The sequence below is a fragment of the Adiantum capillus-veneris genome, chromosome 6 (assembly GCF_014529385.1).
Source record: "Adiantum capillus-veneris isolate H3 chromosome 6, ASM1452938v2, whole genome shotgun sequence".
NCBI lineage: Eukaryota > Viridiplantae > Streptophyta > Polypodiopsida > Polypodiales > Pteridaceae > Adiantum > Adiantum capillus-veneris.
Genome location: NC_140936.1, coordinates 89,485,060 through 89,557,148, shown reverse-complemented (window position 1 = coordinate 89,557,148; position 72,089 = coordinate 89,485,060). Strand labels below are relative to the sequence as shown.

The 72,089-nt window shown below is 41.4% G+C and overlaps 2 protein-coding genes and 1 pseudogene across 2 annotated transcripts; 1 reads left to right on the top strand and 2 right to left on the bottom strand.

The window, feature by feature from the left end:
- Positions 1-28,449: 28,449 nt before the first annotated feature.
- On the top strand, positions 28,450-30,094 carry LOC147455872 (uncharacterized). The gene is made up of 3 exons (XM_086515349.1): positions 28,450-28,545; positions 28,951-29,232; positions 29,843-30,094. Exons 1-3 carry the CDS (start codon positions 28,450-28,452, stop codon positions 30,092-30,094), a joined length of 630 nt encoding a protein of 209 aa, XP_086371475.1.
- Positions 30,095-52,755: 22,661 nt separating this feature from the next.
- On the bottom strand, positions 52,756-53,669 carry LOC147455871 (uncharacterized; annotated as a pseudogene).
- An 8,406-nt stretch (positions 53,670-62,075) lies between these two features.
- LOC147455870 (uncharacterized) lies at positions 62,076-65,032 on the bottom strand. The gene is made up of 2 exons (XM_086513770.1): positions 62,939-65,032; positions 62,076-62,099 (listed from the first exon to the last, which is right to left on the bottom strand). The coding sequence occupies exons 1-2, from the start codon at positions 65,030-65,032 to the stop codon at positions 62,076-62,078; spliced, it is 2,118 nt and encodes a 705-aa protein (XP_086369896.1).
- Between the last annotated feature and the right edge of the window lie 7,057 nt (positions 65,033-72,089).

Below are 72,089 nucleotides of genomic sequence, written 5' to 3'. Positions count from 1 at the left end.
TACTCGTCCAATTCTGACCCATCCAAAGATGGTGTAAATCAATCCTTGACCTGCTCCAAATCAGCCCTTATCTATGATCGGCTGGATGCAAAATTTGATTTGTACCTGGTAAAAAACTTCTCCTAAATTCATCCAAGTTCTAGTGCACATTGGTGACCAATTTTTACAAGTAATCAACCTGGGTCAGGTTCCCCCTCTCCCCATAAATATAATACCCCCCCTCCCTTATTTTGAAGATAAATTACTGGGGTCTACCCCTAACTTATACGCTTATGTAACTTGTAAAAAAACCCCCCTCCCCTGCACTTACGTGGCGTAGTAAGTTTTCCATGGTGAATCCCCCGGGTTCCTCTTGCACGGTTTCTAACCAACGTTTCAACCTTGTGGCAACTCTGGGTGCTTTGGGCTATTCCTCTTCCTTATCTTCCTTGAGCCTTAGCCAGTCATTTTGTGATGGGGGGTCAGGCCATCTTCCCTTGGCGTGCAATGCCCCATAAACCACTTTCGTGATCAGCTCATCCGACACAATGTAGGTGGGGTTCTTGTTGCCCATATTCACCAAATTATCATGGATATAGGTTGCATAGTTGATTACCTTCGGCTTGCTCTTCTGCATTGCCCACGTGAAGGTTGTGGCAATTGCTCCAGGCAGCATTCGGTACTTCTGTGGCCGCTTTGTACACATGTGGAAATACTGGTTGTAAAGATGGCTCATGATTGCCACTTTAGGGTTTGCAATGTCCTCAAAGGTGTAGTTGCTTTTCTTTTCATAGTACACCTTTACTTTGTCTCTTCTTTTGGTTACACTATCCCCTTTGTTGGAGGGGTCTAGTGTGGTTGCCACTACTTTCTCTGTGATTACAATCATAGTGTCTGGCTTGCCCTGCGGATCCGTAACTCTGGCCACTCCATCTTCTTTGATTGTAGTCACAAACTCCCATACTCTTTTTATATCAATTCTTGCCGGTACAACTTCAAAATAATTATGGAGATCTATCTTCTCCAGATACTGTGCCATTCTGCTTCTGACAAACTCATTGAGCTCCCCCGGTAGCATGGGTAGCTCTATTAGATTTCCTTCGGTGTCTTTGAACACGCCTTGGTAGATCTTCAGATCATTTGACTCTAGAAAGTCCTCTTGAATCCACGTGTTGGTTGGCTTTAGAGTTACTTATGGGATGACAAACAACTCTACTTCTTCCAAGTAATCTTTTATGGTCATCCTCTTCTTTTTTGCCAGTGATTTTGCGGCTACCATAGATCCTGTTGCACTCAGTAGTCCGAAGTTAGCGTTTTTTCCATATCAGCTGAGAAACTGAGTTTTAACTATCCAAATGACTTGAAAATTGAAAATAAAACTTAAAAGGAACTTGGGAAACCCTCCATGTGCTCACAGTGTTATTCTGGCAAAAATTTATCATTTAGACATCCTACGCATAGGATGTCTTTTTCATCAGTTTGTAGTGAAACTTGGCAAGCTGGTGGTCCTTGGCCTGTGCAACATGGCTATGTGATTGGAATTGGATTTGGGCATCAAAATGTGCATTCTTGGGCAGATTTAGGCTTTAGGCTCACAAATTGGGCAGGATGTCCTCAACAGGTGGCAAATGATATCCAAATGGGTTGAAAGTTGATATATGGGCTCCTTGCACCATGGTAATGGTTCCCATGATGTCATTTTTTGCACAGAAGGTCAAATTTGAGTTGGAGACATCCTACGCGTAGGATGTCTATTTCATCAAAATAGATTGAGATTTGTTCTGTGGGTAGCTCTTGGCCTGTGGAATATGGCCATGCTCTTGGATTTTGATTTGGACAAGATTTGGTGTTGGTAAGACCATGTGTAGTGTTTTTGGGATCAAAAAATGTATCTTGGAAGTGTTGGGGATCAAAAATGATTAGAATGGCTTGAAACTTGATATATGAGCTCTTGAAGGTGACATGAATAGATCTGGACTTGAAAAACACCCTCTGTAGGCCAAAAATGTCAAATAGACATCCTACGCGTAGGATGTCTACTTCATCATTTTTTGCATATGACCACACAGATTGGTTGGCCATGTGCCCATGAATGTATTGTGCAAGTTTCATGTGATTTGGACAAGTTTTGGTAAGTCTATGTCCCAGTATTGCCTCTATGCCTTGACTTTGCGTTTTCCATACAGATGAGGTCCATATGTGATGAAACTTGGTGGCTAGCATGTAAAGGCTATTCAGAAAATGTGTGTGATGAGAGTTGTTGGGATTTGTGCCCAGAAATGGCCTTGAAACATCCTACACGTAGGATGTCTCTTGATGAAATTTTTGTGGAAACTTCTACTGGTGCCTACCCTTAGTCCCTCTAAGTCTCTTTTAAGCCTTATTTCAACAAAAAAGTCAAATAGATAGAAAATAACTCCCTGTGTGGATTTCAGAGCCTCCGAGTTGATTTCTGACTTTTGGAGTGCTTTTTGGTGATGAAATTTCTTGATGTTGGTCTCCATAGCTTCCCGACCCCCTGGGAATCCTTGCCGTATGGTTTTTGTCGACTTTGGCTTCACCGGAGCTCCGTTTGGCGATTTGGTACTCTAGAAGCACCTGTGGTTGCGTTTACATGTCTTCGATGACTTGTGGTGATCTCTCGCCATAGGACTTGGTTATTGATGTTCTAGGGAAGCCGCTCGTGAAGTTTGGTGGCCAACGGACATGCGGTTTGGACACGAGAGCTATTTTACGCTTTGTGTGTCTGATGCCGTTTCTGAAGTTTAGTGCCGCTTCGGATCACCTTTTGGTCATGTGGGCTACATAGACTTGTCTAGCATGTCGAGATGCTCCTATCCATGAATTTTGGTAGCATTTGGGCGCCTCTCCGCCTATTTCCCATTTGGTGACCTCTTGCGGGGCTCTAGGAATTAGGGTTTTTCCCGATGGTTTTCTACTGCCTTTGGATATCCAAGAGTGGTCTCCTTTGCTAGGGTAAGCTGCCTATGAAGTCTCATTGCTTTTGGGTTTAGCCCTTAGGTGGCCACTTCTACTTGTAGGTCTCTATTGCCCGCTTTCTGTGTGAACCCTACGCTAGTTTTCGAGACAAAACGACAAACATGCACGTAAATCTCAAGGTGGTGAGCCTACCTCTCATGTCTGCAGCCCGTCGGGTAGTCGTGCGCGTCGTAGAAGCTGCTGGAAGTTTCGTTCACTCTAGGTGGCAGGAGCTCTCTCTCAAAGGTCAATAATGGAAATGAGCTTAAAATGAAGTGAAAAATTCTTATAATAGGGGTTCTCAAACCACTTTTCATGAAATTTGACATGTGCTCCCAACTTCTTGAGAGATGCGGTTTGGACTCCATTTGCCCAGTTTGCAAGAAATTTGATGTTTCGATGATCAAAGTCTGGCCAAATCACGCTTTCCGCTTCCTTCACATAATTGCACCCCCACTATACCATAGGTTTCCCTATAGTCACTGATCATCCCCATATTTTTTGTTTTTCATTACAACCGTTTTTCACCTCCTTTTTGTAATTTTGAAGTTTTTTTGCCGAAAATTAGTAAAATTAAAAGGAAAATAGAAAATTAAACCTAAAAATCATAATAAATCAAAAACATCACCGCAAAACATTATATACACTCACATGTAATTTTTATGGCCGGATTTCTCCGTTTTACCAATATTTTGATCAAAAAATTGCTATTTTTACTTATATACGCACCTAGGGGCTTGATTTGGTGTTTGGCCCCATATACTTGTCTATTCATGCTGTATCAGGGCATATGTACTTAGGTTAGTCCAGAAAATTTTGCAATCAAACAACAACCCTTAAAAATAGTCGAAAACATGCCCTTTTTTGCTCTTTCTGCCATTGGGTCCGCATTTGAGAATGCCTCCCCCCTCGTAGCCGGAGTCCTCCCGGACGACATGGTATCGCCTCCGTGTATGTGCCGTGCACGGGTTGAAAAAATTGTGCTAATGCTTGGCCGTGTAATGTGGCCCTATTTTATGCATACTCGGTCAATGCATGGAAAAATTAATGCTGTGCAAGAGAAGGGTATAAGCACGATGCTTATTGGCATCCGTCGTCGAGGTTTCCTGTTTTTTTGCAAGTAAAAGCTTTAACTCTACTGCTCTTTGTTTGATTGTCTTTCTTGCAAAAGTCGCTTGGTTTGGCGCTACTGTCGATATGGCCATAGTTGTCTCCTTGGAGAGAATTGGCTTGGCCGAAATGGCCGTAGAGCTTGTCTTTTTTGCTTTCCATTTGTAGCTTTGTTTTTCCGGTCTTTGTAGGTTTATTTCTACTGCCTTGGTTGCCATTGTTTTGCTGCTGATGGGCATCCTCATAAGTCAAGTTTCCGGTTTCATATGCAGTTGTCGGGCTTCCAATGTTGCTTGTACTGAAGGGAGTTCCTCTTGCTTCGGTTTTGGGATCCAGATGCGAGTCATATTTGAGTTGTTGCTGATCATTTTCTTTGGGATCCATATCTATTTTATTCCCTTGGTTTTTTGTTGAACTATCTGTTTTTGTTGAATTCTTTCGTTGTATTGTGGTTTGTCTGCCATGTCATTTCTATCCTTCCGCACCCATACTTGTTTTTCTTGTGTTGCTAACTCTGATCTTTTCACTGCGGTCGGTGACTTTTTATACTTGTAGTGAGCATGGTTGGCCGTTCCCCGGTTGTTTACCCTAGGTATGGTGTTGTTCTTTAGTGGCACCCTTTCTTTTGGCTCTTTATCCAGTGATTGCATTGCTGGCAGCTGATTATTCCGGGGTTGCTGAGCAAAGGCTACCACCTGTTGTTCTTGTGCATGCTGAATTTTGACTGCATTTTCATTCCAATCTATCTGCACATTATACTCTTTTTGCCAAGGTTGTCCCAACAACATGGAGTGTTGTGTGCTTTCATCCTCAACCACATAAAACTTGTGTGGGTAAATATATTGATGTACTTGTACATGCAATATAGTCCAGCCCAATGTTTTCAGTGAATGTGATGTACTACTTTCCAGCACTTGTGGAGTAGGATGAAGTTGACCTGTGGGCTTGAGCTGTTTGTATATCTATAAGAGATCAAATTTGCTTGAGCTCCAGAATCAATCAATGCCGTCGATTCAACTTGATTGCTACCCACTTTGACTGCAATTATTGGCTCCACTGTGTCTTCATCAAATTTCTTTAGTTGAATAGCATTTATTCGCAAAGGTGATCCACATTGTTGTTGTCGTAGAAGCCATCTTTTTGCAATGCATTCTTTTGCTTCTGCTTGAGCTTGTTCCCGTACCCTCTGTTTCTCCTTCATCCATTGTTTTTCATGATGGATTTGTTGAAGCATATCCTGTGTTAGTGGTAAATGATATTTCTTCAATCGACACCCACTAATCCAATTTGGCATTTCTTCTCCTGCTAATGTAGCAAGCTTGACACCTCCACTTTGTGATGGGTCACTAATCACAAAGGGTCCCATCCCTCGCTTTTTAAGTTTCTTGGCATGTTGCTTCAAGGTATAAACAAGTACATAATCACCTGTTTTGAACTCTTTCGTGTGCACATGCTTGTCAAAAAACTCTTTTTGTCTTCTCTTTTTAGCATAGATCGAAGCTACAAGTCTCAAGCGAAGTTCATCTAGATTTTCAAGATCATCTACTCTTGAAGAAAGCTCATGCCCTATCCATTCTAAGCGTTTTTCTACTCGTAGAGTTGGAATTAAAAATATGGCATTCAGGCCAGACATGATGTTGTACGGTGTCATTCCTATTGATCTTTTGTAAGCTACCTTGTATGCCCATAGTGTTGAATGTAGCTGCTGTTGATCCCAGTCTATTCTTGACTCTGATACAATTTTAGTGAGAACCATGCATAGTGTTTTATTTGTGGCCTCAGCTTGTCCGTTTGCTTGTGGATGATATGGAGTAGATTTTCTATGCATGACCATGAATTCATCTAGCAGATATTCAATGACTTCATTAAGAAAATGTGTTCCTCGATCACTGAAAATTTCTATTGGTAAACCGTATCGTACAAAAACATTCTCATACAAAAATTGTGCAGTGGTTCGTGCATCTGCTTTTTGTGTTGCCTTGGCTTCCGCCCATTTCGTGAGATAGTCCGTAGCCACAATGATATATTGGGTATGGGTGCGATATTTAGGGGGTGAAATAGGTCCCACAAAATCAATGCCCCATTTTGCAAATTCCCTTGCCCCAATCATTGGCCGTAGTGGCATTTCATCTCTCTTTATCGGTACCTTGGTGCACTGACATGCGTCACAACGCTTTACAAACTCTTTAGCATCCATATGTAATGTAGGCCACCATATTCCTGTGGTTAAGACAATTTTTGCCGTCTTATCGCCTGAAAAATGGCCTCCACTTATACGTCCATGTGAGTGTTTTAGAATCAGCAGGTATTCACTTTCACTAGCACATATTCTAAGTTGATTGTCCTTTCCTCGCTTATAGAGTTGGTTCCCAATTAGCTGAAAGTCACAAGCCTCCAACTCTATAGCCCTTTTCCGTGCTCTTGTTATGTTTTCAAGAAACGTCCTTGTGGATAAGAAATCAATGATATATTGACTCCATGCAGGTGCAATGTTTACCTGAAACAATGTCGCGTGATCCACTGGTTGTTTGGCACTACATATAGCACAATTGTTAACATAAGCATGTATGTCCGCATACATAGTTGGCCAATAAACCCCTAATTGTTTCAGTCTCTGGTGTGTTTTCATTGTTGAACAATGAAATGCACAATCCTGGATATGCGCTTCTTCAAGATAACACTCGAATTCCTCTGGATTTATACATAGTCGTAGAATTTGGTCTGATCCTAGATGATACAGCTGTCCTGCAACAACTGGAAGTTTTTTGTTTGTCGAATTGTTTGTTGTTTGGATCTGTCTTTTGTGCTATCAAAACTACCTCCAAAGGAAGAATGCTAACAATTTCCTAAGACCATTTGGGTATCATTTCAATATTGAAAAGATAAGCATCTGGTATGTCATCATCTACTCCTTCAGGAGCTTCCCCGCTGTATAGCCTTGAAAGATGATCCGCTAGTAGATGAGGTTTACCCTTTTTGACTACCATTGTGAAATCAAACTCTAGCAATATTGTAAACCATGGTACAACTCTACCTGTATTGCATGGTCTATTTACCAGATACAAAAGAGCTTGATGGTCTGTGAAGAACACAAATTTGTTTGCAAGAAAATAATGCCGAAATTTCTTTACAGCATAAATCATTTCTAACCCCTTCCTTTCGGTGTTTGTGTAGTTCTTTTCTGCACTGTTTAACTGTCGATTGGCATAACAAACTGGAAAATCCATTGTTCCGTCTCTAGGTTGAGCTAGAATACTTCCGATTGCATATGCAGATGCATCAATGTGAACATGGAATATCTTTTTCCAATCCGGTGCTTTCAGTACAGGTGCTGATGCAAGGTTTTTCTTCAGCTTTTGGAATGAAGTTTCACACTTCTCAGTCAAAATTGACTAACAAATGATACAGAGGTTGTGCGATGACTGCATACATATATATGAATCTTCGATAATATCCGCGTGTCCCATGAAGGATTGCACTTGTTTCGCACTAGTAGGCCTGGGCAGGTCTACGATGACTTTGATTTTGTCTAGGTCAGTGGTTATGCCATTTCTTGAGACAATGTGTCCTAAAATGCGGCCTTGCCTAACCATAAAAAAACACTTTTTCGGGTTAAGACAGATTTGATATGTTCTGCATTTTTCAAATACCTTTTGCAAATGGTCAATATGTTCCTCTCATAGAAGAGAATGTACACAAATATTATCCATGTATATTTCTAAGAATATTCTCGGGTACTCTTTGAACGCGTGCATCATTAAACTTTGAAAGGTAGCTGGGGCATTAGTTAAGACAAACGGCATAACTCTATACGTATATATTCCCCATTCTGTGGCAAACGCTGTTTTGTGTTGATCCTCTATTGCAATTGCCAGTTGGTTGTATCCTGAAAACCCATCTACAAAGGAATAAGCCCGTTTGTCGGCCACCCTCTCTAGTACATGTTCTGTGATCGCCAAGGGATAATTATCCCTTATGGTGACTGCATTTACCTTTTTGAGGTTTACACACACTCGTAGTTTTCCGTTCTTCTTGGGGACAACCACAATGGGTGACACTCAATCTGTATGTTTGATTTCATAGATGAATTCAGCATCCATCAGCTTGTCAATCTCCTCTTTGATTCGTTTAGCAAATGTGTCATTATATGTATAAGGACGCTGTTTTCTAAGTTTGACATCTGATTTCAAAGGAATTGTATGTTGACATATCGATGGATCAACTACTTTGCGGTCTTTGTAGGACCATGCAAACACATCTTTATACTTCTTGAGAAGTTGTGTTAGCCGTTCTTCTTCTTCAGGATCTAAATCGGTTGCTATATAGACCGGCTGAGGCTCTTCACCTGGTTCAGCGAGGTCTATCCGTTTAGCATTTTCGGGCCCATCGTAAGATTCCTGGTTTGTTCTTTCCCTGACTGGTGGTATCATTATGATTTTTCTGTCTTGGATGGTGAATTTCCGATAGTGTGATGGTACATTCATGTTTCCTTTTTCTGAATCCCCTTTACCATCACTATCTCCCTCAGTAGTCCATACCTCTCGTAAAGACCGTTTTAGTTCTTGGTATTTCTGTTTTCGCTCAAGTTTGGTCCATTCTGGGTCTTTTTGTTGTTTCTTTCTTTGATTTTTGAGTTTTTTGTGATTTTGTTTCTGTTTTAGCTTTCCGTACTTGTTTTATTTCCTCTCGCGTTCCTTCCCTTCGAAATTTTGAGAATCTTCCTGATATTTGATCTTTTACACAATCCTCTGCTTTGACAAGCATTAGATAGTGAGTTTTATCTTTTATCCTGGGCATCAGGTTTTCTCTCATTTTGTTTTCTGCTCGCTTTCTCCTATAGCGTTCCTGACGTCTAGGGTTCTGATTGGAAAAATCATAAAACTTGATATTCTCTGTTTTCTCCCCACTCACTTGAGTTGTCTGAACACTCATTATCTGCATCGTTATTTATCTCCAGATGCTCAAAGGAGTTATAAAACTCTTCTTGTTCTGGTGGTTCTACCATCTCATCTCCTCCTGGTATAAGGCTTACCATGTAATAGGATAGCACATCATAGCCATCCTTATCGCAAAATTTTGTTGTTGGACTATCTGTAATGGTACAGACATCCAATGTTGCTAGTATGTGTTCCCATTCCAGAGGTTCCAAGGCATCTTCAAGAAAAGGTTCCGAAATATAATCCTTGTCCTCAATCGCTCTTTCTAAGACGCATTCCTCTCTTTTTAAGCTCCCACAATGTGAAGCTCTGTACATCCATAGATCTTTTTGTTGCCCTAACCATGCTGGGAGTTCCGACCCTACTAATGTAGCTGAATCAAACTCTTCCACTGGTGTCTGGTTCACATCCTTGTAACTATGGTTTTTTAGGTGTATTTTGGTTGTTGTCTTGCCATGTCTGAGGTATATGTGGTCGTAACCCCAATCCTGGACCATCTTTAATTGTCTCATGAATGGTATTCCCAAGATGATCTCGTAATTGTTCGTTTTGTCGATATCGACTATTGAAAATGTATTCTCATACTCGATTCCGCCTGAGGTGACAATAACTTTTTCTAAGAGTCCTAGAGGCTTCTCCATGAACCCATCTGCCAATTGCAATTTCATTCTAGTAGCTCTCAAAGCTGGTTTTCCCCATTTTTTCCAAATTTCCTTGGTGGCGATAGAAACTCCTGCTCCACTGTCAAGAATAGCTTTGGAAACTACTCCTTGAAATTCTACTGGTAGCGTGGTGTTTCCATCTTCTCCCTCGCAATACTCTCCAACCTTGTTTTAAGGTACTAGCCTAGTGTTTAGTTGAGGCCTGTCCAATTCTCTGATCCCTTCTTGAAGCTTCGAGGTGGGGTCTTTCACTCCAAATTTTTCTAGGCATTTTCCTACTGTGGTCCACATGTTTGGTCGTAACCTTAGGAGTTCGGCTAATGTGATTGTGCATGCCACTGGGGTGGACAATAACTCAATCAACCCTTGTGAATCTATCACTCTATTAGAAGAAAGTCTTTGAGATGGAATTGCTCTCACCTCCGACTTGGCTTCATACTCTCCTAGGTAAGAGGGTAGAGTTTTCAGTGAGTCTGGTTGGCTGTGCCCCGAACTAATTGAGGGCCTGGTATCCCCCTTGTGAATGTATATCCAAGTTCATTTGTGATCTTGACTCGAATTCTTTAATAGGAGGTAAGATCTCATTTCTCTCTTTTCTCGTACTGTTCATGTGGTAAGTCACCCTGTTAGCTTCGTTGGCCTCACGGATTTGCTTCCACAGATCATCTAGACCGTTACAATCCTTACCCATTTCTACCAATGTTTTAGGCTGGACCCCGTCACTTGTCTCATCTGTTGTATTTGGCACTATGATAGGCTCTCCCCTAGACTCATAAGCATTCGCGAGTCTTTCCTTCGTTCTACTTGTTCCTCTAAAGTTGGTTTGATAGGGGTTAGAACTGTTACTTCATGCCAATTTGTAGGTTTACCAAGCGGGTTTTCTATCAAATATTGAGTTGTTTCAATCATCTTTCTACACATTTCCAACCTCTGTTTTTCTATTTCAGCATATGGATACGCTATCCATCTTTGCTCTTCGGTTTGGTTCTTTTTGAGTCTGGCTTTGTAAGCTTTTAGAAGTGCATCTAACTGCTCATTTACCTTGTCTGCCAGTACTGATCCTCCTGATCCTGCACTTTTGGGTTCTCCTATTTCCTTGGGTGCTATGGTTGCCGCAGTGTGTGAGATTAGACTAGCTAGATCCTCTAACCGCTCTAATCTATCCTTTGTGTGTTTTAACTCCTTGGATAGAGCATTTTGCTCTCCTTCTTTTCTGGCTTTCATACGCGCCTTTCTAGCTTTCCAAGTGCTTCTCAGATTTTTCTTTTTTGAACTTGGGGCATCGGCTTTTGGCTCCTCAATTATGGGTTCGTTCATCATTCTTTGAGCTTGGGCTCGCGTCACTGCCTAAATAGGTATTATTGTCTCCTTTTCTGACCCTCCACTAGAAGGCACTGCTTCCAGTATGTTCAAGGTGATTTTTTCTCCTTTGCTCGGGTTCTTAGGGCAATCAGAAATCAAATGAGTAACTCCACACTTGGTGCAATATGCGTTGACTCTAATGATTTCATCATGAGGACAGTCTCTTAGCCAATGGTCTCCACCACACTTGTAGCAGGGTCCTTTAGGCTGTTGAGATGCTCCTTGAGATCCTCTTTGTTGGTATGCATGTCTCTGTCCAACCATGCCTCCGTTGGCTATGAACAACAATGTTCGTTCATCCAAGCTATATCTTCCTTCTCCTGCTGCCTGTGCAGCTGTAGGTGGTCCTGCACCTCCCATCATGCTCCATGGTTCTGGTGTTGAGGGTTCTTCCGGTGGATAATAGGCAGGATTTGCAGCATATCGATTAGGATCTTCATAATATGCATGCATAGGCACCAAAGACTTTTCTTCTGATTCGGTTACTGTTGGTGTGTATCTTATGCCGACTGGTCATAATCCTGTTAGGGGTGGTTGTTGCCCCAACACTGGTTGTGGTTTCCTGCTTGATACCTAGGCATCGGTGGAACTTGAGAAGAAGCTACGTGAGCTTGGGGAGCGTAAGGTCTCTCTCTCACATATCCCTTGTTATAATAACATTCCTCCGTCCCATGGTTTTTCCATTTTTGTTCAATAACACACCACTTGGGTTGTTTAGCCTGGGGTTTGGCGTACAAGTTAATCTTTTTTAGCACTTCCTCTACAAGCTGCTCTTGGTTTACAGCTACTTCTCCTTTCGGTGCTGTCTTAGAAGACTTGCTTCCACTTTGTTGTGAGGATGAATCATCATCGAGATCCTTGAACTCACCCTCTTTGTAGACCCCACAATTGTCTACAAGGTAAAGAGCCTCCTTAGTTAACTCATTTAACGTCGTGCTCCTCTTCATATGTAAGTGCTTCTGGAGATCTGCATTCCTTAGTCCTTGGATAAATATAAGCATAAGTCTGGACTGAGTTGGCAGTTCTTCTACAGGGCAGAACTTAACATATCTTTTTAGTCGTAAGGTTGCCTTTTGCACAGATTCCCCGTCTTTCTGTTTTACTTTATGGATTTGTGAGACGGTATTATGAGCTATCCCCCTTTGTGAGAATTCCTCGATAAACTCATCAAACACCTCCTCCATAGACTCAAAGTCTCTAGGCTCCACAAAGTCAAACCAAGTAGAAGCGTCATCCTCTAGGGTTAATCCAAACCCTGCAAATTGGGTAGGGAATTCTAACACCTCTTCAGCTCTAATTACACTCACAAAGGCTGCTACATGATCTCTACGATCTCTGTTTCTCGTGTATTTCTTTTTTACCCATTTTTGCACTTGAGAAGGTCTAATTCTACGATGGTCTACAAATCTTATCATTGGATCTCCTCGTCCCAATTTATATATCTCCTCTGGTCTTCTGTAGTAGGCTGGGTCCTCTCCCAATGGTGCTCCTAAGCCGTAATTTCTAACAGTTCTTGCAAGAGATGGTTTATCTCTTCAAACTCGTTCTATGGGTGGTCTTCCAGGCTCTGTCGACCCTTGAGTCTTTGGCTTACTCTCTCCTTGATATCGTGACTAGGGTGGTGGTTCTTGTAAATCCCTTAGCCCTCGTGCGGCTTGATAACCATCTTGGTTTCGGTCTTGTTCTAATGTTGCACTCTATCGAAGCCATGCCTGCAATGATCGCTGGTTGGTTTTGGTTGGTGAATGTCTGCGGTCGGGTAGAATGTGAGGTCGCGTCATACTCCTCAGAAAAGGGATTTGTCGACTTGCTAGAGGTGTAGGTGGCTCTTGGCACTTCATCGGAGGCATATGTTGTTGCTCCTGGAACTGTTTCCTTTTCTACCTCCTTTGGGAGAATACGTTGGTATTCTCGCCCGTACCTATCAACAAAGACGATCTCCTTCCCCATAGAAATTTCATAAGAGAATAAGTAAAGAGCCTTGTGTTTGCTTAACTCGTTTGGATAGGGTTCTTTGCAACAAAATTAGGAGACTATTCCCTTGCTTTCATGCTTGTAAATTCCCACATTCTCATTATAAGTTGAAACCCTGGTTTTTTTCTCATCATACATAAAAATTGCTCCAGGTCGATCAATGTTTGGAGGCGGTTCTTGAGTTTCTGAAACCATTTTTCCTTTTGCCACGTTATCTCCATATCTGTTGTAATCCTTAGGGTTACTAACTATCAGATAGTGGTTCCCCTTTTCGTCTCGGAATCTATCTCCATGATCATAGACTCGAATTATCTCCAGTCTTTGAGCCACTCTTTCCTCAATACATATACACTTGCGTCCTCGATAGTCAAAATAAACTAGGGCTCCCCTCGAGTTTGTTTCTTCTAAGAAGATTACAGTGAACCTGGAATCATTCAAAGGATTTAAGGAGGTGCTTCCTTCTGGCATTGGTCCGTCATAGGTGAAACCCCCTGGCTGTTGACTACCCATCATGAAGAAGGATTTGTCTCATGAAGTGTCAGTATCACTACCCTCCTCAATAATCGGTGCTAGTGGATCTAGCCTTGCCTGAGTTACACTCTCCTCGGTGGACACTAAGCTACCTTGGTCACCTGCCACCTTTTGGTCTCTAAAAATGTGTCTTCCTGATCTTAAATTCATCAAACTTAGCAATGCAATTTATTACAAATCCAACCACTCACCTGGCAAAGGATCAGTCTCCGCACAACTTCTTGCTTTGCCTCTAAATACACCTGTACATAAGCATTTAATTTCGGCAATCGAATCAAAGTATCTAACCGCTAGAGGTGCTTTTAGTAATGATTGGTATAACTGGAGAGTTAACCTCAACCACTATATTTTATACACTACTGATGTTCTGGATTAGGTCTACTAATCTGGAACTGTACTTCCCTCGGATATTGGTCAATTCACATGAAAAGTCTTAATTCTGTCTTTGCTCCGTCAAAGGTCAAACAAGGTCCAAATTCACTTCTGAAAGAAGTTCTGGAACCCTAAAGTCAAATAGAACCTCACTGTCTAAGCTCAGTCAAATTTTCTCTTCACTAAGCCCCAGTAGACATCCTACACGTAGGATGTCTTCTGCCCTGGATTTTTTGCACTATGGATTCCCCTTGATGTTCTCAGTCCACAACTGTTTTTACTTTTTGATTTGGACACCTATAAGTTGGTCAATGGATCAGAAATCTGTTCCGATAGCCTGCTGTTGGTCTGATCAGTCTAATCAGCTCCAATTTGGACCAAAATTGACTAGGAGGCTTGCCTCAAACTATACAACACCCTGCTATGCCTACAATCAGTATCTGGCTTCAATTTCTTGCTTATTAAGACATTCTACGCGTAGCATGTCTTTTTGCTCAAAATATCTTCAAATGCAAAGCACAGACGTCTCTTGAGGTGCTAATCACTTTGGTATGTTCAAAACTGAGTTTGGAGTGTAAAATCACACAGATGACATCCTACGCGTAGGATGTATTTTTGGTCTGCTTGACCCTAGACTTGATCCAAAGCTTCCCCTTGATGTCAGCAACCCAGTGGTATGCTTAGATTTTGGTTTGGATTTCAAAAGTCCCCAATTTTTGCTGTTCTAGCCTTTTTCAGTCAAAAGTGCTAAAGTCTTCTTAGAACCCAATTTTTTCACCCAAATGAGATGAAACCTCTCTCAGTCACTCAATATATCATGCAGATCATGCTCATGCAGCAATCCTATGGTTTTTGTCCTAAAATAATGCCTTGGCACACTTTGGGTAGGATGTCTAGCAATTTCAGTATATCTGGCCTTATCCTGTCAAGATATGGTCAAATTTCCACTTTCCACGTGAAAATAGGGTAAAACCTACCTTCTGAACACACTAGTCAACTCAAAATTCCAAAATTCTCAGCAGATTAGCCTGTAGACATCCTATGCGTAAGATGTCTCCTGGCTTAAAATTAATTTTTTTCCGGACAGAAATGCTCCTCATGCTCTATCAGAAACACTCACAGCAACTTTTGGACTTCACTTCATCTTTCAAAACACATTTGCATCTTTTACAACGTTGAGATGAATCTAACAAGCAAGTATACATGCATGAAGTGCTCTAGATCCTGAATCATTTACTCTACTCCTACTCATCATGTGAAATGGTGATAATGGTGTTTTGGTTGCTTCCTGGCCTTTCTGGACTCTCAAGCTCTCCTCTCACCGCTTCTACCACTTCAACTTCTACTCAATAACTCAACCAAATACCTAAAACTATTTCAATCTACCTAAATCTACCTAAGTCAAAGGATCTAGGCCAGACACACGTTCCCTAGACTCCCTCTAAGACCTAGAGAGGCCTCCACCCTCTGATCCTATCTAAATGTAAAAGGAGACTCTTGGCAAGCCAAAAAATCTCTATCCTCAAGGACTAGTCTCGGTCACCTACCTAGGGTTTCCGTCCCTGGCAATACGCCGCCAATGTTGGACGGATACGCCGCGACCGACGTCAGCACAGCGAGAACTCACCTAACAAGATTTGTCAGCTAAGGACGAAGCTCAACCTGCAGGCGCGTGGAAGCAAGCATAGGGTATCAATCTACACTCGATCGACTCCTAACTAATTCCTACAGAGGTCTCTACCCAATGTCTAAGCTACAGCCTTCAAGAGTGCATAAGAGGATACTTCCTACAATGCTTTCTAGAGCCGAATACCCATCAAACAATCTCGAAATGCCACAGAACTTGAAGGAGACCCTACTAACACCAATAGGTCGCTCTCCCTAAGGTCTATGAACCAAAACCCCAACCCAAAACACCTGGTGGAAAATCGTGTAGGATGTCTAGCCAAAATTTGCAGGTCGTACTTTCTGAAATCTAAAGTGGCCTAATGTGTAGCTCTACTCAATGCGAGCGCGTGGATATGATGCAATGCAAAATCGGACAACGTATGCTCACCGAATCACTAGATGAAGCTCGTAGATGGAGCTTGCAAAACCGGACCGTACGTGTGCAATGTAGATATTGGTGCGTAGCTCTTGTTGGGGGCAACACGCTGCACTTCTCTGCACTTGATTCCGACCACCGGTGCGCAAGTAGCATCAAAATGAAGCTCTCACTCTCTCTCGTACACAGTATGCTCACTCACAGACTTCAAACTCTTTAAAAATGACAAAAGGTTTTTCATTAAGGTCAAAAAGTGGTATAAATATACCTTACAATTCTCAAAACCTAATGTTCCAATTTAACCATCTACTCAATCTAAATGTCAAAACTGGGATACAATCTGGAAACTTCTGTAAGCCCCAATATTTACAAAGGTGAAATGTCGGGCTTTCTCAATAAATGAATAATTACAAAAAATAATAATCTGCCGAGCAGTCATTTTCCGTAGGGTGTGTCCAACTTCTAACAGAAGGTTCAAGTAAGTCTTCTTCTTCTACTGATTCATCGTCTTCACAGTGCATGGGTAGGAAGAAAATGTCGGAAAAGATGCAGGAAACTATAGAGGAAACCCAAGCAATTATTGCCGCTGCTAAAGCCTCTCTACCACTAATTCCCCATACTAAGATACAAAAGTATGTGTTTACCGAGCAAGCAGAGACGTTGTTACAACTATGGGATTTGCATGTGGTTGTGCAAGCCACAAGAATTGAGTTTGACACAGCTATCATTGGGCAGGTGCTTGATTCCTTCAATGTTGATGACGGCAGCGCTGTAGTTTATGGTAAGAAAGTGTCAGTAACTCCGGAGAGCATTGCTTTTTCTTTCAAGATTCCAAACGAGCGGAAGCCAACTACGGCAACTGCAGAACATAAAAGTGTGGCTCTGAAAGAAGATGACGTAGGCAAGAAAAAACGCAAGACCAATGCATAAGAGGGTCCAGTAGCAGGAATGGACGTTCCGGTTGCTTATCGATTTGTGGCTGAGGTTGTGAATCTGAAAAATAACCCAACATATGTTTCAAAAAAAATGTTTTCTATGCTATTGGCAAAGAGATTAGATGCCATGGCTTCAATCAACTTATGTCAAATTCTGTCACATAATGTGCTTCAGCAGACTGCTAAGTTGAAGTCCCAGTCTGTTTTCAAAGCCTGGGATGTCTGACAGTTTCTTTACTGGGTAACTTCTTTTGCTGCTCATGATCAAGTCCGGATGCTTGGAGTGAAAGACCCATCCCAACAACTAACAATGTTGATTTATCCTCAGATAAAGAAACCCCAGGTAATCAGTTAGCTCTCACTGGACAGAAGAGAAAAGCCACACAGGAGGAAGCTGGTAGTTCCAAGAAACCAAAAACTACATTGGCTAAGAGCAGTGCTTTCTTGAATCAGTTATAAAGTCAAGTCAAAACTGGGTCTACTAAAAAATCTCCAATACACCAGACTTCAGTTGGCCAGGCAAACCAACTTCCAGTAAAGCTTACTATTGGGACCAACCAACAAGCATGCTAGAGTTCAGCAAATACCAATGCAGACAAAGACCATCCAGACAGGACCAATACTGAGCAGTCGACAGTTCATACTAATAAGGGAAAAGGCCCAACACCTGCTAGTCCAATTAGTAAAAGTTCTATCCCTTTCAGTGAATTGGCTTTAGCCTTAACCAAGAAGGAAAAATTACAACAACTGCAGACTCATCCGCTCACAGGACAATTAGTCCAACACAAACCTGACTTTACCACATTACCATATATGGCTCCTATTATGGTTTATGAGCCAGTTGCCTCTGACCCACTGATGGTCAATGATGGCTACTCAGTGCTTATCCAATCATCCTGGAATACAATTGTTCATGCTTTGGGACAAATGTTGGATGCCTTAGCGTCTAATGATGAAGTGACCAAGTTAAAAGCTGAACTGAGGAACAATGAGCAGCAAGTTGAAAAATTAAAGCAAGATATAGGGGCACAATCATTGCGGCATAGTATTCTTGAAAATCAGTCAGCCAGGACAATTCAGAAATTTGAAGGAAATCTGTCCAAGGTTGAGTTTAAGATGAGGCAGTTAAATGAAGAAAAAGCAGAGGCTGAGAGAGCTGTTGATAGATTTGAAACTATGCTGAGGATGAAGAGAGTTGATTTCAACTCATTGTTGCTGACCAGCCATACTGCATTAAAAGCCTCTTTAAGAGAAAGATACATATACAATAATTTGGCTGATATACTGAATCCAGAAGGCAACGCTGTTTTCAATATGGATAATCTGAGGACGCTCGTGGAAACAATGCAAAGTGATTTGCAGGATAAACTTTCTGAATATAACAGTGCTTTGGCAAATCAAGCTATTCTGGACTATATTGATAAGCAGAATGAATTGGATGAGGATTTTGAGAAACAAGAAGAGAAGGATGAAGAGAGGGAGGATGAGCCAACAGATAGACATGATGATGATAATGACTCTCCTCCATCTCCGCCTTTACGATCTGGTGTTGGTGGATCAGCTTCCGCACAGGAGATAGCCAACGCAAAACAGACCATCCAGACTAGTATAGGGATCAACAGCTGGGAGATCATCAGGTTGATGATCAACAACCATGCAACACTGAAGACTCATAGCTACACCAGTCACAACATAGTTTAGATATAAAAGGAAAAGGTAAAGTTGTGACTGAGATTTTGAAAGGTGATGAGCAACACTTATTACAACTCACCACGCTGAACAAGAGGCTAAGACATCAGCTAGCTCCTATAACTAGGATGTATCTGGAGTATGATGTTCTTCTTTCTGATCTGGAACCGTTCCAGCGACGACTATATATCGGTGCTAGAGAAATGATCTAGCATTGGAAATCAGTTGCTTTCCATGACCAGGAGTTGTGCTAATTACCTAAGCATCCTAGCAGAATTCAAATACTAGAGAGAGTACCTGAATGGTCACTAACCTCTAATGATAAAGTAGTCAATCCACACTACGAGTGGAAGTCTACTGCAGAGTGTTAATCTCTAGCCATTGAATTAGAGCTCCTGCATGGGAACATGCCGTCATATAAATGTATGAAAGAGGTCAGAAATCAACTGAAAGAAGTGACAGTAGGGGAATGGGCAACTTCTCTTCGAAAACTGTTTCAACTGGTTCAAGTCACCAAGAGGATGATGCAGTAAGAGAATCAGGCTGTTCTCAACTTTTTGGAGTTTGTATCGGATTCCCCGGTTCTCCTGTATGCATTTCCGGCAAGGAAGACTGAGCTGCCTAGGTTTTTCCTAGCTCTGTATCCTCAATATCTAGAACTAGTGGATCGGCTCACATACAATAACATCACTAAGGATCTTCAGGATTGCTATGAGCGAGCCACTATAGAGTGGAAAACCTGACAAAAACTGATCAATGATGCTCTCCAATTAAATGATGTTTTGGAACTGCAAGGCAAAATGAAGAGGATCAAGCTCTGTATGGGAAAATGGAAAATCTAGCTCAAAGGTCTCACCAAGATCACAAATCAACTACTTCAACTTACTGTGGAGTCCCCTAAGATTCTTGAAAAGTATACTACGGCTAAACCAAGACTGGGACCACAGTACAAGGAAATGGCTGAGATACTCTTTGAAGCTAGGATTAAAACAAATTAGCCTCTCCCAGAAGGATGGATCCAGACAGCTTCGCATTGTCATAAATTGGCCACATGCCGTTTGACAGAGGGTAGACGCACAATGTATGATCCCGAAACCAAGACATATAATCCTCTCACACCTTATGAATTGGAAATGTCCACAGCAAGGAGGGATCATCTTGATTATGAGGCCATTTATCAACTTAACCAAAAGGACAATGTTGGCACTGTAACTTCTGAAGCACTAGTACAGAAGACGGGCAATAGGAAGCGGGTTTAGTGGAAGGATATTGGGTAGTTCCATCTCAGAATCAGAGGGAGGATTTTTTGAGTAGGGCGCTAGAATTTCATTGGCTAGACACCCTTAGAATTACAATTATAGGGGTGTCAAGCACTCAACAAGCATGAAGTATGACATAAAGCTAGCAATACTAAAAGGGCTAGAGACTCCAGAGGAGTACTATCAAGAGGAACATCGGCCAACTCAACAAAGAGACAAATGGGTTTGGACCTCAACTAGAAATCCAGATGGGTTCCTCAACACCATTTCAGAATCAGGCAGTGGATTTTTCAGAAATTTTGAAGCTATACCAAAATTCAAGAAAGGAGGGAAGGATGTAGAAGGCAAAGACAACTCCAATAGGTGGGAACTGTCTCCTGGAAAGCTGAATAGTGGATCAGTCACACATTAGTAATTACCACAGTAGTTACTACAATAACTCTAGAGGGCTATAAATAGGATCTATTACATTGTAATCGGGCTTCTTGGTTTTACTTACTTCTTAGTTGAGCCTTCCAAGTATTTCCTGCGCTACAATCTCTGCACCTGTAATTTCTCTTTGTAATCATTACTGCTACTCTAATTATGTGAGCTTCAATCTGTTACACCTTGTACTGGTTGTTCTTGAACTATGAATCTGAAACTACAAGTACTTTTCCAATTGTCCAATTTGTCTCCCATCTCAGTATACTATCTCACTTCAGATAACTATTTCAGTCCAGTCTCTAGTCTCCTTTCTAGTTTCACTAACTGAACTGACGGCTTACCAGTAGCTTTAAATTCTAACACTAGAATCAACTATCAAAAAAGATCAGCTCCAATTCCAAGACTCAGATTAGGATGTTTTCTTTGACACGTGAGTTTCCACAAGTGGTTTTTGTTTCATGCTTGGCAGTTCATGCATATCATGGTTGAGTAAGAAGCAACCTATTGTGGACACTTCAAGTTATGAGGCTGAGTACAGTGAAGTCTTCATAGCTACGATTGAGTGTGTATGGATCAGACGCCTTATGGATGATTTGGGCATTGGACATGACACTGCCAACAACATCTACACTGACAATCAGAGCTCATTGATAATTGCAAAGAACCCAGTTTTTCATGCTCCCAAAAATCATAGAGGTGCATTACCACTATGTGAAGGAGAGACTCTCAGTAGGAGAGATCATCTTGGCTTAGGTGCTAACAAAGGACAACCTCGCAGATCTTTTCACAAAGACATTGTCTCATGAAAAATTTGAAGCTTTTACACAAAGATTTGGGCTTACTCCCCTTTGTGGACTAATCATGTCCTCAGGGCATTGAGCTTTCCTATATGTGCCAGCTGTCGCTCACCGCATCACCTCTAGGGGGTTTGTTACCATATACATGTGGTAGTGGTGTGTGAACAGACTTAGGACCATCGGGGTAATTTTTTCCTCAATAGGAGGTTTTCCCCCCCGTGCATTGTATATACGCCCTCGGGGGGGGGGGGATCAATTAATAATTATGTGACTATCACGTGAGTGTAGCGAAAGGGGTTATCAAATATCATTTTCCCTCAGAGTTTCACATACAGAAGGGTACTTTAAAAGAAAATTGAGAAAAAAAAGATTAAATAGGAAAAGGGTGTATTTTATTTGTCAAAAATTTACAGATAAGTATTTTAATAAATAGTCATTGAATGCACGTGATATACATAATTTCTCTTTAGTGACCTCCCCAAGCATACGCCCATCACTCTAGGGCTATCTTATCTTTCCATTGCACACTTAGTAATATACTCTCTATTGTGTGCCTTGAGCTTCCTTCATCTTCTCCAAGCTATATGTGTTTCCTTGCAACCCTGTTTCCAACAAGGTTCACTCAATAATTATGTGACTATCATGTGAGTGCAATAGAAGCGGTTATTTATTTTTATTTCTTCTCACATTTTCACATACAGAAGGGTATCATGAAATGAGATTTGAAAAAAATAAAAATATTGTATAAAAAAAAGTGTATTTTATTTGTCATAAATTCACAACTAAGGAGTTTTAAAAATAGCCCTTGAATGCACGCGATATACACAATTTATGCATACTGACCCCCTCGAGCTTGATTGTGAGTTATAGTGCAAACATAGAGAAGAAATGGGAATGCTTGTTACCACGTATATTGGACCAAAAAAAACTTTGGGTTTAATTTGCAATCATAAGCTAAACCATTTATTCATAGTGATTTATGTTGGTGGAAGTCCAACAAGAGAGTGTATCAAAAAACAATGTGCCAATTCAGAGATAGCCAAAGAAAGGGAAGGCCCCAATGTCAAAGAAGAAAGTAGGTTTGAAATGTGACTATGCTCAGTGTATTATCATTGAAGAGATTGAAGAATAGGAATATCAATCCTAGTTATGATTGCGACCAGAACAAGAAAAAAGGGTGTCCTACAATGGAAAGATTAGCAAGAGTCCTCCAAAAACAACAATCCAAGAGCAAATAGTAACTTTCCATTATTAGCCAAACCACAAAGAAAAAGTGCTAGAATGCAACCTTGCCACGGATAGAAGTGATAGTGATGATTCTTATGACATCCCTTACCACAAACTCACATCATCACCATCAATAGAAGCTTCCGTGACAACCAAGGAAGACCAAAAGAAAAGAATGAGTCAAAACCAAAAAGTTTGACAAATCTAGATACCAAAGATTCAGATTGGCCAAAAGCAGGGATGGATCAAGAAGATGAAGATCTCAGATGAAAAATCACAAGATCCAATGCTAGCAAAAAAATAGTTGAAGCCTTGAAGAACATCTAGGAAAACACAAAATCGCAAGTTTTTGCAACTCAGATTTGGGTTCCAAAGAAGTTGCCTCACACACAGAGAAGTCAGGAGTTTATTTGGATTCCATTGACAATTAAAGTATCAAGTCCTGACGCCTGAATCTCATCCTCAACCAAGCCTACAAGGACTTAAGCAAAGATCGTTGAAGACTCCCACAAAGACAAGGTGGATCCAAAAGAAGTCTCTTCAAACACAAACAAAGTAGGGACACTTATGGGTTCCCAAACAAGCAGCATCAACGAGACAACTAGTAATCACGACTAAGTGGGTCCCAAAGGAAACCAGTAAACTTGTTGTCACTGGCCGCTCAAATTCTTTCAATTCCTCATACGGTTACAATATAGCTAGAAGACAACCCACTATGAGGAACAATGCCAAATACGACAACCAACCACAAGGCTAACATGGATTACAAAGAAGCATAAAACAAATAAATAAGCCTTCAAAAAATCTCTACAACCTTCAATCAAGCAAAGGGCAGAGGAGCTTCAAATGAATTGCATTACTTGGAGTAGAAGGCCTCGCCAGTAACAAATTGCTTATACCCACATCTTGCACAACATAAATATTTTCCATGCATTTACTGTATGCATGATAGGGCTACATTACAAGGTCTGCATAGGCACAATTTTTTATTTCTCAAGCACAACACATACCCTTGGCGATACCCTGTTGTTGTCAAGGATGACTCCAAGTAGGAGGGGGGGAGGCATTCTAAATGCGGACCTAATATATGAATATTAGGTCCGCATTTAGTGAATGTTTTGTGATTTTTTGAGTTTTTAGATTTGATTGTGACATTTTTTTGACAAAATTCAGAGTATATGCCCTCATAATAGCTTTACAAGAGGAGTACGGGGACAAAAGCCATACTTAAGACCCTAGGGACATGCACATTGTACAAAGCATTTCAAATTCTATGAGAATGCTTTTTCTTTGTGGTTGACTTGATTTTTGGTTTTATTTAATTGTTTTTGAGATTTTCTTTATTTAAACAAAATGCAAAAAGTCCATAATCCAGATGAAGAAAAGACTAAAGAGAGGTCGAGTTGTACAAAGCAAAGAAGGTCCACCAAAATGACGAAACTTCATGAGATATGCCTCAAAATCCATATGCACAATGGGTAATGTCAGAGGTAATAAAGAATGCTCATTAGTTTCAACACCAACATGAGGCCAAAAATAACTCCAAATGGGCATAAAACTCCGGGATGGTCTACAAGGACAAAGAAAGTTCGTGATACGACTAAAGAAAAGCACCCATCAAGTGTAGAGTTACCTATCAGACACTTCACGTAACTACAAGGCCGTATACAAGAAGTAGATCTTTATACTGTAATCTTCCATCTTGTATGTTACTTAATGAAGCCTAACAAACAAAAGGGACTAATAGTACTAACGCGAACAAAAGGGACAAAAACGGCAGTTCAGTCATCTATCACGATACATGTTTGAAGGAGCAACCAGGGGTCAGGCCAAATTCTGGTCATCATCATTGGTTCTACATGTGATTGGCAACCAGAATGTGTCGGCAATGCGAATCAATATGAATAGAGATTACAAGCTAAGGGGTTGGAAAAAAAAGTCTAACCCTTAGCCAAAGATGCAATTTGTCAAATCTGAAGCCATGATAGCTACCTACATACCATGTACATCACGTATATGAGTTTTGGGGATAAATGGACAATGAAAGTTCATTGATGACGAATGATGTTGAATAAAGCCCTTTTGAAGCAAGTTAATAACTAGGGAAATTTATTGGGGTTTTTCATGCTTTAATTAAGTCATGTATCAAGTAGAAGCAATATAATGATTTACACATCACACAAAGGCTAACAGTGAAAAATGCAACTTTGATCACCTTGATGCAGGAACAAAGGAGTCAACCACAAAGAAGAATAGAAAAAAATGGTAGACAAACCAACCTTTGCAGGGTTACATATCTTGTCCTTGATGAGGCGGATCAAATGTTGGAAATGGGTGTTGAACCTTAAATCAAAAACATTATTTCCTAGATTCGGTTTGACAGATAGACTTCGTATTGGAGTGCAATTTGGCCTAAAGAAGTTGCAGAGCTAGACATACAATTTCTACAAAATCCTTACAAAGTTGTGATTGGCTCAGAAGATCTAAAAGCCAATCATTCAATTCTACAGATTGTAGAATTTTTTTCTGAGAACAAGAAATACTCAAAATTGACAGAGTTACTAGAGCGAGTGATGGATGAAGCTTTATCTATCCATGATGATAAGAGTCAACATGAACAAGATTGGTTTTTTTTTTTAATTTAGATCTGGAAATAGCCCTATAATGACAGCAACATATGTTGCAGCTCGGGCATGGATGTGAAGGACAAAAGTTCTTTATCAATTATGATTTTCAAGGATCATAGTTCTTGTGTGGTTTGACAGAAGTGCAAGCAGTGGAGCACAAGAACACAAGAATAACAAAAAAGACTGCATCGACATTGACCACCACGTCATGTCAAGGATGACATGAATTCGGAGAGGGGGAGTGTTGACCCACAGGTCAACAACATGACATAACTCAACAAAGTCTTATTCTCTAGGAGTTATGAAATGCTACGGATTATGGTTAGAAACATCATTTGTAATAGTAGCTAGTCTAGTTGCAAAATCCGAGGTGCAATGGCACTTCCAGATTGTACATACAAAGCCATTTTACCCATTGAACTCTATTTTAGGTTTAACCTATGGTAGCCTTAGTATATAAGGTACCTAGGTCATTTTGTAAGAGAACTATTATCATAATCTAAGTTTTAAGTTGTCGTCGATTGTGTGAGAGAGAAAGAGAGCGTGAGTATAATCCTGGCGCTACTCCCCACTCGCTCATCACATTGGAGTTTCGACTACACCATCACGCTAGGCTCAACAAGAGCTACACATCAATGCCAAGCATTCCCCGCGGAACAGAGCACGCACGCTCATGCATCTACGAGTTATTTATGGTCGTAAGTATATCAAAGGATGTCTATTTTCTACGTGCAATTAGTTATTAGAATTGTGGTGACATAAGCTACACATAGGTACTCATAAAATTTAGTTTCTGACACTTTTAAAATCCGACTCTGTCTTCATACACACGATTTTGCAGATGTGTCTAGAGTGAGGGTTTTGAGTGTAGAGGCTTTGGAACAAATGAATCCTAGTGAGGGGATGGTGTTCCTTGAGTTTTGTACAATTTCGATATGGTTTAGTGAGTTTCCTTCCGTTTGTGTGTATGTGGGTTGGGTAGTGTAGTTGAGAGTAGTGAGATTCTTGACTATGATTTAGTTCGCCTTCCAGAGTGTTGTATGTGTGGGATGGTCTCAGCCTGTCAAGCTAAAGTGATTGCCTCCATGTGCCTAACATGTCATCAGTGTCCTTGATTGACATTAGGTTGATCTAGGTAGTGTTGCATGCACTTAATAGGTGTTGTGATTCTCTCCCGCAACAATCTCTAGGTAGCATAGTCTCCTAATGATGCCATCAATTGAGATGCTCATAAATTGATTCATGTAGTATAGCAAATTCATTGATTGAGGATCTCTAGGAGAGACTATTGGACTAGATAGCCATGTAGAGGTATGTATCTTGGCTTTAAGGCTAGATTACATCACAATATATACCTTTGCGTTTAGGAACCATAAGGATAACAGAGAGTCTAATATTCTAATTTACTAATAGATAATCATACTCTCTCTCTATTGGCCACACACAACATACAAGACAACCTTCAGAGGGTGCATGTAACCATTTCGACACAATATTTTATGCTCCTCTTGATAAGAGGAATGTACACACTTAACAGTGTGCTTAACCATGCTTTGCTCCCAATGAAAAACACATGACCTCTCTTTTTCAGGCATCTTTTTTTTTGCTCCACCAAAGTAGACAGTACAAACCGCAATCCAGTTTGCATTTTCTTCATCTACCATAAATCCTTGGAATTTAGGCTTACCAAAACCATGATCAACTACAACCTTATTAAGCATTTTCCAAAACTCTATCTGGGCATGCTTGTTTTCCACATTAAATTCACATATTGCCACTGTTATTAGCTCTCTTACATATGGGTTGTAAACATGTGCTGACATAGTAGGCCAACCCTCCACACGATGCATGTGATCAAAGCGCACCCACATATCTTGCAAATTTCCGCCAGGGTGCATACGGTTCACCAAATGAACACCATTCCCTGCTCCCATAGTAGACATTTTAAATATATGAGGTTGTTGTCCAGGTCCAAGCTGACCTGGAAACAGAACATTGTGGAGAAAGGGATATCTTGATTTTGCCTTTAAACTCAAAATCAGCCAAGAGCTGTAATTCTTTTTGCCTGTTTAGCTGACTCTAAGGTTCTTTGAACATGCCGCTTGTCTGACAATGGGGTTACAAAATCCAAAAAACTAGAGAACTCTCCATCTGTCATTGGTGAGTCACCACCAACTACTTGAGACAGAAGCTTGTCCATAATCAGGTCTTCTGTAGTTTTTCTTTCAAGCTCATATTTGGCAGTTGTTAGAGTATCAAAGGCATCTCGATGCATCAAGGCATCCGCTATTGACTGGTCTGCAACTCTACTCTTCTTCTCAGCAAACAGGGTGTGAAAACCTAAATGCAATACACATCTAGTAACTCTAGTCTTTTCAGATGGAATACAATAATATATAACTGCAAGGCAAGTGTCAATGCACTCTAGCATTTGACGGTAGTGAAAGCATATAATCTTTCCATCATCAACATCCAAGTAGCCTTTACTAGGACCACGTGCTAATTTTCCTCGCAATTGAGACTCATTAAATTGTCTCCTTCCCTGATAGTATGGACATTCTATATTGGAGCATCTCAAATGCCCTCCACACAGACTAAAACGAACATTACTATTAAATATATCATTACTGCAGGTAACTTATGTTGACGCAGCCCGACCTAATCTCTTATCACACCATCGTTTTTGGTGTTGTGGGTTGAGTAGGTTTTTCCCCAACCCAAGTAAGCATTGAGTGTGAAGAATCATGGTGGTTGTTGGACTAAGCGACGCAAGGAAGGGAGAGCATGTGCTCCTGCGAGGCAATAGTTCAGAAATTCTGGAGGGGACGGATAAAGACAGAAAAAGGGGATCGAAGAGAGGGAGCTGCTAAATTGCACTTGTGTGTGTGTGTGTGTGTGTGTGTGTGTGTGTGCACCTACCATGCAAGAGCTACTTAATGGGCTCAAAGGGCAACCCCAACTCCCTTTTCCTCAGTCTATGGAGCTCAAGGGAGGAATTAATTACCATAGTCCTAATCATCACTGCATCTACAGAAAGAGAGAGATAAGTGTGAAATGACAGAGAAGGCATTGCGCCTCCGCAGCAGCGTCGTACTCTACCTGTGCCTTCCACCGGAGACCACAACCACCACTCTCAAACCATCTGTCTCCCTTGCTCCGCCTTCTCGCACACAACCTCTATGCACGGCACGTCGTCCTTTGCACGCTATGTCCGTCGTTCGCAGCTACCTGCTTTGAGTGCTGCGTCGCCTCACTTTTCCCTCTCTGCAGATATCGATTGATTCCCCTTTTTTTAATAAATCCCTAACTCTCACTTAGTCAAAATAAAAAAGAAACTCAATTAGCGCGTGCACTCTTTCATAGAGTTTCTTTTTTACTGCGTGAGAGAGAGAGAGAGAGAGAGAGAGAGAGAGAGAGAGAGAGAGAGAGAGAACTCTTTCAACACCCAGCAGAGGAGGTGAAGGTGCGCTCTAACAACGTGAAGCCATGGTGGTGCCTTTGCGCCCAAGCACCCCCATAAGACCAGGGAATGTTTGTCGATGGTTGTCTTGTTGAGGAATCGACTGAAGTATGCCTTGACCTATCGTGAAGTGGTTGCCATTATGATGCAGCGACTCATCTCTGTGAATGGGAAAGTAAGGACGAACAAGTGTTACCCTACTGAGTCTATGGATGTTGTGTCCATTGCAAAAATCGGAGAGAACTTCTGACTGATTCGGAGTGCCTTTGCACCCAAGCACTCTGCCAGACCCCATAAGACCCGGGAATGTCTGCCGATGGTTGTCTTGTTGAGGAAGCAACTGAAGTATGCCTTGACCTATCGTGAAGTGGTTGCCATTGTGATGCAGCGACTCATCTCTGTGGATAGGAAAGTAAGGACGGACAAGTGTTACCCTGCTGGGTCTATGGATGTTGTGTCCATTGCAAAAATCTTCTGGCTGCTTTGGTTAGCAAGGGAAGGTTCACTTTGCACTCCATCATCCTTGAAGAGTCTTAAGTACAAGTTATGCAAGGTCCGAGCTGCTTGCTTTGGTGAGAAGGGGATTCCCTACATCACTACATTTGATAGGCGCACCATTCGCTATCCAGACCCCCTTATCAAGGCCAATGACACCATTAAAATTGAAATTGAGACTCGAAAGGCTGTAGAGTTCATAAAGTTCAACATTGGCAACATTGCTATGGTTACTGTGGTCGCAACAGAGGCAGGATTGGGATTATCAACCACCGTGGAAAGCATAAGGGAAGTTTTGAAATTGTGCACGCACAAGATGCTTCCGATCAAGAGTTTGCCACCCATCATGGCAATGTGTTTACTATTGGTAAAGGAAGCAAGCCTTGGGTGACACTACCGAGAGGCAAGGGTATTAAGTTGTCTATTGCTGAAGAAGCCAAAAAGAAAGTAGGATCTCTAAAGCGAACTGTGGCTTGAGTTTCTTTTTTGAGCAGGCTTCTCTTTTGCAGATTGATGTTCCCTTTTGAGGTATAGTACTAGGGTCTCTTGACACAAAGAGTCTTTTGAATCAGGCTTGGCTTATGCTCATGTGAAACTTATTTTTGAGCTCAAGCTAATTTTGAATGCCACAATTTCTTTTACTTTTGGGACATTTTAAGATGAGTGTATCCAAGCTTGTTATTAGGATCAAGGTTGTGCTTTTGATATCTCGAACGACGAATTTTGAAGAGGTGCTTTTTACTCCAAAAGACACACACACACACACATAGAGAGAGAGAGAGAGAGAGAGAGAGAGAGAGAGAGAGAGAGAGAGAGAGAGAGAGAGAGAGAGAGAGAGAGAGAGAGAGAGAGAGAGAGAGAGAGAAAACATCTGTGCGGGAAAGCAATTAGTATCATAGAGAACAAGAACTTGATTTTAGCATGCAGGAATCTAACTACAAATGACCATAAATGAAGAGAAGTGCATGATGAGGCAGGTAGATGCACGTGATGGTGATCAGATGCAGCTTCCGTTGTTGCCGAAGATGATGCCAGCGATGTTGATACTGAGGCCACGGCAGGTGGTGAGCGACAGGTTGGGCAATGTAAGCTTCATACATAGAGAGTCAGAGCCTGGCAGGCCAGCACCAAATTCAACAGGGACGTGCAATGTAGTGCTGGAGGAGGTGGCTACGCTACGTCACCACTCAGTCCGGCCATCGCCACCATCAGCACCAGAAACACTGTGACCATGCGTTTGCCGGAAGCCATCCCTCTCTCTCTCTCTCTCTCTCTCTCTCTCTCTCTCTCTCTCTCTCTCTCTCTCTCTCTTAAAAAAGAAGGAAGCGTCAATGCAAATTTGCCAAAAAAGTAGTACATGAGCGAGCTAGCATGATATGGAGAGAGAGAGAGAGAGAGAGAGAGAGAGAGAGAGAGAGAGAGAGAGGATTTATGTGTGTGCTATTGTAGCCATCTCATCTCATCATCACTTTTGTCTCTCGCTGGTAAGTTGTGTAAAGTTGCCTCGCTATCACCTCTACCTCTCTCTTCTCGTCCATGCAGGTGCTTTTTTGATACACGCTTATATCGTGCAACTTTGTTGCTATAGTGTGGGGTATTGTACGTGCAAGGGCCAGCTTTGATCGCTCAATCCTAGCCAATCCCAATCCGTCTTCTTGCCATCTATCATGATCCTTCATCTTGCCATCGAATGGAATCTTGCCCTTGGTCTAGTATGTGACTGCTATGCATTTTGCATGAGTTGATGAATAGATGAGCAATAAAATACCCAAGGCTGACTCAAAATGACTCCCGAGCCCGACCCCAGAGGTGGCGCTCAGATCCTCTATAGGGTCTCCTCCAGCCTGACTCCCATCTTGCAAACCTCAGAGACCACAAGGCTTGATGTCCTCAAGCGAGTATGGGACTACATCAAGGCTCACAATCTCCATAATAGTACTGAGAAATCCCAAATCTTATGTGATCCTCCCCTTAAGAAGGCATTTGGAGGAGACAATGTTAAGGTGTCAAAAGCACTCAAGTACTTGAGTCCCCACTTGTCAAGAAAGGTTTGATGGGACAATCTGCTTTGTCTAAGACAGTTTTCACCATAAGACTTAAACTGTTGCATTGGGGGAAAAAACATGCCCATGCTGCCTGCTGACTAGTGTTTTAGGTCGAGCCATTATCTGATTGTTTATAGTTTAGCTTCTTTTTTATGTGCTATATCCATACGATAGGCTAGTCATCAACATTGATTGAGTCATGCTGTAAATATCCACTTTCTAGCCAGACATTTTGAATGATTGGAAGATCCAGACCAGTTAAAATTGTGAGTGGAGGTTTGAATATTGAAATAGTTAATATGAGTCTTGGTTATGACTTGAAAAGTAATGGTGTTCCAAGGATCCTCTATCCTATTGACTAAAAGAGAGAGAGAGAGAGAGAGAGAGAGAGAGAGAGAGAGAGAGAGAGAGAGGATCCTACGAGTAAGTGCTCACCAAAACCTTTTGTAGGAACCAATGGAAAAAAGAACAATGAATATCTTAACAAAAAAAATTGCTCAAACATATGAAGCCCAAGCGAGAAAAATCCAAGCCAAAGAAGAGTAGAAGCAGAGGAGATTACATTTAAATAAAGAGAGATTGAGCCAGAAGATAATATTTTCAAATATTGTGTTACTTTGTTTAAAAGTAAACTTTGATCTTTTGGAATTTAGGAAGTAGTCTATCCATTGAAAACTCTTTTTGTTGTAGTGCATCAATATATAACAAACAATAAATATTTTGTTGATGATAAAATTTACTAATTGCGTACAAACACTTGCTCGGGTTTTTCTTTGCTCGGAAAAACTCGTTCGGTGTGTGGTAAGACTCATTAATTTGATTATATGAAACTAAATTTGACAAGTAGTATCTTTCTTAATCTCTCTCTGCATCTTTCTATGAGAGTGTAAGGGTTTAATGCTTGTCTTGCTGCTCTCAAAAGTACAGCTCAGTTGATGACTGTGCATATTCTTTAGAACAATACTCATCTCCAACAATTGTGGGCACTCATAGGGTGGTCCTATAACCACAATTTTGCATAATATCACTAATTTCTCTGGACAAGAGAAGGAGTCTATGGAACTAGCCACAATTGGCTTCATCATTGGACAACGTATTTTGATCTCCATGGGAAGCATGATGAACGGAGGATTCAGACAATTCCTCTCTATCTGTATAGTAAGGTGCTTACCCAGTGGGGCGACATAACAGAGAAGCCTACGATGCGGAGTGACTTCTCTATGAAATTCAACAAGAAGGATTTCGCAAAGATGGATCCTTTGAAAGCTTAAAATTGCAGAGTCTTTTGATGAAAACTCTGTCTTTTGATAAAAATACAATAGCTTTCAAAGAAGCGCTCACTTTTTGCAAGGTGGATTTCATGCATATTGTGCACATGTATCTGTTGGGTTTGCATGAAGACTATCACTGGGCCTTGATCAAAGATAAAGCTCCAACTGATGTTGAGGACGTTGTGGCAAAGGCAGGATGTTCCATTTGATAAATCGAGTGAATTATGAGAAGAAAACTAGAGACCAGGCGTGGAATTTGACGAAACCTTTGCTCCCACAGCTCGCATGACTACCATACACACAATGCTTGCTCTCACAGCAGCCAACTTTGGTTGGTCCATCTTCCAGATGGATGTCAAAAGTGCGTTTCTGAATGGAGATTTGGATAAATAAGTTTATTTTGAGCAACCTCCTAGGTTTCGTATGCCAGGCAAGGAGGATTGGGTCTATCAGCTATGGAAAGCATTTTATGGACTGAAGTAGGCTGAATAACAATGGTACCTCACACTTGACCAGTTTTTTGTGAAGCTTCATGAAGTTGGGATTACAACGTACCTCATTAGATTCCAACTGATATGTTGTCTCTGATGGCTCTTTGGTTGTGATAGTGATTGTCTATGTGGACGATCTCATTTTCATAGGCTCCTGGACCAACAAGATCAACTTGATCATGAAAGCTACGGAGTCGCGTTTTGAATGACTTATCTTGGGCTTCTTCACTATTTTCTTGGATTCCAGATTTTTAAGACACCAGACGGCATCTTCTTTTTTCAGCGGAAGTATGCGAATGCTATCCTGGAGAGATTCTAGATGACAGGCTACAGATCAATTGGCACTTCTTTTGAGCCTGGAGAGAACGTATCGCTTCACGATCCTTCCCCACGGATTGACTTGGAGCAGTACAGGAATGTGTCTGGCTGCCTCATATGGCTTTCTTATTCCCAACAAGACATCTGTTACACAGTTTCTATCCTCATTTCCTTCAACACCCGACCTCATCAGCGACATTGGCAGTGTGCCTAGCGTACTTTGTAGTACATCAGCGGCACATTGGACCATGGTGTGTTCTATGGCCTCTCCAAGGGTTGCACATTACTTGGTTGGTACGTTTTAGATTAGGCAAGAAATCCAGATACTCGACGCTCTACTACAGGATTAGTTTTCACACTCGGCTCGTGACCCATTTCATGGAGCAGTAAGCGGCAACCCACTGTTGCGTTATCTTCTACAGAGGCGGAGCAGAGAGCAGCTTTCTATACTGCTTGTGAGGCCATATGTCTACAAAGATTACTCGGAGGGTTGTGTTTTTCCCAACTACTATGACTTGTATTTTGTGCAACAATTAGAGTTGCATTGCTATTGCCAAGAACCCTATCTTTCACGCTCGGACAAAGCAGATTGAGGTGGAGAACCACTATGTTTGGGAGCGGGTTTTGGCCGGAGATCTTCATTTGGAGTATGTTCCTATAGCGAAAAATGAAGTAGATATCTTCATGAAGGGTGTACCTCAGCGGACCTTGGCTTCTCACCTTCGACTCCTCTGTGTTATCTCAGCATCCGGTGTTGAAACGGGGTGTTAGAGTTACAAAATCGTTGCTTTGCCATTTTGTACGGCTAGTGATTGTCCCAGGTTGGCCACGCATCGCACATCATGTAGATTTCATGGGCTAACACTTTTTAGCATGTGTCCGGTCGATCATTTTCTGAGCGATGCACACATTTTTAGCCATTTTTGGGCTTTTATGTTTTATGCACCAGCTACATATTTTTGACCTACCTCAACCTAAGATTCTATAAATATAATGCTTAGGGTCTTTTAGTCATTCAGATTCAGATTGTGTATCTAGAGCATCATTTGCAGAGCACTTACGTTCTCTCTCTCTCTCTCTCTCTCTCTCTCTCTCTCTCTCTCTCTCTCTCTCTCTCTCTCTCTCTCTCTCTCTCTCTCTCTCTCTCTCTCTCTCTCTCTCTCTCTCTCTCTCTCTCTCTCTCTCTCTCTCTCTCTCCCCAGCGTTTTTGGGGCGCGTTAAGAATATTTCTACAAAAAAGAGTCGGCTATTAAGCACTCAAAATTTCAATCTTTCTGTCATCAAACAATTTTGAATTTCGAAATATTTTGAGGCCACTGGTAAATGTGGTGAGACACTATTGCAACTTAAGAACCCAAACCAGACAACAATTTGGTGGCCATTTATTTCCCGCAACACTCTAATGGCACTTTCTTGTTAGTAAAAAGTCCAACATCAAAATAAACGAACAAAGCAAGGCTTTCTGAGTGTAATGCCCAAAGAGAATTCACATGAGAGAACCTTTGGGCGTAAATGTTGTTGCTTAGAAACTAGCATGTGCATTCTATCTAATATGCATATTTTGAGTGTTCCATCATTCATGTGCAGAAGAGATTGCAGAAAAATTGAAGGGCTTTCTAATGAGATCAAGGTAGGGTAGTATATCCGGTGTTGTAGAGCACAGAGGAAAATCCCAAGTTGAAACGCATTCTTGAACATTACAAGATTTTCTCTATTCAATAAAGGTGGTGGCATCGATCTTTCTTCTATAATTCCTTATGCAGAAAGGGAAGGACAAGGATCCACATGACAAGCCAAGTACTCAAATGCTCTTGCTGTTGGGGATTTCATAGTTGGGATAATTAATGTTTGTGTTGATTGCTTCGTAGTACACAACAGATTAGGAAAAGTTTCATGTTGGGCACGACAAGATACAGATTAGGACAAATTTTCATGTTGGGCACTGCAAGCTAATGATCTTGATAAAAGTTGGGTATATGTACAAGGGACAATGACCTGCTTCAACTTTTTCTTGGATGTAGGTACATCCTTATGCTCTTGATGGTGCTCAATGCTACATGTTCCTCATGAACCTTTCCATTCTTCAATACCTCCAAGCTAGGGCATAGAGCTTCTTCCAATTCCTTTTATGTGAGCTTCTTTATGTGACCACTTATGGGTTAAATTATCACCTATAATTAGAGTCACATACATACAAAGTTGATGCCACTATTGAGGGATTGTTTTTCTTCATAATGGTGGCCTCATCTGATCATGACAAGAACGTGTAGACCAACACGGTCAAAACCCTATGAAGAAGATACATCTTACCATTTAACACAATCCGTCCCGAACATCTTCACAAAGTATATGGAGAGATGAGGAGATAACTACATGCATGATGTGGACTTGACACAATGAGACTAGGAATTTTGCGTATATGCAAGTAGCCGATGATGAAGACTCTATTTTCTATTTCTAGCGATAGTGTCCTCTGATATGACATGACACTAATTGTTACAAAGGATAATCGAAAAAAGAAAAGAGAATTACATGCATGCTCGTTGAATAGGCCGAAAAGCTGAGGCAAGTGTTGAACAACATATAACATAGGAAGCTTATTGTATGGGGTGACACTGGGCCCATCACAAGAATGGAAAGCCAAAAGCGCTCTTTGAAATGCCTCCTCATGCCGGATGTTTATTTCTTTTTGAGATGAGCTTTGCAATTGCAAAAACGTGTAGTATTCTACTTATCAATACCATTCATTTTGGTAGTACAATTGCATTACACGATGCAATAATTCAAAAATACTTTTAATTGCAAAACCTAAGGCAATCTAGATATGCTTAACACAATGACACATCATCAATCCCATATTTCCTAGCTTCTTGAAAGCAGGTAGCTTCAAACTCCAAGCAGCCCTCCATGTGCGGAAAGAAAATTAAAATAATAGTTTCCATGTCCCCACAGTCTATAAATTTAAGACTTGAGCGACATAAGACTTGAGCCACATAATAAAAATTCAAAGTCCCTTCCATCTAAGTGCTCCCTCCCATGAAAAATTTCAAAGAACCTCTTTAACGCTTCACAAATAGTTTGTAGTGGCAAGCAATTTCGATTGACCATAGACCAATCATGTATTGTTGAACCATAAGTTCATGTGTTTTAGGGAACACCCTAGTCCATGCATATGTCACATGTCATATTCTTGGTGGTTTAGTGTTGGTGTTGAGTGGACAACCAACACTAGGTCTCCAAATGGAGGCACTCTCAATTTTATGCAAGCTAGGAAGAAGCTCCATTGGCAAGGCCCACTTTCCAAATTTGGTTAATTGAATTGCCATACAAATCTTAGATGCATTTATGAAATGGAATTTATTGGCTTCTAAAGCACTTAATGCTCCATTATGGTTAGATTTTTTTTTTTTGTAGTTTGACCTTTGTGACTCTATAGAGAACCTTCACCGCTACCATACCACCAGCTTGGTAAACCCCCACCCCTCATCCCAAGCGAAAAGCTTCATCTTCTCATTTGCATACATAAGCAACAATTCTGCCTCCCTCTATCATGTCATCAACTCATGTTAACTTGTGTATGTATTTTAGATTAAATTTATTGAAGTCATAATTGGTGTGTCTCTTTGTATGTAGGGCTTTCTAATTACTCCTCAACTATATTGTATACACAAAAAGATTTAGAGAACATTATCTTACTATAACTATCAATTTGTGGATATTCAAAAAATCCTCATCAGCTTCTATAGGCTAGGTGTTACTTATTGTGATTTTTTGGGTTATAAGAGTTGAGATACACCTCAGTGAGTGGGGGTAGTGGAGATAAGGAAGCTTTACAGGTTTCATCGAAGGGCATTGGAGGTACGAGGAGACTTTTAAATGGGGGATGCATTGTTGTAGGCTTGTCATCAGAGAAGATTGCGCAAAAATTGAGGAGATTCAAAAGCATAGCTTAATATTACAAAAAATAGAGGTATTAATAGAACCATAAGAGGGTTTCTACTCTCATGCAATATATCTCGTATTTTTCATTGCTAGAGAATTGTCTCTCTCAACTATGCCTTTTATATTTTTGGAGAATTGACTTAACTCTAAATCAGAATAAAGTACTATTCTTCTTTGTAGGTCTTGTAACATGTGAGTGGCATGTGCAAAGAGCCTAAACCGGTCTTGAGAAATTGGTGCACACTCCTATAAAAAACTCAAAGCTAAAAACAGTATAGATATAGACTATTGATCATTTAAACTTGCAAAGGAAGCCGAGAGGATTTTGTCGCTCAGGATGTTTAATATGTACGCTAGTAGGAGCATGTATGAGAGTTTATCAACCTTATTCTTGCTATTCATGTGCAATGTCAATAGGGATTCAAGTTCCATCTTTGGAAGATAACTAGTGATGGCCAGAGATGGCTGTGAACAAATGCACTGTATATCAAGGTCAAAGCCCAAGATGATGCAAGGTCTAGGTATTTCACACTATGGCATTGCTACTTGATTCATGGAGGCTGGACAATGGTCAAAGCTCTAATTTTGTAAGATCTCCATTATGTGGCCTAAGAGTAACTGGGAGTTTGTTCTTGCTATTACGTGATATGTCCATTATGCATGCTAGGAGCAATTGGGAGCAGTACACATAATGGACATCTTGCAAAAATGGAGCTTCAACCATTGTCCATCCTCCATGAATTAAGTAGCAATGCCATAGCAAAAGACCTTGACCTTGTATTATCTACCACATAGCTTGGTCTTGATCTTGATCCACAATGTATCCCTTCATAGCTATCTCTTGCCATAGCGAGTCATCTTGTAGAGATGTAACTTGAAGCACTATCAACATTGCATATAAATAGCGAGAAGAAGGTCAATCAACTCTCAAGCACTACTACTAGTGTACACATGAACATCCAGAGCAACACAAATCTCTTAGTTCTCCCTTGCAAGTTGAGGTGATCAGTAGTCTCTTTCTATATAAATTTAAACTTCAAGTTGTTTATATGAGTGTATGCACATATCTAGGATCCTTATGCATGTGGCTCACATGTAAGGACAGCTACATAAAAGTATAGTATTACATTATGATTTAGACCTGAGTCAATTCTCCAGAAATGAAAAACACATAGTAGGGAGAGACAACTCAAAACACGAGATGTACAGTATGAGAGTAGAATCCCTCTTACAATTTTGTTAATACCTTCCTTTTTTTGCAATATTAAGCTATATTTTTTGAGAATCTCAGATTTCCTCATTCCTTATATAATCTCCTCCAATGACAAGCTTGCAACGAGCATATTCCACTGCTTTAAAGTCTTCTCTTACCTCCGTTGCCCTTTGGTGCAATCTATAAAGATTTTTTCTTCCCACTGCCCTCATTCACTGAGGTACGACTCAACTCTTATAACCCAAAAAATCATAGTAGCAACTAGCCTACAAAAGCTGATGGGATTGTCTTGAATATCCACAAAGTAGGAGTTATAGTAAGATAATGTCTTCTAAATCTTCTTGTGTATATAATATAGTTGAGCAGTAATTAGAAAGCTCTACACACAAAGAGACACCAATTTTGACTTTAATTGCATTCAATCAAAACACACACACACACACACACACACACACACACACACACACACACACACACACACACACACAAGTTGATATGAGTTAATGACATGATAGAGGTAGAGTTGCATCTTATGTATGCAAAATAAGAAGGTGAAGCTTCTCAATGGAATGAGGATGTGGAGCGTTACCAAGTTGGTAGTAGGGTCACAATGAAGATTCTCTATAGAGGCACAGATGCCAAGCTACACAAAGAAATATCTATCTATAATGCAACATTAAGGACTTTAGAAACCAACAAGTATCATTTCATCAATGCATCTAAGTTTCTTTGAGCATTTCAATAAACAAAATGTGAAAAGTGGGCCTTACCAATGGAGATTCTTCCTAGCTTGCCTAAAACTGAGAGTGCCTTCATTTGGAGATCTTGTGTTGGGTGTCCGCTCACCATCGACAATAAACCACCAAGAATATGGCATGTGACATATGCATGGATTAGGGTGTTTTCCAAGATAGATGAATTTATGGTTCAAATATACACAATCGGGTCTATGCTTGATCAAAATTTATTTCCGCTATAGACTCTTTGTGAAGATTTGGGGATATTCTTTGTAGTTTTTCATGGGAGGGAGCACTTAAATGGGAAGAACCTAGAATTTATATTGTGTATCTCTGGTCTTAAAGTTATAGATTTTGGGGACATGGAACCTATTACAAATCCTGTAATCTTTGGTGACGTGCTTATAGATAGCTACGCCTTCCATCCCTTTTCACACATGGAGGGTTACTAGGAGTTTGAAGCGACCTACCTTCAAGAATCTAGAAATTAAATGTATTGTTGAACTACTACAAAGTGCAATGCAATCAAGAATTAAATGTACTGAATTATTGCAATGTGTAGTGCAATTATACTACCAAAATAAATGCAATTGATAAGTAGAGCACTACACGTTTTTGCTACTTCAGAGCTCACCTCAGAAGAAAATAAACATTCAAAATGAGGAGGCATTTTAAAATGCACTTTTGGATTTTCCTTCTTGTGATGGCTCAGTGCTGCCCCATACAATAGGCTTCTTATGTTATATGTTGTTGAACACTTGCCTCACCTTCTTGGCCTGGTTCAACAAGCATGCATGTAGTTCTCTTTGCCTTTTTTAACTATTATTTGTAATGATTAGTGTCATGCCAGATCAAAGGAGACTACCACTAGGAAGGGAAATTAGAATATTCCTTGTCGGGTTTTTGCATATACTACAAAATCCCTAGTCTCACTGGGTCAATCCCACAATATGCATCTAGTTCTCTTCACACATCTCTACATATACTTCATGAAGAGGGTCGAGATGGACTTCCCTAAATGGTATGATGTGTCTTCTTCAGAGGATTTGACTCATGTTGGTCTACATGCTCTTATTACGATTAGATGAGGCCACCATTGTGAAGGGAAACTATCTCTCATTGGTGGCATCAATTTTGTATCTATGTGACTCTGATTATAGGCGATAATCCAACTCATAAGTGGACACATGAAGAAACTCACATTAAAGTCATTGGAGGAAGCTACATGCCGGGCTTGGACGTGTTGACGAATGGAAAAGTTATGAGAAACATGTAGCATTGAGCACTATCAAGAGCATAAGGATGCCTTGCCTATCTACGTCCAGGAAAAAGTTAAAACAAGTCATTCTCCCTTGCATATATTCCTGACCTTCATCAAGAGCACTAGCCTATGACTCCCAACATGAAATTTTACCTAATCTACGGTGTACTATGAGGCAATAAAAAATATATTAAATGTCTCAATCATGCAATCCCTAAGACCATGCGAATTTTGGTACTTGGCTTGGCATGGGACTCCTTGTTCTTCTCTTTCTATGTGAGAAATTATGGAGAAATATCACCTCTATTGAATAGTGCAAAGCTTGTTATGTTTAAACACATTTCAATTTTCCTCTATGCTCTACAACACTAGGTATACTACCCTACCTTGAGCTCATTAGAAAGACCTTCAATTTGTTTGAAACACCGTCTACACATGAATCATGGAACAATCAAAACACACATGTAGATAGAATGTACATGCCAATTTTTAAGCAGCAACATTCACACCCCAAGGTCCTCCGCTTGTGCATGCTATTTGAGCATTGCACTCAAAAAGCCTTGTTTCACACGTTTGATTTGCTTTGGAATTTTGCCTAACAAGCGAGTGCCATTAGAGTGTTGGGCAAAATAAATGGCCACCAAATTGTTGTCTGGGTTGGGTCCTTGAGTTGTAGTAGTGTCTCATCACCTCTATCAAAGGTTTCAAAGACTCTCAAAAATCTAAATTTTTTTGTTGGAAGAAAGTTTGAAATTATGAGTGCTTAACAAATAAATAATGAAAGATTATATTAACGGATGCGGAAGAACAAAGTGAGCCTCTGAGACAAATTCATACACAATGATCAAGTGTTCTTTGGCATCCCAAAAAAATTTTCAACTCTAGCTGGTGTAATGATACTCTGAGCTAACAAATTGCCACTTGAGTGGTGTTGACCTACGGGTCAACATCACGACATAACTGAGCAAATCCTTATTCTCTGAGAGTTATGAAATGTTGCAGATTATGGTTAGAAACATCATTTGTAATAAGTAGCTCGTCTAATTGCAAAAGTCGAGGTGCAATGGCACTTCCAAATTGTACATACAAAGCAATTTTACCCCTTGAACTCTATTTTAGGTTTAACCTATGGTAGCCTTAGTATATAAGGTACCTAGGTCACTTTGTAAGATAGCTCTTATCATAATCTAAGTTTTAAGCTACCCTCGACTGTGTGTGAGAGAGGAAGAGAGAGAGAGCGTGAGCTTCATCCTGACGCTACTCCCGGCTTGATCATAGCATTGGAGATCCGACTGCACCATTTGTACTAGGCTCGGCAAGAGCTACGCATCAACACTAAGTATTCCACGTGAGACGGAGAAAACGTGCTCATGCATCTACGAGCTATTTGTGGCCATAAGTATACCAAACAATGTCTGTTTTCTGCGTGCAAGTAGACATTAGAATCGTGGCAACATAAGCTATGCATATGTACTCATAAACTTTAGTTTCTGACACTTCAAAAATTTGGCTCTGTCTTCATACGCATTTTCCGTAGATGGGTCTAGAGTGAGGGTTTTAAAAGGTTATTCCAAGATCAAGTGGATAGCCACGAAGCGTGTGTCTTACCAAGGGTTTGCGAGTAGGTAGATCTAGTGTGGATTTGTAGTATTAGTTGTAGATTAAAGTAGTTGCTGGTGGTGATGTTTGAAGAGTGATTTTGACAGTAAAAATAAACTTTTGACATTATACCCATCTTCTGTATGTCGTGTTGCGTACATACACCAAATTTCATTTCATTTGGGCTTATAGATCGAGAGTTAAGGGGATTTTACTCATTAAGGGGATTTACTTGTCAAAAAGGAATGATTTTGTGCATTTTTAGTTCCAAAATTTGCAATGAGCACATATTCTTGTTCTACACACTAAGAGGCACCTCTGGAAGAAACATAACTAAATTCTGACCACCTAGACATCATACGCGTATGATGTCTTAGAGGCCAGATGTGAGGTCAAAAGTTACAAGTAAGTGTATTCTTGTGATCTACAGCATTTAGGAAGCATATGGACCCAATTTCATTGAATTTGAAGCATTTTTGGGCGTGCAAAGGCCATAGAACGCATCTGAACAAGTGAATGCTTGTATTGGCCATAACTTGCACAAAAAGTGTTCAAATTCAATTTTGTAACTTCCTATGAGTTGCCAGTGTAGTGAAGAACCTCTAGAGAATTTCACTTTATTCTTACCGGTTAGACATCATACACGTATGATGTTTAAAGGGCACTTTTAGGGACCAAAATTGAAATCTGAGCTTACCAGGTTGTTAAGCACAACAAATCAAGTCTAGAGACCAAGTTTGGATTGATTTTGAGCACATAGACATCGTACGCGTATGATGTCTCAAGGCAAGGTCTGAAGGTCCAATTGCACTCTTGACCACATAGGAGATTGGGAAATGATGATTTAAGCTTGTTTGCAAAATTTCAACTCATTTGAACACATAATTTTTCATTTAAAGAGATTTTTGCAGATCTAAGAAGATAAAGGTGAAAAAGTAGTGATTTTGTGCAATTTTGATGTCCAAAATTTGATGTGATCGCATATTCTTGTCAATGTATGCATCAAGCAGCACCTTGGGTAGGAGCATAAGTGAAATCTGAGACAAAAGACATCATACGTGTATGATGTCTTAGATGTCGGATTTGAGTCAAATTTGATGTGATCGCATATTCTTGTCAATGTATGCATCAAGCAGCACCTTGGGTAGGAGCATAAGTGAAATGTGAGACAAAAGACATCATACGTGTATGGTGTCTTAGATGTCGGATTTGAGTCAAATGAGGCATTTGAGTATACCCTAGTGTCCTAGAGCATAAAAGAAGTTCCTAGCCAAAATTTTATTGCATTTGGATCACTTTTGGCTTTGTTAACCTCCCCGGGAAGTTGTAGATAACCAAACAGAAAAAGGACTGATAGACCTAATTATAAGTGTCAGATTCACAAAGTGAGACTTGGAGTGATTAAATTACATCAAGGAGAGTCTACATTTAAAGTTTGGAGCAGTTCTGAATTAGTAGACATCATGCGCGTATAAAGTCTTCATGCACACATTGAATGTTTTGGCCATAACTTGAGCTTCCGTTATCGGATTCAGAAACTTTTTTTAATCAAAACGAAGCTCCAGAGTAGCTCTAGAAGATTCAGTGCAGCCCTTGAATAACAATCAAAGATCCTTCGGGTCATTCATTGTCGATCAATGTTCGGAAAAACGTCGTTTAAGGACTCAAAATTTATCTAAAAGTTGGGGGTGTCTATGACTGTCAATTTGAGAGATATTGTGAGAAAACAATCGTGGTTTTGGACATAGTCTCGACTTCTCCCTAACCAAATCACTTGAATCATTGGTATAATTCTTCTTACATCAAGATCAAGCTGTTAAGTCCAGAAATCATGTCATCTTTAGATTCAAACTCAGCCTATACAAGCTTTGGGATCCCAACGGTAGAAGAGCATCCACCCATAATGAATCTTCCAAACTTGCAAATGATATAAAGACCAAAGAGAGCTTGGATGAAAGGTCATGAGAGTGAAGGATTGTATAGATACATTTACGAAAATGAGGTCAACCTTTATAGGTGCTCAGAGCCATACCCAAAAGAGGTGACAAATTATAAGCTCCTATATGTCTATACATATGGAGTCAGCTACCAATGGAAATCTATAGTTGTTGACAAGTATGGATGACAATACAAAGCTGTAGAAAGCACACACTCACAAACTGCATTAGAAATAGGTGGATATTTGGTCAAGGAAGGACTTGCATTGTTTTGATATCTTGTGTTACTTAATCCATTTGGCATTTATATTGTTGCAACGATCACCTTCTATGGATTGACCATTTTGTTGGACTAGATGTACTTGACATTTTGGTAGGGCATTATGAAAAAGAGCTTTTTTGTGTTATACTTCTCTCTACTTTCGCTCGAAAAATGCCATGCTCAGTCTCCAAATTAATGAGTAATTCTCTTATTTTTATAAAAAATCAACAAAATTGATCAAAAAGCTTCTAATTTTCAACATTTTCACATTTTAAATTGCTAACTTTTATCAAAGATCAGCAAAAGAACATTAATTTTCACTTGCACACATGCTCACAAGAAGAAAAACTGACAATTTCAAAAATAAGTCATAAAAAATTATGTAAAATTGAGGTTATCCGCCTTGAACCGATCCATAGGTGCGCACGTGGTCCTTCATGTAGCCAAGCTAGCTCTGATACCATGAAACGAACAATTAAAGAGGATTGTTCGACTACACACACACCATTTATAGATACATGTCAAACGAACTATAGGACCGTAGCCACCATCCGATAGCACCTCGTGTTGGGACAACATTCGAGGACGTAGATGCGTACCTGTAAGATCGAGCGTCCTATATCATCCGACCTCACCTCGTCGAGGTGACCTCGCACACTCCGAACTTAACAGACTAACCACTGGTACTGTGCTAGAGAGGGTCAATAACTACAAATGAGGCCTTGACCTCCCTATTATAATAATGGCCGACCACACTGATCGTATTCACACTATGTCCGCATGGACACCGGACGCCCATCATGACAACGGATGTGAATATTGAACTTTGCTCAAGATGAGTCCAATTCATCTAAACTAGATCCCCTCTAATGTGAGTGGGACATAGCTCAAGCTCTCTATCAGAGCTCTATAATCTCTCTCTCTCTCTCTCTCTCTCTCTCTCTCTCTCTCTCTCTCTCTCTCTCTCTCTCTCTAAAACAGCAACAGAAGCAGCAACAAATTTAAACAACATCAACAAGAGCAGAAACAATAATAAGTCCTGTCGTTAGGCTACCTTTGAAGTATCAACTCGGTTTCTGTGGATGGATATTCATCTAGAATAGAGAGGATTGGTATAGATTTCAAACTCTCTGTCGACATGGTAGGAAGTCCCACCTATCGGCAATCGGGGTGCTTCTAAAAGGGTTACCCCCCCCCCCCCCCCCCCAGAAAACAAAAAACAAAAAAAAACAAAGAAAATTTAAAACGGTAAGGACATTTGAACACCGGCTTGGGATCGAGCAAGCTCGTTATGCTAGTGGTTGAGTATTGACCTCTCTCCACGCGTACCTGAGTTTGAATCCTATTAATCAATTTATTGCAATGAATAACCATTTTATTTATTGAGCATTGCACCCTTTGTGCAAGGGGTGGAGGCTTATGAAAAATCTAAGTGCCCAAATGTGACCTGTTGCACCAGCCCAACATGTCAACATGCTTGCGACTTGGAGGACTCTCACGATGCCACATCCATGAGAGTCCAATATTTAGTGACAGCCGAATAGAGAGATTGAGTCGGCTTCTTAGTCTGCCGCCAAAGCGGCAAGCAACAGGGCTTTGCGAAAAAAAAAATCTCTGCTCCTTCATCTGTTAGTCCCAGTCTCTTGACGTGCAATGTCAGTGAATGAACAATGCCATTGTCGCAAGATGAAGGTGCTGGGAGGAGGGGAGAGGAAAGGGGGGGGGGGGGGGGGGGGGGGGGGGGGGGGGGGGGGGGGGAGGAGGTCCCCAACCCTCCATTGCAAATGTCATGGGATCTCCCTCGAGTCGGATGAGTGGACGAGCTCAGCATCGGCACAAAAATTGCCCCCGATATCACTGGCATCAAGACCATTATATCTTTCAGACAGAGCATGTTGTTAATTGCATATAGTTTTTAGGTGTTTATACTACTCGGTAAGTGGGAAAATGCGCGAACCATCCATAGAAGGTTCGTGGAGAGAGAGAGAGCTCCTAGCGTTCCACATACACACACACACACACACACACACACACACACAGAGAGAGAGAGAGAGATCTTATAGAGTTAGATAGACAGAGTGAGAATGAGTTGTTGACGAAAGAGCAATGGGGGAGATGTTTACAGCTGAGATCTTTTGGACCTCAAAATGACCGACATTGGGTTCTGCGACACCACAAACTCGAAGCATTGAAGCTCCACGATGGCACTTGTCTCGCCCCGGTAGGGAAAATCTTCTCTAGATACTTGTAGCATTTATCCTAGTAATTAACCTCAACTAGTATGCCTTGATCGATTTGATGTGGAAATGGTGTTAATTAAACAAGAAGAGGAGTGTTGTACCTTTCACCTCATATTGTCTCTTATTTTGAAGGTTTTGTAGCATCTCTCCTCGAAGCTTTCACCAAAAACTCTATGACCTCGCATCATAAACGAGATTTTGCATTAAAAGATGTATGGAGGTGAAAATATACACACTATGATAAAAATGAAGAGAGATGCATTTCGTGCATTTGTGATGCTTGTGTCCATAAATAAAAAAAGAAAAAACCATACGTATGTATGGTGTGGAGTTGGCACCATTCTCCACATTTATAATAATACATAGGGAAGGTGCCTTTCCCCCGCTACTTTTATCGCCTCCAGCGTTGAAGGGGGACTTATGCTTCTCCACATTTATAATAATACATAGGGAAGGTGCCTTTCCCCCGCTACTTTTATCGCCTCCAGCGTTGAAGGGGGACTTATGCTTCTCCTCCAGTGTTGGACGGACTTTCTTATTGTAAAAATACCACAACTATACAAGGAAGAACTCATTACCAATGTTTTACAAAGACATGTATCATTCCACATTGCCATGCCGTGGTGTATCGTCTATGTGTCTTTGTTGGGCATCACAAAAATTCTTCAACCCTTGTCACCTTCATCTACAACCTTTAGAATGGAAATGATATCAATTAATTGCTTTAATGAGTACATGATGTAGTCTAAGTACTTTTGAGATCACATAGAGAAAATCAAAGTCAGAATATAAGTATACCTTTCGTATTGGTCGTCTGTATCGACACACAATCTTGGATGGATCGGCTCCTAGATCTTCCTTACATGGTTCCGCCAGTATAAGTTCTGCCATCGTCATTTAGTATGTGACTTCTTTAAACATGTCGACTATCGCATTTACTTTTGCTATCATACCTACCATTACCTGCACTACTTCTGATGTTATTGGTTTCAGGATATGTTGAATCTTCCTTACTATCCGTTCGTAGGCTCACACGCACACATACACAAAGTTGCAGACTTTGGGACACCCCATATGGCATACATATCGATCAAGACACCACCAAGCACGAGATCTTTCTCCAAGAGCCCTTGCTTTGCATCTGCTGAAAATATCCTAGAGTTTTCCGGTGCTTCTCTTTTGGAGCAAATCCTGTAATTAAGAGAGAGGCCATCGCTTCGCATCTGCTGAAAATAGACTAGAGCTTTCTAGCCCTGCCCTTGTGGGGCAAATCTTGCAATTAGTGCGTTCCATGAGTCCACACTGCGGACAGGTTGCATTTTGAGAAGTTCTTGTGCTCTCTGAAGTGCACCACATTTACCAAACATGTCAACCATGACATTTGCCAAGTACAATATCTTTTTCAACAACCCTTGACTAACAATATTAGTGTGAATTTTTATGCCCATATCAACATCTTGCGTAAAGCCACATGCCTTCAAAATGCACCTGAGTACATCTGGAGATAGGCCCTCCCTTCGCATCTCCTCAAAACAGGCCAGAATTTCCTCACCCTACCCCTTTTGGGCATATCCTGCAATCAGACACAACATCCCACACAAGAATCTCGTCAAAGACTTGTTGCGCCATGACAGGTGCACCGCACTTGAGATACATACTGACAAGCATGTTCCTCAAGCATATGTTTGTGTCAAGTAACTCACTATTGCGAATATCTACATGAATCCTATTGCCTTGGTACAAATCCTTCTTCTCAACATAGTCTTTAAATGAGCTCACAAAAAAAATACTAGTTTCTTAGCCCTACCCATATTGGACATATCCTCCAATCAAAGATGACATCCCGCATAGGAATCTCGACAAAGGTGCAACGACCAACATGTTCCCCAAGTATGTGTTCATTTCAAGTAATCCACTAGCGTGAATATTAGCATGAACTTTTCTGCCTTGGTACAAATCCTTCTTCTCAGCACAGTCTTTAAGTGATCTCACAAAAGAAATACTCGTTTCCTGGCCCTACCTCTTTTGGGCATATCCTACAATCAAAGACAACATATCACACAGTAAGCTCGTCCAAGACTTGTTGCACCATGACAGGTGCACCGCACTTGACATACATACTGACCAACATGTTCCCCAAGAATGTGTTCGTTTCAAGTAACCCACTATCGCAAATATCAACATGAATCCTACTTCCTTGGTACTTCTCAGCATAGTCTTTAAGTGAGCTCACAAAAGAAGCACTTGTTTCCTGGCCCTGCCCCTATTGGGCATATCCTGCAATTGGAGACGACATCCCACATAGGAATTCCGTTAAAGACTTCTTGCACCATGACAGGTGCACAAACCAACATGTTCCCCAAGTAAGTGTTCTTTTCAAGTAATCCACTATTGCGAATAGTACCATGAATTTACTGCCTTGGTACAAATTCTTCTTCTCAGCACCATATGTAAGTGATCTATCATCTCACAAAAGAACTACTCTTTTCTTGGCCCCGTCCCTATTGGGTATATCCTGCAATCAGAGACAGCATCCCACATAGGAAGCTCATCAAAGACTTGTTGCGCCATAACAAATGCACCGCACTTGACATACATACTGACAAACATGTTCCCCAAGTAAGCAGTTCTTTTCGAGTAACCCACTATCCCGAATATAATCATGAATCCTACTACCTTGGTACACGTCCTTCTTCTCTGCACAATCTTTAAGTGAGCTCACAAAAGAAATATTCGTTTCTTGGCCCTGCCCTTGTTGGGCATATCCTATAACTAGAGACGACATCCCGCACAGGAATCTCGTCAATGACTTGTTGCGCCATGACAAGTGCACTGCACTTGGCATACATACTGACCAACATGTTCCCCAAGTATGTGCTCTTTTCAAGTAATCCACTGTCATGAATATCAGCCTAAATTTTACTCCCTTGGTACAAATCCTTCTTCTCAGCATAGTCTCCAAGTGATCTCACAAAAGAAATACTCATTTCTTGGCCCTGCCCCTGTTGGGCATATATCCTATAATTAGAAAACATCCCGCACAACACTTGTTGCGCCATAACAGGTGCACCGCACATACTGACCAACGTGTTCCCCAAGAATATCCCGCAATCAATGAACTCCAACAGAGGACTCTGGATAGGAAGCTCCTCAAGCACTTTCTCTGCTTTCTGAAGTGCACCAAATTTGGCATACATATCGACCAAGGCATTGCCAAGCACGAAATTTTTTTGAAACAACCCCGGACTAACAATATTAGAGTGAATTTTTAAAGTGCACCACATTTAGCATACATATTGACCAAGGCAGTGCCAAGAGACCCTCACTTCGCATCTGCTGAAATCAGACAAGAGCTTTGTGCCCTGCCCCTCTGGGGTAAATCCTGCAATCAGTGCATTCCAAGAGTCCATACTTCAAACAAGAAGCTCCTCAAGCACTTTTTGTGCTCTCTAAAGTGCACTACATTTAGCAGACATGTCAACCAAGGCATTGCCAAGCACATCTTTTTTCAGTAGCCTCTGGCTAACAATATCAACATGATTTTTTAAGCTCATATCAGCATCTCGCATAGAGCCATATGCCTTCAAGATGCACTTGTATGTGGTTGAATCTAGAGAGATACCCTCGCTTTGCATCTGTGGAAAACAACCTGAATCTTTCTGGCCTGCTCCTATTACACGTATCCCAAAATCAATGAACTCTAAAAGACAACATTAGACAACATCCCCTGACTAGCAATATCAAAATGAATTTCTAAGCCCATATCAAGATCTTGCATAGAGTCACATGCCCTCAAGATGCATGTGTAGGTGATTGCATCTGGATAGAGGCCCTCACCTTGCATTTGCTGAAATCAGCTTAGAGGTTAGAGCTTTTTGGCCCTGCTCTTGTTGTGCATATCTTGCAATCAGTGCACGCCGTTCCAAAAAGTACGCTCCTGTAGCCTTTGTACTTTCTGAAGTGCACTACATTTGACATTCATATTGGCAAAGGCAGTGCCAAGCACGATTTCTCTGTTCAATAGCATATTGCAAAGAGCCACATGCCTTCAAGATGCACGCGTAGGTGATAGTAGTTGGAGTAAGGCCGTTGCTTCCCATCTGCTGAAAATAGCCCAAAGCTCGTCAAGGACCTGGTGCGCTCATCAAGTCCATCACACTTGACGTTCATACTAACTATCGTGTTGGCTTAGTATGTGTTTTTTTCAAGTAACCCACTATCACAAATATCAGCATGTATCCTGCTGCCTTGGTACAAATTCTTGTTCTTAGCAGTCTTTAAGTGAGCTCACAAAAGAAAGACTCGTCTCTTCCTCTCCATGTTTGTTTGTGTAGTGGATATTGCTCTACCTTGTGAAAACGAAACTAGTGCTGCATAGAGAGAATCATGTGTGTGTGTGTGTGTGTGTGTGTAAGTGTCCGTGCTCATACAAAGAGTGCTTTATGAATTACAACACATTTGGCATACATGTCAACCAAGGTAGTGCCAAGTAACAACGTTTCCTTTCTACAGCCCCTGGCAAACAATATTATGTGAATTCCTTTGCCCATATCACCATCTTTCCTAATAACACATGCCTTCAAAATACAAGAGTACACGATTGCATTTGGATAGCTGCTCTCTCTTTACACTGGCTGAAAACAACACATAGATTCTTGGCACTGCCTCTGATGGGCATATCCCGCGATCAGTGCATTCCAATAGACAACATTTTAGACAGAAAGCACTTTTTTGTGCTTTATGAAGTACACCATGTTTGGCATACATGTCGACCAAGGCAGTGCCAAGAAAGCAATTTTTTGTGCTTTATGAAGTACACCACAGTTGGCATACATGTCGACCAAGGCAGTGCCAAGCACGAAGTTTTCTGTCAACAGCCCCTGAATAACAATATCATCGTGAACTCTTTCGCCAATACCAAAATCTTGCATGATGCCAGATGCCTTCAAGTTGCACGTGTAGGTGATTGCATATTCTCTCTTTGCATCTGCTGAAAATAACCCTACCTTGCCTTGCATACCTTCAAGATGCACGCATAGGTGATTTCATCTAGACAAAGGCCAACACTTTGCATCTGCTGAAAACAGCCTAAAGCTCTTTGTCCATGCTCCTGTTGTGGGTATCCCACAATCAGTGCATTCAAAGAGACGCCGTTTCAAACAATAATCTCCTCAAGCTGCTTTTGAAGTGCACCACATTTGGCATACATATCGAGCAGTGCCAAGTACAACGGCTCATCAAGGACTTGTTGTGCTCGGACAAGTACATCAAGATTGACATACATACTATCTAATGTGTTGGATAAGTATGTGTTATTTTCAAGTAACCCACTATCGCAAATGTATCCTGCTACCTTGGTAAGATTTGTGGCCCTGCTTCTATCGTGCATATCCTACAATCAATGCACTCCAAAAGACGACGTTCCGGACAGGAAGCCCCTCAAACACTTTCTGTGCTTTTTGAAGTGCACCACACTTGGCAAACATATCGACCACACTCAAGCAAAGCCAATGGCGGAAGGAGCTACAGCTATGTGATTGCATCAGAAGAGGGTTGAGCCATTGCCAAGCACAACAACAGCCCCTGACTAACAATAATAGAATCTATTTTTAAGCCCATATCAGCATGAGCGCTGGTGCTATAACAACCAACCAAGGCTCTGCCTACAGGGAGGCACTGGTGTAAGCGAGAGAAAGAGAAGGTTCGCGCAACAGGATAGGGTGTAGGTGAGCGCAATGAGTTAGGGAGGGGGGGGGGGGGGGGGGGGGGGGGGGGGGGGGGGGGGGAGGGCAAGATGCCATAACTTCCTTCCAGTAGTAGAATTGAAGCACATTAAAGAGTCAAGATATAGCGTTGAGGTTCCTAGTGACAGACGGTCCAAGGTTTGGGCTAAAATATGGAAACTAGTATGGCCCTTTGATATAACTTACCACATAAGACTAGCGACAGAGAACTAATCCAAGAAATTGAAAAAAATAGTGAGAGAGAGAGAGAGAGAGAGAGAGAGAGAGAGAGAGAGAGAGAGAGAGAGAGAGAGAGAGAGAGAGAGAGAGAGTAGTGTGCGAGCAGAGAGATTATGAACCTCAATAATCAGAAGCGGGTATTTAAAATAACATTTTATTGATTCGAAATGCAACCAATTAATAGAGAGAGAGGTAGAGGGAGAGTAATGTGAAAGCAAATAATAGACATGCTCTCGAAACTACCAAAATGAATTCTTGCGCTACAATGAAATAAGACAAAAGGGAATATACATGACGTACTATATTTTTTTGTGATACTTCAGAAAATAGTATTTTGGACAATTAGGAGGATGGCCTATCAAGTTATTATATCCCTGTGTTGAAGTTTCTTGCTGGGCTACGTCTCCTTTTTTTCTAATGCTAGAGCTACACTTTTTCTATTTGTCGCATGCAAAACATCGAACCTAAAATTATCAGTGAACAACTGGTATGCTGCAAAGTCTTTCCTCGTTTTTTTGGTGGTTTTCTCATGTGTGCCTTTATCCTTGAGTCATAGTTCTTTGTCACGCCTATGTATTTCCTACCATTTTTTGTGCAGGTTATCGAGTAGACTATGTAGTTGATTTCCTTGTTTGTCACTGCCTCTTTGATGCCGGCATCTCCGGTGATGTCTCCTCTTGTGTCTGAGTTGCCTGAGTATTGTCCTTTGTTTCGAGCTTTATGTCTGCGATATATCCCTGCACTGCATAAGTAAGTGTTAGCTGTGTTCTGGTTTAGAATTGCAAATAGATGTAAGTAGGTCTTATACGTAAGAAATGGATGCAATGTGTACCTGTTGTTTGATTCTTTTTTTGAACGGGTCTGTTGCTTCTCCAAAGCGTTTGTTGAATAACTCTTGATCGAAGTGCCAAGTGAAATGCTCGTCTGTCAATATTGGCTCATTTTGTTCGATTCCCATCTCGACCCTAATTTTGTTTAATATCATGTCACCATTTTTCCTATCAATGTCAAGGAGTTTGTCGAGCTCTATGTTGAAGCCAAAGTGCAACATCTCGATGGCAAACAATGAAATGCCTTTCGTCTTCGTATGTAGCAATTGCAGAGCCTCTCCGTCAAGTAGTATTCCCGCTGTTTCGTCATATTGCAACTCGAGTTTGTTGAGTATTTCTTTTTGCAGTCCAATTGCGAACCTGACCTGTTTATCACTGTTTTGCTTCAATATCTGCTTCATTGAGTTGATGTAGCTGCGGACGTGTGAGTAGTGTGGTCGTGGTTTTATGTATGAATGTGGATGCTCCCCTACTAAATTTTCCATTCTCATTTGGCCGGAGGTAGGATAGGCTGATGAGCCATCATTGTTTGTTGTAGATGAAGTGCTTGTTGCGTTACTTTTGAACAGATCAAATAGCTACAAGTGAGGACAAAGAATAAGCATTTTGTGACAGGAGTTTTCTATGCATTCAAGCGTAATGTTGATCTTTAAGGAACATATATTTTGGAATGTACAGACCTTGATGGCTGCCATGTTGTAGTCGTTTTCTTAAAAACCTGTATGACAATGTTGTAGTCGTTTTCTTAGAAACCTGTATGACAAGACCCGATATTAAGAATTGCATCAAACGATTTGCAAGCGAGGAAAAACTTTATATGAAATGGAGTTATACAATTTTATGTGACTATACATATTCAAGTATCTAAAAGAAAATCTCGCATAGGCTCAAACATGTCTGGTGTAGGAAGCTCTAGGATCCTTACGTGTCTTCTTTCGGTGACTCGCGAGAACCAGGGATTTTAATTACGCGATGACGCATTTTGTTAAATGTTAATTATTGTTGTTATTATCACTATTTTTTTCATGTTAATAACATATCTAATGTCATGACCTACAAAAACCGGTAGAAAACGTAGAACCGGTGGGACAACCAACAATCCTGGCAGGCCCGGCGGGTTTAACATGAAACACGGCGGGCCTGGCGGGACAAGCAAGAAACCCGCCTGACCTGTCATGTACCCCCTCCATATTTGGCGGCTCTATATAACCCTGTGGTAGACATCACATCACATCACCTCTTTCTCTAAATTTGGTCATCCTTTAAAATTTAGAACAAAAACTAAAGGTAAAAAAAAGAATAGTCTTAAAAAAAAATTAAAACTTAATGTAACTTTGATCATGGATCATTAGTTCTTTTTTGGACTGAACTGATTCTTGAAAGGAGGTAGAAAGGTGAATCTTTGGGTCGGTATCTCTACAATTGGGATGCACTAATCTCATGTTTGGTTCACCGTTATATTTGCTTAATTGATTGCTATATTGATTAGAACTTCTATCATGGGTCATTAGTTCTTTTTTGGACTGAACTGATTCTTGAAAAGAGATAGAAAGGTGAATCTTTGGGTCGATATCTCTACTTTTGGGATGGACTGATCACATGTTTGATTCACCATTGTATTTGCTTGCTATTCCGATTAGAGCTCCAATCATGGGTCATTAGTTCTTTTTTGGACTGGACTGATTCATGAAAGGAGGTAGAAAGGTGAATCTTTGGGTGGATATCTCTACTTTTGGGATGGACTGATCACATGTTTGATTCACCGCTGTATTTGCTTGCTATTCTGATTAGAGCTCCAATCATGGGTCATTAGTTCTTTTTTGGATTGGACTGATTCATGAAAGGAGGTAGGAAGGTGAATCTTTGGGTCGATATCTCTACTTTTGGGATGGACTGATCACATGTTTGATTCACTGCTGTATTTGCTTGCTATTTCGATTAGAGCTCCAATCATGGGTCATTAGTTCTTTTTTGGACTGGACGGATTCATGAAAGGGGTAGGAAGGTGAATCTTTGGGTCGATATCTCTACTTTTGGGATGGACTGATTACATATTTGATTCACGGTTGTATTTGCTTGCTCATGTTTGAGTAGATTGAGGTTTATTCCCTTCAGGCTTCACTACTACGCTTGTGTGTGATATTGATTATAACACTAATGTTTGGTTTGAATAATACTTGAAAGAAGTGATAGCATACTGAGCTATGTTTATTGGTATTGCAGGGATCCAATAAGTATATCTTCCACTGGGAATGTGAGCGGTGATATTGGTGTCTCAAGCCTGGATTCCTTGTGGAGACCTCCTACCTCGATGCCAGGTCCTGCTTCGCAAGGCAAGCGAAAGGCGGGTGGAAAAAGTCCAGGACCCGAGTGGAATTTTGCCACAAATTTAAATAATTATCAAGATTGGAAATGTAACTTTTGGGGCGAAGAGAAATCTGGAGGAGCACCAAGAATAAGGGATCATTTGATAGGTGGCAATACCAGAATCCAAGGAGGAAAGTGCAAGGGCTTAGGTGCAGAAGAAGCAGCTATGCGCTTGAAAGCTTTAATTGGTAAGCTAATTTCCACCAGCAAAAGATCAAAACTCTCTACTTTCGACCATCACACCCCGGTATCGATAAGATCAAACTAGTATGAGGGATCATTGGGTGTAACGCCCACCAATGGAAGCACTCAAAGCAGGGAACCAACTTCTCATATCGATGGAACTACACCTCCAAACCATGGATCTCCTGAATTTCAGGTAGGATCATCAAAAAGTAGACAGGTTAGCTTACAGACGAGCTTCAAAATGCTTTCCTTAGAAGAAGCACAACTTGCTCTAGCTAAAACCGTCTATTTCACTGGGGGATCATTGGCCATTGTCACCCGTGATGCATGGAAGTCAGCTTGGAAACGCATTGGGGAGTATGGTGCTGGATTTACCCCTCCAACATATCACCATATGAGAAACCAACTATTGGATAAATGTTACACAAGCACACAACAGGATATTCAAAGGGTAATATTAAATGCAACAGAACAATCTGGATACAACATAGTTAGTGATGGTTGGTCCAACGTTCAAAGGTGGCCATTGATCAACATCATGCTTGTATGTCCTCGTGGTGAATGTTTTATCAAAGCTGTGGATAGATCTAGTCAAATAAAGTCTGGCAGTTTTATAGCTGACATCATTGGCAACTTGGAAAAGAAAATGTTGTCCAAGTAATCATGGACAATGCCAACAAATTGCAGGGCTGTAGGTAGGATACTTGAAAGTCGCTTCTCTCACCTATATAGTGCTGGTTGCAGTACACACAGCTTGAACTTGGTATTGCAAGATTGGTACAAGAGGGAGGACACAAAGTGGTTCAAATGGATAGTAGACAATGCTCGCTTAATAGTCAAGTTTTTTTTGAAGCCTCAGAGGGTTCTTGACATGTACCATCAGAGGATGTCTACTATGTTAAAACTGCCGTGCGAAACTAGATTTTGCACCAACTACTATATGGTAGAATCACTAATAAAAAATAAGAATGCTGTGATGGAGACATTTGTTTGTGCCACTTTTTTAGAATGGGAGGCCGGTCAAAGGGAGAAGATAAAAAGAAAAATAGGGGTGATTAGAGATCTACTAGGTGATCGCCACTTCTAGGATGATGTGGTGGATGTGCACAATGTCATGATGTCAATTATGCTCGCATTACGCCAATTGGATTCTGCCTTGCCTAACATAGGTAAGGTGTGGATGGCTTGGTGGATTGTTCAAGAAAGCCTTGCAAATCTAGAGGAGCCACAGGAGCCAATTGTGAAGCCTTGGAAGATACCATTCACTCAAAAGAGGAGAGAAATTTTGAGAAAGTATGTCCATGGTCGATGGGTTGGAGCACATAGTCCACTACACAGCGTAGATTTCTTATTGTATCCAGAGTATTGGGCAATGGAAATAGACAAACTTGATGAGGAGGTGCTGGAAGACTTTTATGATGTGATAGGCAGATTTTATGATGATCCTGATGAGCATGCATAAGCTGTTACTGATCTTACGAAGTTTAAACTCAAAGAGGGTAAGTTTGGTACAGAATTTGTGCCGAAACTTGCCACGGAGCAACCAGCGTGGAAGTGGTGGATGATGAATGGTGGTAGTGCACCCACCCATAAACGCCTAGCTGTTAGAATCCTAGCTCAATGTGCATCCAATTCAAGTTTTGAGAGAAACTGGAGTACATATAAATATGTACATTCCACCATCAGAAACCACCTTCTAAATTCAAGAGCTGAAAAATTGGTGTATATGTACTGCAACCATCGGCTATTGGCAAGAGTGCAAGCTGAGAACTACAAAGAGGAGATGCCGCGCTGGACGTATGATGTAACCAATGATGAGGTGGACGAAGACAGTGAGCTACAAGGGGAATCTCATGAAGTAGAAACTACATGTACTTTAGAAGAGATTGAAGAGAATTTGGAAATTGAACCAACTTTGACCCGTTGCTCGCAGCAAGCAACGGTGGTTTAATTAATAGATTATTGAATCCATTGAGTGACTTCTGTTTAAGTTCAGAAACTGTTTATCTTACAAGATTTTTTTATATTTAGTTTAAGGTTTAGACATTTGCTTAATAATAAACAAAGCCCTTAAACACCTTTACAAGGCCACAAATCACTATTAAAGCTTCATAATATACAAAGCCCTAACAAATCTTTGCATTATCAAATATCATAATTGAAGCTGAAGTGAAGAAAATTCACAATTCACTAGTAAATTCTCGCAAGACAACGAGTAAATGTTTTCAAATGTTACAAAAACTATCCAAGTGATAGTGAAATATTTGTGAGAATATCTTCATTCTCCTGTTCACGCTGACCTCTAAGCTTATTATAATCTTTAGACATTTTGAACATTGCATATAGCTTTTTGGATATCTCATACTCACATATAGCACAATGAAAGTTATTCATCATGCTTTGAATCAAGCATGATATATGGTACATATGTCTGCATGGCTAGCTGAAGTGAACACACCAATCATGAAAGAATGATCTACATATGGGGCAAGGACCACCGTGCTCACCAGAAGCTGGAGGGGCCTCAATAGATGTTGGGTGCTCAATCAATGTGGCAGCATTTTGTTTTTTAATAGTCGCCTCTAACTCTTTTACGTGGAGAGATATCACCTTCACCTCCCTTTGCAAGTCTCTATTTAGGGTTGCTTCTGCATGAGAGCCTTGTGTAGCTTGTGATGCTTGCCTCAGTTGAGTTTGAAGCTCCTCCTTAACTTGGTGCACTTCCATTGACGCACCTTCTAGTGCCAATGACATCTCTTGCCGTGTGACGGTAATTGCACTACTCCGAATGTCCTCAACCGTCATGTGAGGTGTCCTTGAGTTGAAGTCCACTGCTTCACCCAAGACATAATGCATGTATAACATCTTGGCAAACCAAAATGGACAATCCATATGATGCATAGGATGACCCATAACATCGAGATATATGTTCTCTCCATTGCCTCGTATGTCTGCATTAATGCATTGTGATAGCTTGAGTAGGCCTTTCTTGATGTTGTCATCTTCAATGCCTGGCCATATGGATTTGACCATTTCTCGGTCAATCCTAGTGTTCACCTCTTTCCATTGTGTACCCACTGGGTTGGCCCACTGGGAGCAACGAGCTGCAATTCGAGCGGTGTCGCTTACTCCACTGCCTTGACACATGGATCTGAGACGCTCAAAAGCGCGCTTAGCCCTTTGATTATCATTATCCATATCCTGATTAAACACTATACTTCAATTACGGCATACAAACTTAATGATAATCAATTGCTATAAGAGTAACCACCATTTTACGACAATCAATTGATATTAGAATAACCACCATCTTACGACAATCAATTGATATAAGAGTAATCACCATTTTTTAAATCAATGAATGACAATCAGTGATTCCACGTGGCTTATTGCTTGAAACTTAAGAGAAAAAACAAAACTCATAGAAAATTTGTTGTCTATTGAGATATAACAAAGTGTTTTTATTACTCATACATCATCCATGGCCCATAAAACCCAATTTTTAAAAGTGCTTTTATAAGTCAAAAGTCTCAGAAAACCCTGCTTCATAAAGTACATCATATATCCATCCAAAAAAGGCTACACTCATTTCAGAGGGCGGGGGTAAGCATCGTTCTGGCTGGGCTTCAAATATTTCTAATTCTTCATCCAAAAGTGCCAAGGTCTTTCTGTCTGTGGATTTCTTCCTCACCCAACCTTCCACAACAATCCTAGATATGGCTTGTACCTCCACTAAAACCTTATGTTTGAACCAATTTGTGCTGTAGTAGTTAGAGAACTCTCCACAAAACTTACAAAATTGCCATATCACCCATCCTATGGCGTACACATTTGTGGCCTTGGTCCATGGTCACGGGTGATTGCCATCTAGTAACTCAGGAGCTCACCAAGGATGAAGCTTTTGCCAGTTTTCATCGGTATTGTTGGTCTTTTGTGTCTCTAAGACAACACGCAGAGCCAATCCCCAATCAATTATTCCAATACGGGGAGTGAGATCCTTGGTAAAGTCCAACATGATGTTCCATGGATGGAGATCATTGTGGATCACTCCCTCGTCATGTGCGAATTGCAATGCCTTCACCAAGGCATGGATCAACGAGGGAGCATGATTGCAGAGGCTCTTGATACGTGTTTTCTTGTCTTCATAGGGCTGCTCCCATTTAAAGTCTTCAGGGATCTTTCCTTTCCCCTCTTGATGCGCTACAAGCGTCGTGAAAGAGCCATGTGGAAGGGGCACTGTCTCCATAAGATCACCTAAAGTTCCCCCATTGAAGTAGGGGAATATCAGAAACCATGGCAACGTCACAGAGTGGGCAATACTCCTCACAATCCCTCTATGGTTGAGATCTACCCCACTTTCTGATGCAAAGCTTTTCCACTGATGCTTGGCCTGTCCTTTGAACTCCTTGGCACAATAAGTATTTGTTGCAGGAAGGAAACTGATCCCTTTGATTTGAACTTGCCACCCTATGCCATAAGCCCCTGACCCAAGTTTCTTGATCTTCTTAATGGACTGATTTGGAATGCCTAGAGTCATACTACATTTAGAGTTGTATATACTGCTCTCCACGTGACTGGTAGAAGCAGTAGAGCCCGATGTTCCCTCAATGGCATCCTCCTCAATAAAAGTTTCTCCAACTTGGATACTCCCCATAACTCTGGTGATAGCCATTCGCATTTTCTTGCTTAGGCCAAACTGTGTGTCTATGTGGGATGCTCGCCTTGACCTCTCCTTTTCAGCTCTCCATCTAGTGTTCCAATGATCTATCTTACCCTTGTCTACTTCTTGAGGGCATTCCTCTTTCAAATCAGAGGCCACCTTGGGCAAATTTCCCACCCAACTGCTCAGTAATGAGATTATTGATTCGGTTGTTTTGTCTGGATATAACAAAAACATTTTGCGGGCAATCTCACAGTATAATGATTGCAATCTAGACTCATCTGCAACAATTTGTGCTATATCGTCAGGATCTAGTGCACTGACGATAGTAATCAACAATTGTCTAATTTTCTTTTTGAGCTCTATCATTGAAGTAGCAAAAGGATCAATTTTTTCTGCAATGGTATTATTGCAAACAACACATTGTGAAATATAACTATGTGCCACTGCATTTGGATCTTTTCTACGTGAAAGAAAAAGTGCAGTATAGACCATAGATCTCGTACGCTTTTGCAGTGACACACCTAATCGCAATTGCAACCATGTGCCAATGCCTCACCGTACAACAACTTACAAACAGATCCTCCTATCATTCTAGCAGCAACACACCTAGTCGCAATTGCAACCATGTGCCGAAGCATGAATGACTAGGAGCAACATAAAACATAGTCACCCTATGCTTTTGCAATGACACACCTAGCCGCAATTGCAACCATGTACCAGTGCATCTTCGCACGGTGACTTCTTTCAAACAGATGCTCCTGTCATTCTAGCATCAACACACCTAGTCGCAATTTCAACCATGTGCCGAAGCATGAATGACTAGGAGCAACTTAAAACATAGTCACCCTACGCTATTGCAATGACACACCTAGCCGCAATTGCAACCATGTGCCAGTGTATCCATGCACGATGACTTCTTTCAAATAGATGCTCCTGTCATTCTACAGCAACACACCTAGTCGCAATTGCAACGATGTGCCAAAGCATGAATGACTGGGAGCAACATAAAACATAGTCATCCTACGCTTTTGCAATGACACACCTAGTCGCAATTGCAACCATGTTCCAGTGCATCCACGCACGATGTCTTCTTTCAAGATTCAAGCATATGAAATTATTTGAGAACACATTCATGCATAAGATGCTACCGTCAATCTAGCAGCAACACACCTAGTCGCAATTGCAACCATGTGCCGAAGTATGAATGACAGGAAGGAACATAAAACATAGTCATCTTGCGTTTTGCAATGACACACCTAGCCGCAATTGCCACCATGTGCCAGTGCATCCACGCACGGTGACTTCTTTCAAAGAGATGCTCCTGTCATTCTAGCAGCAACACACCTAGTCGCAATTGCAACCATGTGCCGAAGCATGAATGACTGGGAGCAACATAAAACATAATCACCCTACGATTTTGCAATGACACATCTAGCCGCAATTGCAACCATGTGCCAATGCATTCACGCACGGTTACTTCTTTCAAACAAATGCTCCTGTCATTCTAGCAGCAACACACCTAGTCGCAATTGCAACCATGTGCCGAAGCATGAATGACTGGGATCAATATAAAACATAATCATCGTACGCTTTTGCAATGACACACCTAGCCGCAATTGCAACCATGTGCCAGTGCATCCACGTACGATGATTTGATAAAAGAAATTTTATACCTTTAAGTTTTAACACAAAAAACTCAAAAAAACATCAATAAAATAAGGAAGGATTTAAAAAATTACTGCTACATTGCTTTGAGAATGTGGAAAGCTGCTAGAAAGTTTGGTGAAGCCTTTCCAATGTACCTCTTTTGTGAAAAAGACAAGCACTTGCGTCGCCTTTATATAGCCACGGTGGGCCCGGCGGGCAAACTAATTAGCTCGACGGGCTACGAGCTGGTCTCCAAGTCTCCCTGGAGGTCAAAAACGATGAATGTCAATTAACATAATATTTGTTATTTTGCATTTCTATTGTTATTAACCTGAAATTATAGTGTGATCACGTCATTTTGAAATCCCTGGCGAGAACATGACATACGTAAGGCTTGGCGCGAAAACTTGTTTGATGTTGAGTATGGCCTTTTCAGTTATTGTTGCACCTTGCGATTTGTGACCTGTTATTGCATATGCTAGTATCAAAGGGAATGTATATTTTTGGTAATATTTGAAGTTGAATGCCCTGGTGGAGTGTTTTGTACGCCGAATGGTGATTCTGGTATTTATGTTGTCTACGAGCATAGTGATCGCATCCACTAGACCGCTGTAATCATGGGATATATCCTTGACCCATATCCTTGACCCTGCATGTGGCACCGTTTGCAGCGCCAATTTCCAAGTCTAGATTTTAGGTGATCATACACTTTGCACCAACAACGACATTGTGTATTTCATTGAAAGAGATGTCGTTGACCCAACTTTCTAAGAGTGGCTCCTTGTCTACATTTGTTTTTAACAATATTCGGACTATCTACTCGTTTGCAAAACTCCTTTGCAATATGATGTTTGTATCTCCAAGCGTCGTCGCGATGTGTGCAAATGATTGTGGTGTCTTCGTCCATTGTTTCCAATAAAGCTCTTGTTCATTTATGATGCACTCTGAAAGCATGCTTATTATCTCTTCTTCGGTTGGATTTCTTTGTTTAATTGTATGCAAAAAATTGAGGAATATTGGGTCCGTTGCGTGTCGAACTGAGAATGTCATCTTGTGGACTATGCCATGCTTGAAGTGTGTTGATTGTGTGCTTGTACATACGTGGCAGAAAGGTCCAGGGTGCTTACAGACGGGCGGTAGCTGTGCGAAGTCTCCAAAGAGAAGCACCAATTTACTGCAGAATGGATCATGAATTGATACGTTTGTGACATTAACAAGTTGGCGAATGACCATGTTGAATGTTGTGCTTGTGAGCATTGATATCTCGTCCATTATGATAACATCAGTCTCTTTGATGGATGTGAATCTCTCGTCCCCTGGATTTATTGATTTTGGGTAGTGTTTATTCGAGCCCGCCGTTCTCTTGAATTGATAGTGCACTATTTTTGCGACACTACTTAGCCGAGATGCAGCTGCACCAGTTGACGCTATCAGTATGACTGTCCTGTTTTGTTGTACGAACCTAGTCATCATGTATTTGATGAGGAATGACTTTTCGGATCCTGGGACGCTCGTGATAATGTGGAGGCCGGATGTTTTTGTGGATGTGTCTTCCAATATCTTGTGTTGTTCAGGAGTGAGTGCTGCGTTGTGGACATTGGCGAACTCCTTTAGTAGCTGCAACATGTTATGCCTACTAGTTTCCTTGGGACCATTTATCTCTACACGGCTTGAATGAATCGGATTCTCGCGGTTCAGGAAGAGCTTCTGGTTGATCAAATTCACTATGTGGCCCGTGTTCTCGTTTAAAAGCATGTTTCGTTGTGTGTACTCGTTGATGTACATCTCGAGGTCCTCCTCATCTCTTATTAATTGTCGGATTTTGCACTCTGTAAAGTAACAAGACATTGGGTTTTGTCGCGAGATTAGATCGGACTCGGTTCTAAATGTTGCTTTCTGTAGCAATATGTTGTAGAAGAAGCCCTCCGGTTGGTGGCCAGGGTGGTATTCAGTGAATCTTACGAGCCGGTGATTTTCTAGTACCAAGTTGTTGTAGGCATCGTACATTTGGCTCTTCTGAGATCCTTTGGTGTTGCTCTCGATCTTGAAATGTTTGTGGTACATGCAGAACGTGTATTGCTCTAGCTGCAGCGGCCTTACACAGTACAAGTCGACTGGGTGCATAACGATCATTTGGCTCTGCGATAACAATCTTTGTCTTCGTGAAGGTGGTGATGAGTCGATATATTCCACGGCTTCGCTTCTTGTGATGATCGGAATTTGCAGACAATTTAGTACAGCCTCTATTTTTGCTGAAATCGGCTTGGACATTATCGATGCTGCAATCACGCGGAGCTTGAACATTTCTAATTCATTGAGGCCGAGCCTTGCTGCGTTGTCGTTTGAAAGGTTGAGTGGACCCATTGGCTCTGTCTTCATTGCGTACTTTAGCAGGTAGTGAGATATAGATGAGTTGGTCACACGTTGAATGTTCATGTGCGCTCCCCACAACAGCAAGATTGTCAAGTGGTAGGGAACTACGTTACGGTGTTCATGTCCGGGCCGATAGTACAACCACCTTGATGTTTGTGGGTCCATTATGGGTTTGGTTGATAGGTTAGGACTGAATGGGAAGCCATATTTGCATGCAGAGTGTTGGCCCATTACCTTGCAGGTGGACTTGCATTTGTGAATTTGTTTTCTTTTGACGAGGTGATGTAAATGGTTTGAGAAATTCAAAGGAGGATGTTGTGGGTTAGGTATGTATGCCGCTATTTCATCTGCTACCGACTCAATGTCTCCACAAAAAACCCACAAAATCAGATGAGCATGCAGCGATCCTCGGTTTTGTATCTCGTACCTTAAAAGATGATGCTCTATTTCGCCCAGGACTTTACTCCCCCCAAAAATGTGGATGTTCAAGAAGGTGTGCAGACGCTCGTGGAACAACCCGGCACACTCGATAGGAAAATATTTCCATGTGTAGCTTCCATTGAATGAATGGGAGATATTTTTGATTACTGTAATTTCGTTCCACCTGCTTTCTGTGACTTCGTCTGCTGTAAATGTGAGGAACAGATCGGGTAGGCCCCAGAAGTCAACCATTGCGATAAGATCTTTGAGGTTCTTTTGATGCCATGATGGAGTGCCGGGCATTGTTGACGGAAGCTTGTATCTTATAATGTTTCTTACTGCTTCTTGGTTGGATGCATTCTTGTGCTTCCTCTTATACACGTCTATGTCACGCTGTAACATTGTCGTGTTTTTAGAATTGGAAATCATGATTGCTCTCTTGAGTTGGTACATGATGAGTAGGTATGTCTTGTACAAGGTATACACGGAGAACAACATGCTGATCCTCATCCTGATCTAGTCACTGAATCTGGTGTCGCCTTCGTAGTTTTCGTGCCCGAATGGGAATAAAAAAGGGAACACAGCTTTTTCTATTGTCACGTCTTTGACCTTTGAGTAGCTAGCAGGCATCCCATTGTACGTGAAGATAGTCGTATGCTCAATGAGGCCTAAGCCCTCATGGAGCTTTACTGAGCCAAAGTCGTGAGAGTCCGTTCTGGTATAGGCCCTTCTTCTTGAGGTGGCATACATCTTTTCAAGAATGCTCATCTCACATTGCGCTTCTGCTTCCTCCATCAATGCAAAAGGCTCCGTTTCTGAGTGGCTTGTTATGATTGATGTAACAACGTCCGATGTCAGCACACACAAAGTGGTTTTCTTGTGGGGTTTCTCTGCCACAGTCTTATACATCTTGATAACTGGATTATGGAGTAAGTTGTAGGCCAAAATGTATGATAAGCGCGAGGACGCAAGCTGCTTTGACAGTTGTTGCTACATATTTGCTGCTTTTGTCCAACAGATCAGAGGGTCATCAAGCAAGGATCTTTTTTCAAGTACGCCGTATGCTACAGCGTTCACAGAGCTTATGACGTTTAAAGAAATTTCAATTATACTGAGGAGTTGCGTGTGAAGCTGGTTGGATTCCAGGATACACCGGACATAGTCTGGTATCAATACTACTACGCTTTTGGCCTTGACATATTTGTCGCAGCTGGAGCAACATGACCAATGTATCGATATTTCTTCCTTCTCGGTAGCGTTTAGGAATGTCATGCTAGCTAGACTAACATGGGCATTGTCTAGTATTTTCTGTCCGAGGCGAGATTTTGAGAATGTGTAAGTTCCACAACCCACGCAAATTGTAAAGTTTTTGGATATAGAGATGCACTAATCTTGCCAACGTCGTGAAAGAATGTCGATTCTAGTCCACGAACTTGTAGCTGCAGCCAATCTCTCTTTCCGCTTTGTTCTTGTTCATTGTTTTGCTACTTGACTCTTTCTTTTCTGAGTGAGTTTGTCCATCACGATCCTTGGGATCTGAAAGCATTAAGTACAATATGAAACATTCTATCAAATAGATATTCTTAAGTGTGGTTTGTTTTTTCAATGATGCAAGAAATGTAGTATGTGCTCGCATGCCAGTGCTTGTTAAAAAAAAGACAAAACCATACGCAAGTATGGTGGGGAGGTGACACCATCCTCACCCAAGTTTTATAAACCATAGGGAATGTGCCATTCCTCGGTCACCTTTTTTCACCTCCAGCGTTGGAGGGACACCAATGCTTCTCGTCCAGTGTTGGAGTGATACCTTTATATCATTTGGAGTTTGTATATTTATGTGTGTTGCATTAGTTTTCTATAAAATAAAGTGGATAGCGTTAGGGTAGTTGGTCGATGGGTTCCCCTCGTTGAAGAGGTCTCTTCACCGAGCGGGAGCAAAACATGAGTGCACATGAGAATAGCCAGAGACCAGATCACTATGGCTGGATGATGTAATGAAAAGGGTGGCACAGTTTCGGATGGTTTCTGCATGAACCATATTGTGAGAATGCAGGTTCCAGCCCTCTGACTGCATCGTATCTGGCATTGAACCCGACCCGGAAGCTCATGTTGCCCCTAGCTCGTAGCGCGGCTTAGCGCATCGCCCACCACTGGGTACCTCGTCGAGCATAACATGGCCAAGAACTGGCCATCTGTGCCATCCTTAGCCCCACACTTGTGCATCCATAACAGGACCTGCACTGTATTGCTCAACTAGATCCTGATGGTGGCCACTCTCGGAGGAGCTGCCTTAAGCCGTTTTGGCTCAGCGCATAAACCATAAGAGGACTCAAAATATGTTTCCTCTAGAGTCTTCTTAGTACTAACACCATGCATCTGCCATCTAGAAATACTCTCATCGCCCGCGCTTCCAGCAACATGCCCCAGCTGTCCTGTATCCCATAGCCCCAATGATTTTATTTCCCTGTTGTACGATTCCTTATTCACTTCAAGCCCCTGGCTCGTCGAGCATATCATAAGTTCCTCATTGAGAACCTTCATGGCCTCACTGTTTCGGCCAGGACCAGGTTTCCTTACCCAAACTGCCCTTTCGATCATTATTTCTTGCCATACTTTTGGCTCAATAATCACTTTAGGAATACCCAATTCCGCAACAATTACGGAGGTTATTTCCTTCTCCAAGGAGATCAGACCTGTAGCATGGCGTAAGGGCAACACCCCACACGGTATCTCCAACAACCCTTCCATTCAGTCGCATTTCTTCTCGGTTAGGTGCATGTTTTTCCCTGGCATACTTTGCACTCCCGAAACCCACAAGTACTGACATTTTCGAACACACTCGGCCCACACTTTGTCATACCCCTGCATATCGCACTACAAGAGGTTATGTGCTCTTGTGACGCTGTTAGGGACGGAAATACACTAGGTTTTTATAACCCCTGGCGTCGCTAAAACCGTCGCTACGAGAGCGTCGCTATGAGCGTCGCTACGAGAGCGTCGCTATGAGCGTCGCTATATAGCGACGCTCATAGCGATGCATATAGCGACGTCCATAGCAACGCATATAGCGACGTTTACACAGAAGACTATAGCGACGCTCATAGCGACGCTACAGAGCCATAAATAGCGACGCTTATAGCGACGCCCGAGAGAATTTTTTTTTGGTGGTAGGGCATTGAATGCCCTGCCACCCATCAACCATATTGTACTTGATTCACTTTTTAAAAAAAGTGCAAGGGTAGATAATAGACCCAAAATAGTCACCCACAAGACGCATTGTTTGCAAAATTGACAATTGTACACATCATAGGCAAAATGAATTGATTGGCAAATGTAATAATGACAATTGTACAACATCATAGGCATAAAGAATTGATTGGCAAAAGGAACTGCGGTGACAAATGTAATAATATACATGGTTCAAAAAGATGTATAAAATCCGTCTCATGATACATAAGCTATGAGAAACCCTAAACTAATGCTATCTAGCTACGGCTAAACTGACGTCGTCTAGTCAGATGTCTCATCGCATCCAAGCGGCGTATCTGTTGGATTCTGCAAAAAAAGACAATAAGGCAGCTTTCAGTAAGTATAAACATATAACGACATTTATAAAACAATACAAAAAATAAAAAAGAGTAAACCCTAATACTAACCATGCCGCCGCGAGAACTGAGAATGTCCATCAGGGCGTTTAAGCCCTTCCTGCCTGCGTACTCGCGCTCATACGGTGTGGGATCACGTCCTGTCATCGACCACTGTCAAAACATACAAAGATTTTATTATGTTAGAACTAAAAAACTCATAAACCCTAAACTATCAAACATAAAGAGCAATGTGAAAACACTTACAAAATCGGCCTCAAATGATGCCCATCCACCGCTCCCCAAGTGGTGCGAGCTCCCTGTCTCTACTCGCGCTCTGGCTGCATCCTTTTGTTGCTTCCACTTGTCGGGATTCTCGCGCGCTGCTTTCTTCGCATTCTTCCAATCTTCTTTTGCCAGCCAATCTGGCCTGTTCCACCCATTCTTGATTGCTTTTTGCACTTCGGAACGTTTGTGTTTGCAGTATTCGCGCATTCGAATCTTCATCAGGTCTTCATTGAAGCGCTGATCCCGTGTTGGAACGGGAAACTCATCATGAAGTATGCTGATGACTTTTTTTTTTTAATCACTTGGTACTTCACTCCATTTGTTTAGTATGTAGTGTTTAAACAGCTGAGAGCAAATACCACGCATGCGCGAGATCACCTTCTTGCCGTCATCATCCATGATGATGCCGCCGCTGATGTCGACGGAGTAAGGCAAGCCCTCTGGTCGGTGACGCGTGAACCTGGGTGTCCCAACAGGGGTCTCTAGCGGCGTGTCGATGGGGGTACGGACGTCAGGTGTCTCCACCGGCGTCTGGGCCCCGAAGCGAGGAGTGTCGAGTGGGGTGGCTCCTGGTGGAGTAGGTAGAGGTGTGTAGCTTCTAGGAACAGTCAGCCGTGCAAAACCTGGCGTAGATGGCGATGTTGTGGCTGGTGTGGGGGCGGGCAAAGAAGGGGAGGGTAAAGAGCCTCGTCGAACACGAGGCGGTGTGGAGGCATCGGTGGCGGAATCCCCACAACAACCGCCACCGCCACCACTAGAGCGCCGGTGTCTAGACGAGTGTGAAGCTCGTCTCGTCGACGCCGAAGCTTCGGAGCGCGCCGAATGCTCCGAAAGAGAGGGAGATGCGGATGGAGTAGGAACGCGCGATGATGCGCCAGAGCGATGACGCTCCACGTACCACTGTCTCTGCTGCGGTGACAAAGAAGAAAGAAACTCCTCATCATCCATACCTGCATTAAACACACGAATATTTAAACTTAATATTGAATGAATAGAGTAGACAATGACGCAAAGACCATTAAATACAATGACGTAATGACGCATATAAATACAATGACGCAATGAATTGAGTGATAGAAGAGGCAAGTCGAAAACTCAGAATTTTCAATCAAAAGATGTGAGCGCGAGTAGAAAAGAGCGTTATACACCATGGAAGGTACTTAGAGAGCCAGAGCTTTTACAACACGGAGCAAAATTGTTCAAATACAATATTTATGGCTTTAAGAGATCTCTCTCTCATCCTCGCATAACTCAGCATAACTTCCTATATCTATATAGAGCTCTCCGTTTAAACACATATCCTCTGTTTCATTTTGTAGCTCCTCTGCATGCACCCCATATAGAGTAGTAGCATCTTGATGCTCGTCTGGCACCACCGCAGCGGCTTCTGATTGAGCATCTTCTCTGATCTCCTCCATTGATGTCGTTGTGATTGGCACATGGTAGCCTTCATACGTCCTTGCACTACGAGGGGCTATCTCTATGACGTACCACCAGTTTGATGTAGACTTTGTAGGATGAAATATTACCTGCCAGAGCCACATAACTTACATGAGAGCTTTCAAGCACATAACTTGTAAAAGGGGGATGTTAACTATTTACATACTTACTTGTTCACAATGCTCGGGTAGTACGAAAGTGTCTCTTAGGTCAGTCCATTTCTTAGTAGAATCCACCTCAAGAAAACCAGACTCTCCTCTACGCACAGTAGCGTTGCGACCCTCCATGATTATCTTGAACCATTGCACGTCGAACAAGTCGACAAAAAATCCTCTATAATCGATCCTCAAAATCTCTTGCAGCGTGCCGAAGTAAGTGAGTTCCGCCACCACAGGATCTGCATCAGAGGAACGTCGTCGACTAGACTGTTCAAATTTTGCCATGATTCCACAATCTTGAGTAAAACTCTTTTTGTCGATTCGTTCCACCCTAAAATGTCGACCTTTACAACATGCTGCTGTGTATGACTTATACTACAACGAACAAAGATTATGAGTGGCCGTTCAAATGTTTATAAATAAAGTCACTTGCTAGTCGTACATTGCAAACTTACCTTGGTCGCGCAACCCCGAGAGTACTCCCACTCTTCTTCAGTCACTTCATCACCGCATTATTGTGCGCTTTTCAATTGGTTGTGCAACCATCTTAAGCTCATGAAGGTTGGTAGGCTCTCGAGAACCGCTGGATAGTGCATCGGTGGTCATCTTCCCCGTCTCCACTCGATTCGTGCCCTTTGTCGCTCTTGCTTTGCATCCTCATATTGTGAAATCCACTTTTGCATCACTGGATTGTGAAGCATGCAAAATCGGTTGATTTTAGCCTCTAGATCTTCCGTCATCTTCTTCTCAACACCGAGATTGCACATGACAATCCCAGATTTGCGCTCATCATCTATGGTTCGCCATAGCGTGTCCCGGGATTTATCAAATCCGTCTAGCCACTCTCCAATGTACACTAGGGACTTTGATACCAACCAACCTTCTGCCATGCTACCCTCCGGACATGCCTTTTGACGCACATATCCCTTAAGCGTTTTCATGAAACGCTCTAAGAAGAACATCCATCTGGAATGAACTGTGCCAGCTATTTCCACCTCATCAACTATGTGAACAAGAAGATGCACCTGAATGGTTAGCATTGTAGTAGGAAAATGTTTCTCAAACATGCACACAAGCTCCGCAGCATTTAGTTTGGCGAATGGTATGGAGTCTACGTTGATCTCCTTTTGTGAGTTCCATTGCACCAGCTTTGCAAGTTTGTAGATTGTGTTACAGATGTCAAGAGACAAACATCCCTCAATGGCAACCGGTAAAATAAACTGTAAAGTATGTGCAGCAATGATATTAAAGTCCACATTTTATGCAATGATATTAAAGTCCACTATGAACGTACCTGACACATTTTATGCCAATCGTGTGACTTCAAACCGGTAAGCTTTCCTTCTTTAGTAAAACACGTTTGGAGCGAGTGCATTACGCCAGTGGGGGTCCGCAAAGATCGAATGGTCTCTTTTACTTTGCGTTCTTGGGCTCCTGTGAAAATCCATGGTGCTTTAGGGAGTTTTATTGATCCATCAGACGCTGTTTGCGGCCAATATTGCTCCATACGATCCACATTTCTAAGGTCAACTCTGGCTCCCAAAGTATCTTTCTTGCCGGTCAAATGGTCCCATAGTAGATTACCCACATTCTTGAATATGTGCATTGGATCGAGCAAGTGATTGATCATGAGTCGGGGCCAGTATGGTAACTCGTACCATAGAGATAGTCTCTTCATCCCTGGAGGCAATCCGTCATCGCACATCTCCTTCTGCTCTAACCATGCTTGTGCAGACATCCTTGGTGGCTCTCTTCCCAAAAAGCCGTCGCGTAACACATGATTCTCTGGAAGATACGCTTGATGACCTTCGTAGATTTGCTTCTTCAGTGAGGGTGCCCTACGTGCATTCAGTCTAGGTCCACATGTGACACATGCTCTGTATCCGCTTGTTTGAAGCCCTGCATGTATACACATGATAATAGAGCAACTATGGGAAAAAACAAGATTTACAATGTCTGAGTGAGGAGTGTCAATAGATCACCTGAGCA

Excerpts from the sequence above, each read along its gene's own strand:
- LOC147455870 (XM_086513770.1), bottom strand. The coding sequence starts at position 65,032 with ATGTTACAGCGTGACATAGACGTGTATAAGAGGAAGCACAAGAATGCA. Across the intron at positions 62,100-62,938 it reads ACCCTGGACCTTTCTGCCAC|GGAGACTTGGAGACCAGCTC; the intron begins GTATGTACAAGC and ends TTTGACCTCCAG.
- LOC147455872 (XM_086515349.1), top strand. The coding sequence starts at position 28,450 with ATGGTTGTCTTGTTGAGGAATCGACTGAAGTATGCCTTGACCTATCGT. Across the intron at positions 28,546-28,950 it reads TCATCTCTGTGAATGGGAAA|GGGATTCCCTACATCACTAC; the intron begins GTAAGGACGAAC and ends TTTGGTGAGAAG. Across the intron at positions 29,233-29,842 it reads TGGCAATGTGTTTACTATTG|GTAGATGCACGTGATGGTGA; the intron begins GTAAAGGAAGCA and ends ATGATGAGGCAG.